Source organism: Nicotiana tabacum, chromosome 22, assembly GCF_000715075.1.
Source record: "Nicotiana tabacum cultivar K326 chromosome 22, ASM71507v2, whole genome shotgun sequence".
NCBI classification, from domain to species: Eukaryota; Viridiplantae; Streptophyta; class Magnoliopsida; order Solanales; family Solanaceae; genus Nicotiana; species Nicotiana tabacum.
In genome coordinates, this window is record NC_134101.1 from 11,077,205 (window position 1) to 11,149,293 (window position 72,089).

The window sequence follows — 72,089 nt, forward strand, 5'->3', positions numbered from 1 at the left end:
AACCAAGCTATTAGAACTAAATTCCTCTAACTCGACCAAACCACGTAGGTCACCAAAACCCAAGAATATTGCCACCTAAACATCTGTAGAGTCTCACCACATCATAATTACCCCTATAAATACCACAACCGAAACACCCACTCTGAAAATACCTTATTTGAGTTTAAGGCCGTTTCATTCACCTTCCTGATACCGAAATATAAAAGGGAATTCTTACGGACTGTTTGAACTTGGTTCGAGGTAAGTATCTTGCCTAACCTTGTGTGGGGGATTTTCCCCTTAGGATTTGAGTCTTCTATGTTGATTGCAGTCCATGTACGCGAGATGACAAGTGTGTGCTCGGATTTATTTGTGGAAAGTTGGCCTTTTAGGGTCTTGGGTCCTTATATTCACTGAGTATGAAGTTGTTCTTGATATGATTAAGTTCATATTTACAAATTTCACTTCTACATGCTTTAACTTGAATTAATTGCTTCAAGATTTGCTCTTATTGCCTATTCGACTCTTATTTGGCTTAACTGAAGATTTTACCTCTTCTATTGTCATGCTATCTTTTCATAACTGCTGATCTCTATTTGGAATTATTATTATCTCATCCTATAATTGTTCAGTCTTAATTGAGGTTATGATTATCTTTACGCGGTTTATCCTTAATTGAATTGTTTAATATCCTTCAAAATTTCCTCAACCTTAAAAGAAGTTTTAGATATCCTACATCTTAGTCGACTTGTTTTATTTAGATTTATTTGACTCGTGTTAGCTTCCATGTTATGGAAATGTATATTGTGGAACCGTTGCTACATATTAGTTTTTCTCTTGTTGAGTTGTTCTCTTTACGCCTAGCATTCTTTATTGTGGTTATTCCTTGTGAATTGGTTCTACCGTTTTTTGTGATTTAAAGTTCTTGAGTTGATTTACTTGTTGTACTTTGTATTATTGCCATTGTTGTTGTTGTACTTGTTGTAGTGATGGATGAGGTTTCTGTCGTGCGGTTGTTATTATTGTGATGCACGAGGTTTCTGTCGTGCGGTTGTTTTTATGGGGTTGCACAAGGTTTCTGCCGTGCTATTGTTACTGTTGATAATTGCACATGCGGCATGACAAGGCGGGATATGTATATATATATGTGGGTTGCGCATGTGGCGAGACAAGGGAGGAACATTGTTATGCACGTGTGGCGAGACAAGGCGGGCACTTACTTTATTATTGCACACGTGGCGAGACAAGGTGGGTTGTGTCAGGGATTGATTTGTGATGATTTGTGATGGCTTGGGGGCATTCTTGTTATTGATATTTATGTAGTGGTACACTTACCTGTGTGAGCTTTATCTTGTGAAAGCTGTGAGAAGATATTCTACGTATTGTTCGTTCTTTTTCCTTATGCTTATTTGCTGGTATTGACTATGTTAGGACACTTGCACAAGCATACACGTAGTTAAGCACTCTTATCGGATAAGAGGTGCTCTTGATATTGTTGAGCATAGATGTTCACCCTTGTTTACTTGCCTTCTATGTGAGAATGGCTCTATTGGCACGTGAGTCGTCAGTGCGGTTATGAGGTGTTATGAGGGCACAAGATACCAAGTGTTAGGGTTCAGGTATTGAGACCCGTGAGTTGTGATTTGTCCGAGGTTCGGTACCTCGTGGATTTGTTGACTAAAACTTGGTGTAAAAGTAGTTGTAGTTGCTGCGTTATTACTTATCCTTACCGTATTTGTGATCCCGAATTTAGGTTGTGTTCCATTCACTTTGTCTGTGTCATTTTCATGATATTTCGCTGATACTTGTTGTTTCCTTCCTTATTGCCATTACTGTCTTGTGAGCCATATTGCATAGTCTTTATGTATACATCATATTTCTGTTATTCATATACTTATACCTGTTCAGTTTATTAGACCAGTGGGTGTCTTGAATGTTCCTCGTCACTACTCCACCGGGGTTAGTCTTGATACTTACTGGGCACTGCTGTGGTGTGCTCATTCTACACTTCTGCACATTTTTGTGTAGATCCATGTACTTGTTCGTTAGCTAGCTGTGTGGATTATTGCTGTGGAGACTCAAGGTAAACCTGTTGCTACGTTCGTAGGCTTCAGAGTCACCTTTAAGTTTTTGTTTTGCACTATTTATTCCTATTTTTGGACAGTTGTATTTAGAGGTTTTCTAGCAAACACTATGTAGAGCGTATGACTTGTACTACCGGTTTTGGGAATTGTAAATTTAAGGGATTTCTATTTCAAATTGTTAGATGTTATTTAAATAATGTTGTTGCTTCAATTAATGTTAGGCCTACCTAGTCCCTAAGACTAGGTGCCATCACGATACCCAACGGAGGGGAAATTGGGTCGTGACAGTAAGTTAATACTACATACTTTGAGTTAAATACATAGATTATGAGTAGATTATAACCGGTAAATCTTAGAAATTAAGGGTTTAAATGAAAAACCTAGATTTGTATAAAAATGACATTTTAACCACGAAAATGGTTATGGAATTGGATAGAAATTATATATTTGAGTTCTTGAGATTATGGGTAACGTTTTCATCCGAAAATTTCAAGAATTCGGGCACGTGGGCCTAGGGTAAATTTTACCATTTTGGATAGGGTAATTTATTTAATAGATGAATTTCAAATTTTTGAACATGTATTAATTATTTTATATAACTTTTGGATAGTTTCGGATTTTTCGGCATCGAATTGAGGTTTTTACGCGATATTTTGATTGAAAAGCGGACTTTGAGACAAGGTAAGTCTCTTGTCTAATCTTTTGAGGGGAAAATTACCTCATAGGTGATTAAACTAATAATTGTTGCTAATTGTGGGGGATAAGTACGCACGAGGTGACGAGAGTCCCTACGTAGCTACTATCTATGCTAAAGTCCGGGTAGTTTATGACTCAAAGCGTGAATTATGTGTGTAAATTGTATCTTCTATTTAATTAAATTATTTGAAATATATTGTGAATTGTTAGAAAAAGATAGTAAAAGATGGAAATCTTATATACTTAATTTTCTGCTTAAATTAGTTAATTGTTAAAAGAAATTGTTCATCCTCTCGAATTAATCTATAATAAATATACTCTCCTTCCGGAGGTACATAAGAAAATGTCCTCCTTTCTTGTGGAGCAGGTCGAACTCCTCGGCAATATAGATGCATCTATGGATCGCGCCACATGTCCCTCGGCAGTGTACACGACACTCTAGATCAGGCCGTACGACCTCGGCAGAAATCGTGCCTAATAATAATAATTACACGATACCTTGATATTTTAATTGCAGTTTGTGAATTTAATTAATAGATTGGAAATTGTTGCATTTGAAGGAATTTAATTATTTTTGCTGGTTAAATAAAATTATTGTTAACTCTGTGAATTATGTCGATTTAGATATTCTAGTTTTATTTTAATTATTATTATTGACCCTTAGTGAGTGTCAAAGTTAGCCATCTCGTCTCTACCTCTTCGAGATTAGGCTTGATACTTACTGGGTACACGTTGTTTATGTACTCATGCTACATTTGCTGCACTATTTTGTGCAGGACCTGAGACAAGTGCTATCGTTGGACCTATCGGCGCACACCCACGATATCCAGAGGCTTAGTGGTGAGCTGCCCTTTTGAGCCATTCTGCAGCAACCAGTGCCTTTTCCTGAAATTTTCATTCTGTCTATATTATTTCAGACAGTATTTGGAATCTTTGTATAATCTACTAGATGCTCGTACACTTGTGATACCAGATCTTGTCACACACATTAGTACAATTTGTGGATTTAATTATTTTTCTTGGGTTCTAGTTTATCTTGTTTTCTCATATATATTTTTAATTTTTGAGATTTCGAAGAGTTTCATTACTCGGATAATTTTTAAAAAAATGAATATATGTTTAAATTATTAGTTGGCTTGCCTAGCTAGGACGTTGGGCGCCATCACAACCTATAGGTGAATTTGGGTTGTGACAACATGGTATCAGAGCACTAGGTTCACGTAGGTCTCACAAGTTATGAGCAGACCTAATAGAGTCTTGCGGCTCGGTACGGAGACGTCTGTACTTATCTTCGAGAGGCTATAAGGTGTTAGGAAACTACCTTTCTTCATCTTCCATCGTGCAATTGATGTAGTACTAAATATCTCTCTTATTCTCGCATAGATGGTGAGAACGCGCTCTAATGAGGTTTCAAACCAGGGAAGAGCTACTCCCCCATTTTCTAGAGGCCGAGGCAGAGGCCAAGGGAGGGCTCCATCCCGTGGTAGGGGCAAGGATGTCCCAGGACTGTTCCAGTTATGCCGTCAGTGGGTCCAGCAGAGAATCCCATTATTGATGATTGCTTTCTGTCAATAATTCTAAAGGGGAATTTAGGACAAACCTCAATTAAATGCTTACATTTGGTTGAAGTTCCATTCTTACTTTCAGAAGCAAAGTTTTTAGGACAGTAGTTACATTTCGCCCTAGGCATACCCCATTTATCAAGATATTTGGAAAAGTGCTTCCAAACTTCAGATGTTTCTCTGCCACTACTCACAAGGCTACAATCAGGGTCACAAGGAGTTGTTCTTTTATTCTTCTTAGGAGGATTAGGAATATTATCAGGGGTGTTGTTAGCATTAATCTCATGTTTCAACAATGTAGTTGGAGAGACTTTGTTGATTACCTCTACTGGTTCCACCTCTTTTGGAGTATTTTCAGTTTCCATATAAAAAAGTCACAAATTTTAGTTAGTGTAACGAACCGGTCGGCCGGTCGTTTTGAGCGTATTAGCTCCGATCCCCTATTTACTACATTCCCCGTATCTGTTTCTGCTTATGTGACTTGCCAGGAGGTCTTGTTTTGGTTTCAGAGTCTTTTGGGATACTTAGTCCCTAAAACGGAAGCTTGAGTCTTAGGATTTTGACCGTAGTCAGAATGATGTGAAGACGACTTCGGAACTGAGTTCCGTCAGTTCTGTAGCTCCGTTAGGTGATGTTGGACTTAGGAGCGTGTCCGGACTGTGAATTTGAGGTCTGTAGCTAATTTAGGCTTGAAATAGCGAAAGTTGAATTTTTGGAAAGTTTGACCGGGGTTGACTTTTTGATATCAGGGTCGGATTCTGATTCCAGAAGTTGGAATAGGTCCGTAATGTTGAATAGGACTTGTGTGCAAAATTTGAGGTCAATCGGATGTGGTTTGATAGGTTTCGTTGTCGTTTGTGAAATTTGGAAGTTTAGAAGTTCTTTAGGCTTGAATCCGGGTGTAATTCATGTCTTTGGTGTTATTCGAAGTGATTAGAGGATTTGACTAAGTTCGTAGCGGGTTATAAGACTTGTTGGTATGTTTGGTTGAGGTCTCAGGGACCTCGAGTTGATTTCAGGTGGTTAACGGATCAAAGTTTGATGTTGAAGGATAGCTGAAGTGTTGTTCCTGATGGTGTAATCGCACCTGCGAGTGGGGAACCACAGGTGCGGACACACAGAAGTGAAGGAGGAGCCACAGATGCGGCTAAGGAGGATCTGAGCAGAGGATGAAGGTGCGATGGCATTCCCGCTCCTGCGATGGTCACAGAAGCGGATTTAGGGGCGCAAGTGCGAGTTTGGACCGCAGGTGCGATGTAGTTCCCGCACCCGTGAAAAGTGCAGATGCGATCACTTGATCGCAGGAGCGGAGGCAGTGTTTTAGTGATATTTCCGCCAAAGCGGGGCTTTGCCCGCAAATGCGGTTCTGCGGATGCGAAAATAAAGCCATAGGGCGAGAAGTCTGGGCAGAACCTATAAATAGAATACTTCGGGATTTTTCACCATTTTCATCATTTTTAAGCTCGGAATTTGGGGATTTTGAGAGAGATTTTGGAGTAATCACTGAGGTAAGTTCCTTGTGCCTATTTATCTTCAATAATGGTGTTTCCTCACTGATGTTTACACCTAGTTGATGAGTGTTTGAGGTGAGATTTGAGAGATTAGGGCTTGGCAATTAGAGAGTAAATTTTGGGATTTTGGAGGGGCAATTGAGATCGGATTTTGATAAATTTGATATGGTTAGACTCGTGAGTGAGTGGGATTTCGGGTTTTGTGACTTTTATACTATAGCACGTGAGTTGTCCGTGCGGATCCTTATATTATACTATAGCACGTGAGTTATCCGTGCGGATCCAGATATTTATACTATGGCACGTGAGTTGTTCGTGCAGATTATAGCGCGTGGGATGTAGGAGCCCCTCCGGAGTATGTACACCCCCAGTGAGCGCGGGTACCCATTGAGTGCGAGTGCTGAGGGCTGAGAGCCGAGTGGTTGAGCTGTTGTGTCGAGTTGAGCAATTGTTGCCCTGGGAGGCTGTACTTGCTTTCCATTTGTTGTTGCACTTAGTTGCTATCTGTCATTGTTGTCAAATTCTCTGAAAGATTTTATATCCGGATTACATGAACTCGAACTGTATAAAACTGATTTGACTTAAACTGCTGGAATTGAAAGTATGTCTACTCTCTGCTGGAATTACTGAAAATGAACTGTAACTGTGTAGCTCATCACTATCTTCAGTTCCTTATATATTATTGTTACTTGATCAGTTGGTTGTACTCATGCTACACACTGCACTTCATGTATAGATCCATGTGTGTTTGATCACAGAGGTCGTTGAGTTCGTGCACGATCGAGTACCGAAGACTACGAGGTAGCTGCCGATGTCCGCAGACCTTGTCTCTCCTTCTATGTTTATTTCTTTTCTGTACTGATACTTAGATACTGTTTGTATTAGACTGGATATCTAGATGCTCATGACCCAGTGACACCCTAATGTCGGGCTATGTTTCCGCACTTATGCTTTGGGTTTTATCCCTTTTTATGAAAGACTCCGGTTATTTTAAATATATTAATTCGTTTCTATTAAATGTTGAAAGTGTTTTGGAGATTTTGGCTTGCCTAGTATCACGATAGGCGCCATCACGATGCGTTAGGTTTTGGGTCGTGACAAGCTGGTATCAGAGCCTAGGTTACATAAGTCTCACGAGTCATGAGTAGGTTTAGTAGAGTCTTGCGGATCGGTACAGAGACGTCTGTACTTATCTTCGAGAGGCTGCAGAACCGTTAGGAAAATTCACATTCTTGAATTCTTGTCGTGCAAATCTTTTGATTCTTGTAACTAAAATTATGTTGCTCTAATTCTCTCGCAGATGGTGAGGATGCGTACTACGAGGTAGGATGGACAACCACTAGTACCACCAGTCAAAGCCATGAAAGGCCGAGGTCGTGGTAGAGGCCATGGTTGGGGCAGAGGTGCAGCTCGCACCGCAGTTAGGGCGGTACCTGCAGATCTACCCGTTGCCCCAGTTCAGGAGCAGGCTCCAGTTGTGGACGAGCCTATGGGACCAGCTCAGGCACCACCTGTGCCTATTGTGATTCCAGGCCTTAAGGAGGCCTTAGCTTAGATTCTGACTGCGTGTACCAGTCTTGCTCAGGCGGTCTCTATTCCGGCCGCATCAACCACTTCTCAGGCCGGGAGAGGTGCTCAGACTCCCGCCGCCCGCACACCAGAGCAGGTGGTACAGGGATTCCAAACACCGGGGGAACCACCAACCCAACCGGTTACAGTTGCTCAGGACTATGTGGTTCCTGTCATGCCTAATGATGAGCAGCATCGATGGAGAGGTTTGGGAGTTTCCAGCCTCCATCTTTCTGTGGTATCAAGGGAGAGGATGCATAGGGCTTCTTGGACAGGTGTCAGAGGATACTCCGTACAACAAGTATTCTAGAGACAGTGGAGTCTCGTTCACTACCTTTCATTTCTCTGGGGCTACCTTCAGTTGGTGGGAGGCTTATGAGAGGCATAGGCCGGTCGGTGCAACACCCCTTACCTGGCAGAAGTTCTCCGGTCTATTCCTGGAGAAGTTCGTGCCTCAGTCCCGCATAGAGGAGCTGCGCAGGCAGTTCGAGCAGCTTCGTCAGGGTGATATGTCCGTGATGCAGTATGAGATGAGATTTTCAGAGTTGGCCTGTCATGCTATCTGGTTGGTTCCCACAGACAGGAAGAGGATCAGGAGGTTCATAGATGGCCTCACTTTTCAACTGCGATTGCTTATTACTAGAGAGAGAGTGTCAGGTGCTACTTTTGACGAGGTTTTCAACATTGCTCGTCAGATTGAGATGGTTGGCAGCCAGGAGCGGGTTGAGAGGTAGGCCAAGAGGCCTCGTGGCCAGGGTGGCTTCAGCGGTGTTCCTTCTGGGGGCAGTTTCACCACAGTAGGGGTCGTCCTTTCAGACATGCTCAGACGGCTCGCCCAGTTCACCGTGGTGCATTATATGGCCACGGGTCACATAGTCATCACCAGGGCCAGTCGCCATTCAGTGCACTACCAGCGCAGAGTTCTCACTATGCCTCGTCAACTCAGGCTTCCATGGGTAGTTCCTCGGGGCATCAGGAGCAGTAGTTCCATTAGAGGAGGGGTTGTTTCGAGTGCGGAGATTTTGGTCACATTAAGAGAGATTGCCCAGGGTTGTTGATTGGGGCTCCACAGCAGAGTATTCGGCCGATGGCACCAGCACCAGCAGATCCACCACTCGTCCAGCCAGCTCGAGGTTGGGCTCAGTCAGCTAGGGGTCACCCGATAGGGGGAGGCCGATCAGGGGGTGGCCATGCCCGTTTCTATGCTCTTCCTGCCAGACCAGATGTCATTGCTTCGGATGCTGTGATTACAGGTATTGTCTCAGTTTTCCATAGAGATGCCTCTGTATGATTTGACCCTGGTTCCACTTATTCATACGTGTCCTCATATTTTTCTCACTTTCTGGATATGCCCCGTGAGTCTCTAGTTTCACATGTTCATGTATCTACGCCGGTGGGGGATGCTGTCATTGTGGATCATGTATATCGGTCATGTGTAGTGACTATTGGGAGTCTGGAGACTAGAGTAGATCTCTTATTGCTTAGTATGCTCAATTTAGATGTTATCTTGGGTATGATGAGTTATCAGATGTTTTGTTATATGGCTTTGAGACAAGTGGGGGAGTCTGCTATCTATGATTTGATTGCACGATTTTGTACGGTATTAGTTTTTGGGCTGAGGCATACTTGTTGATTGGTTATGACTTGCAGAGGTTGATATCAGGGATGACTTACGTAAGAAAATTTCTTAAATGAGGGTTATATCGCACCTTATGAAAAATCATGAAATGATTAAATTATTATTTTGAAGAATGTAGTGTGCACGGAGTGTGAATTTGATTGGTGGTGTTAAGACAGGGTTACCTCTTCGAGCGTTGTTGTGCTAATGAGGCACGTGCCTTTCAGCCCGTTTGGGCGGTGCAATTTAGAATCTGAGATTACATTTAATGGTGCCGGGATTTGCGGTAATTCTGTATGATTATGGATTCTACATTTTAGTATAAGAAAGGTAAGAAGAATAATTTTAAAATTCACATCAGGTATTTTCAGAGTGAGCGTTACAGTTGTGGTATTTATGGAGATACTTAAGAAGAGTACAATGGCTTACGAGCCTTATGGTGGTGTGGTGTTATGTTAAGGTATCTTGTAGTGAGCTTTGGGTAAGGATCGTGGAGTTCTGGCAAGGAGAAGTATCAAATTGAGGTTAACTCAAAAGAAACTCGAAGTGAATAGGACAACTGGTAGTAGGCTAGACCAGTATGGTAATGGCATGCTCATTTCTTTTGGGTAATAATGACGTGGAGACGTTACAGATGTTTTGGTGGCAATATTCTTGGGCTTTAGTGACCTGCGTGGCTTGGGCGAGTTGGAGGAAATTAGTTCTGATAGCTTAGTTAGGTGCAAATGGATTTCAAAATGTCCTTGATGGTTTCTACCATAGTTTGAACTGGATATTTCTACCAGTGTGGGGAACGTGTTGTATATTGTGATTTTCTCCTGGAAGGAAGCAAGAGAAAGGTTTCTAACTAACCGGGTATGTAAATTGCTGGTGACTCAAAGTTGATAGTGAGATTCTTTTGCTTGCCACATGATGGCATGATAGATATGGTGTGTTGTGCAGGATTAAGATTTACATGTATAAGGTGACAACTCATTCTTGAAGGCAAGTTCACGAATTCTGGATAGAATGGTCAGTGTTATATATTTAGATGAATGTTATAGTTGCTCGGTAAACCCTGAGAGGGGTGCGCGGTTGGAATGGGCATTTTGTTTTGATTTAATGATGTTCATTGATATTGCGGTACTCTCCTGATTGATCGACTGCTGATATTCAATTTTTCTATGTGGCACGGAAGAATTTTAGGAGTATTCCTTGTGGGATGATCGTGTATGAGAGATGTCTTAGACATTCTGACGGTGGAGTTGGGATCAGATATGGGATTCGTGTGTTATATGGATTTAGAGATTGGGAGTTCTCAAGAGCAGGTTGTTTCTATGGTTGTGGATTGTGAAGTCATGGCCGAAGCTAGCTAGACGATAGTATGTGTTATGATTCAGTCATTGTGGGCTTTCGGAGGGTTATTTATCCATGTGTGGGTGCCTGGAGTTGATTTGGGGGTCCAATGGTAGGCCCAATTAGGATGTGTATTCTACACCGAGTCAGATTGGTTTGCTCCATACTGCTATTGTTGAGGGATGTGCCATTCGGTTGTTGTTGAGCTTATTCGTGTTTTGATATATTCGGTGAGTTACTCTTCTATGCTATGGGGGTTGTGATTTGTTGGTTGTATGCACCCATGGTGCAGTTCTATTGGGGGCCTTATAGCGGAAATTGCGCGAGATGGGTATTTGGGTGATGCATGAGTGGCTGCGCATTGGTTATGTTCTTTCGGGTTTGTGTGGCATTGTGTCATTTGCTTCTCCAGGGTTATGGTAATGCACTTTGAGTACTTGATGTCGAATTGCGTGTGGTTATTGATTATGAGCATGGTGGCTGAGGTATTTCATATGGATCAGTGTTTGGATGGGGTCGCGCATTGCGGCAGAGTTATGTTGAGATATGATCCTTGTGTTAGATTCGTGTGTTATGGTTCTACGGTTGTGATGGGTTTTTTAGCATTGCGTTGGGGTGGTACCCGTCGAGCTTACGGGGATTCTCTTGTTTGAGTCATTTTCGTGATTGAGTACATTTGGAATGTTGCTTATTGGTGCACGGATTGCACGAGTTGTGGCTTTAGATAGTATTGGTGTGGCATGTCGGTAGATTAGCCGGTATTTGATAAGATGAAGTCGTCGGATCTAGGATGGGTGCTATTAGATTTGATTGTGGCATATTTGGAACGATAATATCGAAAGTCGGCTTAGGAATTTGCTATGGTTCTTGTCGAAGGAGAGGGAGCTCCACGACTAGTGGATCTGATGAATGGTTACGAGTCCCCGCGTGTTTCTATCATCATTGGTAGTGTACGAAGTTTTTAGAATGGAATCTTGTTTGATATGAGGTTTATTACCGGCATGGGGTTGTTTTGAGCAGCTACTGTGATTAAAAATCATTGCTTCGAGCATTTGAGCTATGTGGTATTTGAGTTTTGAGTATTTGAGTTATGGTTACGGCTTTTGGGACAACTTGTTCAGACTTATACAGTGTGTAGGTTGCGGGATTCAGATCTTGTAAGAAATTCTGGATGTTAGAAATTGGACTCTAAGGCTTGTGGGCTAGGTTGAATTTAGAAATTTCAGTTATGTGGTGTTATCAGACCTATATGGGATAGGGTGACGTGGGATCACCCCCGGGTACGTGCGTGCTAAGATGGAATAATGATTTGGTGGCTTGGAAACAACTCTTGTCACATTCGAGGATGAATGTATGTTTAAGTGAGAGAGGATGTAACGACTCGGCCGGTCGTTTTGAGCGTATTAGCCCGATCCCCTATTTACTGCATTCCCCGTATCTGTTTCTGCTTATGTGACTTGTCGGGAGGTCTTGTTTTGGTTTCGGAGTGTTTTGGGACACTTAGTCCCTAAAACGGAAGCTTGAATCTTAGGATTTTGACCGTAGTCGGAATGGTGTGAAGACGACTCTGGAATGGAGTTCTGTCGGTTCTGTTAGCTCCGTTGGGTGATGTTGGACTTAAGAGCATGTCCGAACTGTGAATTTGAGGTCTGTAGCTAATTTAGGCTTGAAATGGCGAAAGTTAAATTTTTGGAAAGTTTGACCAGGGGTTAACTTTTTGATACCGGGGTCAGATTCCGATTCCGGAGGTTGGAATAGGTCTGTAATGTTGAATATGACTTGTGTGCAAAATTTAAGGTCAATCGGATGTGGTTTGATAAGTTTCGACGTTGTTTGTAGAATTTGGAAGTTTAGAAGTTCTTTAGGCTTGAATCCGGGTGTAATTCGTATTTTTTTGTTGTTCAAAATGATTAGAGGATTTGACTAAGTTCGTAGCGGGTTATACGACTTGTTGGTATGTTTGGTTGAGGTTCCGGGGACCTCGGGTCGATTTCGGGTGGTTAACAGATCAAAGTTTGATGTTGAAGGATAACTAAAGTGTTGTTCCTGTTGGTGTAATCGCACCTGCGAGTGGGGAACCGCAGGTGCGGACACGCATAAGCGAAGGAGGAGCCGCAGATGCGACTAAGGAGGATCTGAGCAGAGGACGCAGGTGCGATGGCATTCCCGCACCTGCGATGGTCGCAAAAGCGGATTTAGGGGCGCAAGTGTGAGTTTGGACCGTAGGTGCGATGTAGTTCCCGCACCCGCGAAGAGCGTAGATGCGGTCACTTGATCGCAGGAATGGAGGCAGAATTTTAGTGATTTTTCCACCGAAGCGGGGCTTTTCCCGCAGATGCGGCTCCACGGATACGAAAATGGAGCCGCAGGTGCGAGAAGTCTGGGCAGAACCTATAAATAGAAGACTTCGGGATTTTTCACTATTTTCATCATTTTTTAGCTCGGAGTTTGGGGATTTTGAGAGAGATTTTGGAGTAATCATTGAGGTAAGTTTGTTGTGCCTATTTATCTTCAATAATGGTGTTTCCCCACTGATTTTTACACCTAGTTGGTGAGTGTTTGAGGTGAGATTTGGGAGATTAGGGCTTGGGAACTAGAGAGTGAATTTTGGGATTTTGGAGGGGCAATTGAGGTCGGATTTTGATAAATTTGGTATGGTTAGACTCGTGAGTGAATGGGCTTTCGGGTTTTGTGACTTTTATCGGATTTCGAGACGCAGGCCCGGGGTCCGGGTTTGAGCCGATTTCAGATTTTGGCTTATATTTCGTATTTTTCTTGTGGAATTGATTCTTTTAGCCGATATTAATTATATCGTACTGCTTGTGGCTAGATTCAGAGCGTTTGGAGATTGATTCGAGGGGCAAAGGCATTGCGGAGTAGGATTTTGCGCGGTTGAGGTAAGTAACATTTTTAAATCTGGTCCTGAGGGTATGAAACCCCAGATTATTGTATTATGTGAGTATTTTGGAGGTGATGCACATGCTAGGTGACAGGCGTGTGGGGGTGCACCATAGGAATTGGGACTTGGTCCATTACGTAAAACTGGAAAGTTGAATAAGCTTGTCATTATCTATGTGCCCTTTCTGTACTATAAAAATTTGATAGTGAAGCATGCTTAGGCTATGTGTTGGTGCTGTAAAGACCACAGAGGTCTTGTACATGTTGAATTATCTGCTAAATTGTTGTTTTGTACTCATTCACAGTTTACTTATTTATTTTATCTTAGTCTCTATTGTTCATTATTGATGTATCATATTATTATTATTTGGGCTGAGTATCATGACTATTGAGAGCCCGAGAGACTGGAGAGATTTATGACTGAGTGATGCCAAGGGCCTGATTGTGAGATATTATACTATAGCATCCATGCAGATCCTTATATTATACTATAGCACGTGAGTTGTCCGTGCGGATCCTTATATTATACTGTAGCACGTGAGTTGTCCGTGCAGATCCAGATATTTATACTATGGCACGTGAGTTGTTCGTGCAGATTATAACGCTTGGGTTGTAAGAGCCCCTCCAGAGTCTGTACACCCCAGTGAGCGCGGGTACCCATTGAGTGCGAGTGTTGAGGGCTGAGAGCCGAGTGGTTGAGTTGTTGTGTCGAGTTGAGCAATTGTTGCCTTGAGAGGCTGTACTTGCTTTTCATTTGTTGTTGCACTTAGTTGCTATCTGTCATTGTTGTGAAATTCTCTGAAAGATTTTATATCCGGATTACATGAACTTGAACTGTATAAAACTGATATGACTTAAACTGCTAGAATTGAAAGTATGTCTACTTTCTGCTGGAATTACTGAAAATGAACTGTAACTGTGTAGCTCGTCACTATCTTCAGTTCCTTATTTATTATTGTTACTTGCTGAGTTGGTTGTACTCATGCTACACCCTGCACTTCATGTGCAGATCCAGGTGTGTTTGATCACAGGGGTCGTTGAGTTCGTGCGCGATCGAGTACCGAAGACTACGAGGTAGCTGCCGGCGTCTGCAGACCTTGTCTCTCCTTCTATGTTTCTTTCTTTTCTGTACTGATACTTAGATATTGTTTGTATTAGATTGGATATCTAGATGCTGATGACTCAGTGACACCCCGATGTCGGGCTATTTTTCCGCACTTATGCTTTGGGTTTTACCCTATTTTTATGCAAGACTCCGGTTATTTTAAATATATTAATTCGATTCTGTTAAATGTTGGAAGTGTTTTGGAGATGTCGGCTTCCCTAGTATCACGATAGGTGCCATCACGACGGGTTAGGTTTTGGGTCGTGACAGTTAGTTTGGATAGCAATAGAAGAGAGCAAATCAAACTTAAAAAAGAGTACTTGCTCATTAAATTTCAAAGACAGAGAATGAGTAGAAATTGAAATGGAACAAAAAATTTACAAGATACGTAGTTGCTAAAATTTTAGCCAAACAAAGGCCAAAATTGATTTCTAAAGCAAAAAGAATCAGAGAAGGGTGCAAAGCAAGTAAAAAACTGGTTTAGAGGATAATACCACAATCAATTAAAAACCAAAATACCCAATTTCTTTATTTTTCCCTTTGTCGCGTACAAGTTGAGTAATATATTGAAAAGTTAAAATTGGAGTAGTAGTTCTTACCGGGGTTGCCATTATGGACGACAAGAACTAAGTACTTGAAATAGTATTGTTCCTTTGCTGATAATTGCGACTACCTTTGGATTTCGTTGATATGGTATTGACAATTTGCTTTTTAACTATGGTTTTGACTTTTCTTTTAACTCTAAAAACTGAATTCTATTTTATCTTAAACTTAAATGGGCTAGGGGACAATTGGGCTTGGGATTTTCTTCTCTACTTATTTGTATTAGTATTGGACTTGGGATGAGCCAAAATTACAAAAAAGATAGAGAAGATTCTCTCTCTCTCTCTCTCTCTCTCTCTCTCTCTCTCTCTCTCTCATATATATATATATATATATATATATATATATATATATATATATATATATATAGTCGGTTTGGTTCAGTTTGATCCGGTTTTTTGGGAGTTTAATACCAAACCAAACCAAATATTATCGGTTTTTTAAAATTTAAATCCAAACCAAACCAAACTGAGTGATTATCGGTTTATTAAGTAGGTTTGGCTCGGTTTACCGGTTCAGATCGGTTTACCGATTCGGATCGGTTTTTCGATTTCATTTGAACATCACTAGTCCTCACAGTCACTCAATCCTCCCAATCTCTTGGCACTCGCACTCGGCACTCGCACTCAGTAAGTATCTGCGCTCACTGGGGGTGTGTAAAGACTCTGGAGGGGCTCTTTTAGCCCAAGCACTATAATCTGCACGGACAACTCACGTGCTACACGGACAAATCACGTGCTATAGTATCAATATCTGGATCCGTACGGACAACTCTCATGCTATAATAAGCCAATATGGCCTGATACGACGTGTAGCCCGATCCCATAATAATAAAGTATATAAAGCTAATATGGCTTGCTGCGGCGTGCATCCCGATCCCATAATTACCCTCACAATCAGGCCCTCGGCCTCACTCAATCATCAATCTCTTCAATCTCTCAGGCTCACAATGTCATGAAACTAGCCCAAAATAATGATATGATGAATCAATAAATGGCAACAGAGACTGCGAGATGATATGAAATGAATGAACATGACTGAGTATGAAATTTCATTTTACACAAATAATTCAACAGCAATATGACATCTATGGGTCTCAATAATACTGGCACATAGCCTCAGCATGATTTTTAGTATGATTCTCAGCTCAATTTCTTTAACACATAAAACTACATAGAAAGTGCCAAGATTATTTGACTACAAAATTTCACGGAACCAATTACGTCACAATTTCTATAGTGCACGCCCACACACCCGTCACCTAGCATGTGCGTCACCTCCAAACAATTCACATAATACGTATATTCAGGATTCATACCCTCATCTCCAAGATTAGAAGAGTTACTTACCTCAAGTCGTGTAATTCTTTATTCTGCAATGTCTTTTCCTCGTGAATTGGCCTCCAAACACCTCGAATCTAGCCACAAATAATTTGATTCAGCAAATAAAATTTATTGGAATTAATTCCATAAGAAAATACTAATTTTCCAACAAAATCCAAAATTTAGCTCAAAAATTGTCTGTGGGGCACACATCTCGGAACCCGACAAAACGTTACAAAACCCGAAAGCTCACTCACTCACGAGTCTAACCAGACCAATTTTACTCAAATCCGATAACAAAATCCCATTCAAAACCTTAAAATTCTAGTCTAAGAACTCTTTCTCATTTTCCCCAAATTTTTATCTCAAAACACTAATTAAATGATGAAAACAATTATATATTCGTGTATATTGACCAAATCCAAGTTAAAATCACTTACCCCGTTGTTTTTCCTTGAGAATCTCTCCAAAAATCGCTTGTCCCCAAGCTCCAATTTGTCAAAAATGGAAAAAAATGGGACGAAACCCCCGTTGTGTAACTTAAAGTTTCTGCCGAGGCCTGACCTCGATTTTCTGGCCTCGATTTTTATGACCTCGATTTTCATGACCTCGATTTTTCATGACCTTGATTTTCATGACCTCGATTTTTCATGACATCGATTTTTCTAGCAGCAGAAATTTCCAGCAGCTGTTTAACTCCAAATTTTGATTTGTTAACCATCTGAAACTCATCTGAAACCTCTCGGACACAAATCATATACGAATTTCAATCATAAAACACGCTACGGACCTGCTCGCGCTCTCAAAACACTGAAAGGAGGTCGTGTTGAATCAATATTGACCATGGTCAAACTCCCAAATTTCTTAACTTTACTAGTCTCAACCAATAATCCAAAAACAAAAATACACCCAAGCCCCTCGAGACCCGTCAAATCATACCAACAAATCCTAAAACATCATACGAACTTAGTCAAAACTTCAAATCACACCAAACAATGCTAGAACCACGAATCATACATCAATTCAAGTCTAATGAACTTTGAAATTTTAAGTTTTCCACAAACGACGTCGGAACCTATCAAATCAAGTCCGATTGATCTCAAATTTTGCACACAAGTCATAAATGACATAACAGGCCTATTAAAATTTTCAGAATCGGATTTCGACCCCGATATCAAAAAGTCAACCCCTCGGTCAAACTTCCTAAAAATTCGACTTTCGCCATTTCAAGCCTAATTCCACTACAGACCTCCAAATAATTTTCCGGACACGCTCGTAGGTCCAAAATCACCATACGAAACTACTGGAAACATGAGAATTCAAATCCGAGATCGTTTACACATAGATCAACATCCAATCGACTTTTCCAACTTAAGATTTCCATTTAATAGACTAAGTGTCTCATTTCACTCTAAATTCTCTCTGGACCCAAACTAACTAACCCGATAAGTCATACAATAGCTATAAAGCACAAACAGAGTAGTAAATGGGGGAACGAGGCTGTAATACTCAAAACGACCGATCGGGTTGTTACATGCTCCCCCACTTTAACATACGTTCGTCCTCGAACGTGCCAAGAGTTGTTTCCAAGCCATCAAATCACTATTCCATCTTACCACGTACGTACCCGGGGGGTGATCCCATGCCACCCTATTCCATATAGGCCAGAAAACACAATACAATTGAAAATCATTACTTTAACCTTAATCCGTAAAACCCTTGGAATTCAATTCCCAACATATTGAATTTCTTACAAGACCTGAATCTCACATTTACACATTGTATAAGTCTGAACAAACTGCATCGAGCCATGAACCACAGATACAATCACATAACATACTACACCACTTGCATGCTCGTAGCACCATTCCTGATCACAATAATTACTCCAAAACCAACCTGGTACTGATATTAAACCCTATATCAAACAAAACCTCGTTCCAAAACCTTCGTACACTGCTGATAATGAAAGAAACACGCAACCATCTCATGACCCCTTATCAGATCAACAAGTCATGGAGCTCTCTCGCCCCAACTATAACCATAATCACTTCCTAAGCCGACTTTCAATATTATACTCCCGAATATACCGTAATGAAACCTGATAGTACCCATTCGAGGTCCAATGACCTTATATTATTAAACACAACTATCCCACAGATACGCCACATCAATATAACTCCAACCACCATTGCACAATCCGTGTACCCAAATATGGGAGATGTCTCAAGGAAGAGAACCATATTGCAAGTTCAACAAGCACCACCACAACCACAATGTTACAACCAACTCCTCAAATTTCGTGAAGAGGATAACCGTAGGCGCATGCGCACAATTGTAGAGGAAGGAAATTAATGATTCCGATAAATTACAAAGAAATACAATTCTCACACACGACACGGACAACTCACGTGCCAATAATATGAATCGCCTGGCGTGGTCACATGCCTCCAGTCCCAGCATATCATACATGAGCAATTAAACAAGTACACTTATATATGATAATGAAATAAGATTCTCATGTTCCTGGACTAGTATAAATAACACGTCATAGTGTAAGCATGTGCAAAGTCTGCTATCACACTTCAAATCGGCAATTTAACGTAGAAATAGTAACTACCCTGTTTATTCAGGGAATTAGCCTCTTTGTAACCTCAAGTGTAGCCCAAATAGTTCTCAACAAATGTAAGAACATGTGAAACGTTATAACTTTACGCTTAACAGTCAACTCTAGGCATATCATAGCCTAAGCATTCTTTCGAGTATAAATACCTGCTCCAATGCCTGCACATTGGCTCAAACCTCACATATATGGACACTTATAGCGCGTAACTATCACAAATAATTATCGCAACTAGTGTCTCCACTGAGTTAAAATAAAATACTTACCTCAAATAGGCCGCAACCCGAAACAATATACTTCTGAAAATTCCGAGTCTCCAAATTCATCGAACACATGAATCACCGTAACTGATCCCAACTCCAGCACTAAAATGATTAACACATCTTCCATTCACGATAATCCCATGAGGAATACTTTCATAATTCTTCCGTGACACATAGCAATAATTTGAATATCATCAGTCTATCAACTAGGTGAGTACTGCAATACCGATGAACATCCGTAAGTCAAAACATAACGCGCCTTCTGAAATGTGCACCCTTCTCAGGAATTACCGAGCAGTTATAACATTCATCGAAATATCTAAAACTGACCATGCCATCCAACATTCATTACCTTCTCTTCAAGACTGATCTGTCACCTTGTACATATAAATCCTAATCTCGCACAATACACCACATCTATTATACCATCAGGTGACAAGCACAAGAATCCCATTATCAACTCCGTGTCACCAGCAAATTACATACCCGATTAGTTAGAAACCTTCCTCTTGCTTTCTTCCAGGAGGAAATCACAATACACAACACGTTTCCCACACCACTAGAGAAATATCTGGTTCAAACCATGGTAGAAACCATCAAGAACACTTTGAAATCCATCTACACATAACCAAGCTATTAGAACTAAATTCCTCTAACTCGACCAAACCACGTAGGTCACCAAAACCCAAGAATATTGCCACCTAAACATCTGTAGAGTCTCACCACATCATAATTACCCCTATAAATACCACAACCGAAACACCCACTCTGAAAATACCTTATTTGAGTTTAAGGCCGTTTCATTCACCTTCCTGATACCGAAATATAAAATCCATAATGATATACAAAAATGCCACAAGTCTCGACACCATCCAACTTAAATCTCAGATTTTAGCCATAAACAAATCCGCCAAAAATTCTCAATTGTTACATATTAATCTTGAATCCATTTAAACTTTCTCGAGAGTCACTCCCTTTAATACTCCAAATTTCAATCTCAAAACACTAATTAAATGATGAAAATAATGATATATTCGTGTATATTGACCAAATCCGAGTTAAAATCACTTACCCCGATATTTTTCCTTGAGAATCTCTCCAAAAATCGCCTCTCCCCAAGCTCCAATTTGTCAAAAATGGAAAACAATGGGACGAAGCTCCCATTTTGTAACTTAAAGTTTCTGCCCAGGCCTGGCCTCGATTTTCATGACCTCGATTTCCTGGCTTCGGTTTTCATGACCTCGATTTTTCACGACCTCGATTTTTCACGACCTCGATTTTCATGACCTCGATTTTTCATGACCTCGATTTCCTGGCCTCGATTTTTATGACCTCGATTTTCATGACTTTGATTTTTAATGACCTCGATTTTTCATGACCTCGATTTTTCCAGCAGCAGAAATTTCCAGCAGCTCTTTAAGTCCAAAGTTTGATCCGTTAACCATCCGAAATTCACCCGAAACCTCCTGGGCACAAACCATATATGGATTTCAATCATACAACGCGCTACGGACTTGCTCACGCACTCAAAACACTGAAAAGAGATCGTCTTGACCCGATATTGACCACGGTCAAACTCTCAAATTTCTTAACTTTACTAGTCTCTCAAACAATAATCGAAAAACAAAATACACCCAAGCCCCTCGGGACTCGTCAAATCTTACCAGCAAGTCCTAAAGTATCATACGAACTTAGTCGAAACTTCAAATCACGCCAAACAACGCTAGAACCACGAATCATACATCAATTCAAGCCTAATGAACTTTGAAATTTCAAGTTTTCCACAAACGACGCCGGAACCTATCAAATCAAGTCCGATTGACCTCAGATTTTGCACACAAGTCATAAATGACATAACAGACCTATTAAAATTTTCAGAATCGGATTTCGACCCCGATATCAAAATGTCAACCCCCGGTCAAACTTTCCAAAAATTCGACTTTCGCCATTTCAAGCCTAATTCCACTACGGACCTCCAAATAATTTTCCGGACATACTTCTAAGTCCAAAATCACCATACGGAGCTACTGAAAACATCAGAATTCAAATCCGAGGTCGTTTACACATAGATCAACATCCAGTCGACTTTTCCAACTTAAGCTTTCCATTTAAGAGACTAAGCGTCACATTTCACTCTAAATTCTCCCCGGACCCAAACTAAATAACCCGATAAGTCATATAATAGCTATAAAGCACAATCGGAACAGCAAATGGGGGAACGAAGCTGTAATACTCAAAATGACCGGCCGAGTCATTACATGCTCCCCTACTTAAACATACGTTCATCCTCGAACGTGCCATGAGTTGTTTCCAAGCCATCAAATCACTACTCCATCTTACCACGCACGTACCCGGGGGTGATCCCACGCTACCCCATTCCATATAGGCCTGACAACTCAACACAATTGAAGATCATTACTTTAACCTTAATCCGTAAAACCCTTGGAATTCAATTCCTAACATTTTGAATTTCTTACAAGACCCGAATCTCACATTTACATACTGTATAAGTCTGAACAAGCTGCATCGAGCCATAACCATAACCACGGATACAATCACATAACATACTACACCATTTGCATGTTCGTAGCATCATTCCCGATCACAGTTTCTACTCCAAAACCAACCTGGTACTGATATTAAACCCCATGTCAAACAAAACCTCATTCCAAAACCTTCGTACATTGCTGATAATGAAAGAAACACGCAAAAATCTCATGACCCCTTATCAGATCAACAAATCATGGAGCTCTCTCGTCCCAACTATAACCATAATCACTTCCTAAGCCGACTTTCAATATTATACTCCTGAATATACCGTAATCAAACCTGATAGTATCCATTCTAGGTCCAATGACCTTATATTATTAAACACAACTATCCCACAGATACGCCACATCAATATAACTCCATCCACCACTGCGCAATCCGTGTACCCAAATATGGGAGATGTCTCAAGGAAGAGAACCATATTGCAAGTTCAACAAGCACCACCACAACCACAATGTTACAACCAACTCCTCAAATTTCGTGAAGAGGATAACCGTAGGCGCATGTGCACAATTGTAGAGGAAGGAAATTAATGAATCAGATAAATTATCATAGAAATAAAATTCCCACACACGGCACGGACAACTCACGTGCCGATAATATGAATCGCCTGGCATGGTCACATGCCTCCAGTCCCAGCATATCATACATGAGCAATTAAACATGTACACTTATATATGATAATGAAATAAGATTCTCATGCTCCTAGACTAGTATAAATAACACGTCATAGTGTAAGCATATGCAAAGGCTGCTATCATACTTCAAATCGGCAATTTAACGCAGAAATAGTAACTACCCCGTTTATTCAGGGAATTAGCCTCTTTGTAACCTCAAGCGTAGCCCAGATAGTTCTCAACAAAGGTAAGAACACGAGAAACGTTATAACTTTACGCTTAACAGTCAACTCTAGGCATATCATAGCCTAATTATTCTTTCGAGTATAAATACCTGCCCCAATGCCCATTGGCTCAAACCTCACATATATACACACTTATAGCGCGTAGATATCACAAATAATTATCGCAACTAGTGCATCCACTGAGTTAAAATAAAATACTCACCTCAAATAGGCCTCAATCCGAAATAATATACTTCTGAGAACTCTCAGTCTCCAAATTCATCGAACACATGAATCACCATAACTGATCCCAACTCCAGCACTAAAATGACTAACACATCTTCCATTCACGATAATCCCATGAGGAATACTTTCATAATTTTTCGTGCCGCATAGCAATAATTTGAATATCATCAGTCTATCAACTAGGTGAGTACTGCAATACCGATGAACATCCGTAAGTCAAAACACAACGCGCCTTCTGAAATGCGTACCCTTCTTAGGAATTACCGAGCAGTTATAACATTCATCGAAATATCTGAAACTGACCATGCTGTCCAACATTCATTACCTTCTCTTCAAGACTGATTTGTCACCTTGTACATGTAAATCCTAATCCCGCACAATACACCACATATATTACGCCATCATGTGACAAGCACAAGAATCTCATTATCAACTCTGAGTCACCAGCAAATTACATACCCGGTTAGTTAGAAACCTTCTTCTTGCTTCCTTCCAAGAGGAAATCAGAATACATAACACGTTTCACATACCAGTAGAAAATGTTCAGTTCAAACCATAATAGAAACCATCAAGAACTCTTTGAAATCCATCTACACACACTACTGGAAAATGGGCTTATGACAACGACGGAAAAACCGTTGCAAATGATAGGTAAACTGTTGCCATAGATGTATCGAAACAGTTTAGCAACTTTTACATCCGCTCGTGTGCCAATAGATCTAGAGCAACGGTTCTTGCGACAGTTGACCACACCGTTGCTATAGTGCCAGCTATCGCAACAATTTTTCCTCTGTTTGAAGTAACGAGTGTTCATTTCAACTGCAACGGTTTAACACCGTTACCATAGAGTTTAATGCAACGGTTGTAAACTGTTACCATATTATTTACCACGACGGTTGGAAACTGTTACCATATAATTTATTGCAACGGTTATTTACAGATATTCTAACGATTTTATTTCTATTGCAACGGGTCTATTAGGCTATTGTAACAGTTTAATTGACAGTATTGCCCTGGTTATAAATAACATTTACATATATAAATATTTCAGTTGCTCCACCTACAAAAGAAGATAAAGTTATTACCCTTCAAGGATTGGTTTACCATTATAAGAATGTGTATAGTCCATGAACAATGGATAAAGCACAAAGTTTCCAGGTGAAAGAAACAAGTTCACACAAACGAAGAAGCCAAAGTTTAGTAACAAATCTAAATCATCAAAACCAAACTTGTAAGCATATGCATTCAGACAAATTGAGAGTTGTCTGATTTTCTTATTTTGAACCAACTCAAACATAAAAACATAACAAAATGAACAATCTAACAGTTTCGGTAGCCAACCAAACTAACAGTTTTCAACTTCATCGTGCTAAAGAACATGTATAGCTATATAAGGTAGTAAATTATTTTATCGTGATAAAAACTTGCAATAAGATGGACAAACACAATAGGTTGTCTAAAGGGCAGCACTGGAAAAGCATATAGTTCTATAGTAAAAGCTAAGTGCTTCCAGAAAAGGAATTATTGTATTGCTTGAGCATCTACAATATAAAACTTAAACCAATCAAATAGAGTAATGAAATCTTAGATAATCCTCTGAGAGTCAAACAATCGGCGCAACAGAAGTTTCCTGTAAGCTTGAGTATGCCATTACTGAAGAAGCATCTGAGAGAAAAACAAACCTGAAGAGGTTCATTTTCATCAGTTGTGCCAAGCATCTCGTCTACCAAGGCCTGACGTTCTTTGGGAGTTCCGAAGCTTGATCACTTCTCCACAACATTGGAGGCAAATTTTTGCTGGCTCATCTAAACTACCTGTCCCATCAGCTTACTAATTATAGACGAACGCTCCTTTGGCTTCCCATATTTCAGTACATGCTGTAACAAAACTTGGCAGCATTAGTGAGAGGATAACATCTGAGCTAAAACAATAAGAGAAAGAATCCATCCAGGGGAGTTGATGGCATCTCCCTCACGTACATTATAACAATGAGACATATATACTCATTTATCTATTGAAAGCAAATAGCAAGTAATAGTTAGAAGATTACTACATATGCGAAAATTGATGGCAGTATTCTAAAGAAGGACGACAAACACACACCCATGTAGTTTTAGCTCGTATACAAGAACCCATATTCAAAATATACTTGAATATTTAGCACTAAAATTGTGCTTCCATCAACTTGGAAATATGCATTAAGCCGTGAATACACATTCATTCGCTTATGAAGTAGGAGATGAGAAGAAGATTCAGAAACACTTGAAAGAAAGATGTGTAGCAATTCCAGGAAGAGCTTCCTTATGTCAAGCAACTTCATAGTAGCAAAATACTGAGCAATCAAGTAAAAGAACCACCAACAGCTGGTCAAACAATATTTTTCAAAAACACAACCTCTTGGAATAAAGGCACGAATGATTTTAATATTCTGCAGACAAGTTGAACCCTCTCTAAATTAGCAAACTTTTGACACTAGTCCCAGTAACTAGCAAACTCTTGACACTAAATTATTTCATCGCTTTCAAGTTCAAATTCCTGATCCGCTTTCCAGTGTTCAAAATTAGATACACATGAGAGCCAAGAAGAGAGAAATAAAAGTAAATAAATAGACGTCTTTCAGACGATAGCATGACAAATATTAATGAAATTGCAAATTAGATAACACTTCAAATTGAGAACAATGTAAGCTTGACAAGATAAAAGAATGCAATTAATATGGTAATCAAGAAAAGCTATATACAGAACATACCTCAAGAAAAGAATATAGACTGCTTCCTAAGAAATGAATTTAGAACTTCTACACAACTTAGCACATTATAGTATTTCAATTTAAGCTGCATACACATCCTAGGTGATTATCAGATGCAAAATAAAGCCTATGGTAGGTAGAAAGTATGACAAATCCATGATACTAAGTATTTTAGGAAAACCAGGAAGGACAAAGAAAGAATTCACGCAATAGATTTCCTTATACGAAAATGATGCCATAAAGCAACCTCATAAGTCATGTTTATTTTTCCCAAGCTAGCAAGACCAAATCTTGGATCTGCAACAGAGAAATAAAGACTCCTGTTATAATGATATAACTATATGAAGCATGCATAACGATTGGAGGTATGCTTTTCCCCCAAATATTATATGACACTGCATATCACCAATGGGGAAACTTTAGTATTAGTTTTTGAACCAACGACAACAACGAAAAGAGAGCAGAAACCCAATCTAACTTCTTATCAAATTAAACTAATAAACAATCAAAATGACAAGATTATCATCCCGTAGAAAATGGGTAATATGGTTCTGATTCCAAGCTAAATATACAATTTTATGAAACATCAGAAATATCATCAACATCACAAGTATATATTAACCACTTCTGCAAAATCACATTGTAACAGATCTGCAATTCTGCCTAGCTCTATCTGCAAAACTGGTTTTTGGCATCTCTTTTTTGAAACACAAGGACCACTATACGATGACCAAGCAACACGGTTCAACTAGATTAGAGTAAAAAGTGCTTAGTCTTTGCACGCATGCTCTAACATATGTACAACGAACATATGTATGACTATACCACAGAAGAAAGAGCACTTGCTCTTTAATACTCAACAATTGCCTAAGTTGAACTGTCCTTGAAGTAAAGCATGATTAATTTAAAGCTCACCAATTCCCATCTCAGAAAATATCTCCTCTTGGATAGCAGTGGTAGCAACAACAACCTCCTGCTTGTCGCTGACAAATATTAAAAAGATCTGATTTTTACGAGCTCAGATATTGCATTGATCCCTGCTCAAACATAGAGGAAGCTATTGTAAGAACTCAATTATTCTTAACACATTCAGCAATAAAAAATAAACTTTTATACCTAGGGGATATTCTGCCTTAACAAGAAGACCGCGAAAGCTGCTACTATTCTGCTTCAAAGGCGAAAATCGTGCGACTTTTACAGTAGAAAATAGGATGAAATTAGGGTGCAATTTTATATTTTCCTCATAAAGTCGATTGCAAAAAAGGGATGAATTATAGTACAAAAATATCCTAACAGATTTCTAATTAGATTTAAAGCTTCGGCAGAAAATACTCACAACTTTAAGGAAGAGAAAATTAATAAGTTGAACAAGGCTCTTCGATTACTTTTCAACTTATCTTTCACCATGAACAAATTTGATTCTCTACCAATGAGCTCGAACACCATTTTTAGAAACCTTATCGGATTAGCAAGATGACAATTAACCTTAAGGACTTGAGATTTTCCAGTGTTGACGCCGCCGTTGCCGCCGATGGTGGTTTGTCTTCTCCTCGTAATCTCCGGTAACGAGGAAGGCTATTTGGGAGAGAGAGTTGTGAGTGTCGTTTGAGTGTAGTATATCAGATGTAGTGTATTATTAGGTTTATACTCTTATTTTATTACATATAAAAAATAATAGAAAATTAATTAGAGTGGGTCTCTTTTTAGCGGGTGTGTCCAAAATTTGGGGGGAAAAGTAGAGGGAATTCATAACCGTTGCGATAAATCAAAAATTGCAAGTAACCGTTACCATAGATAGACTTATTGTCACGGTCGTCTAAACCGTTGCCATAGAAACATCTATTGTAACGGTTTTTGGACTAATGCAACAGTTCAAGTGCTAAACTGTGCCAGTAGTACCAATAACCTTAATAGACATCTATAGCAACGGTTACAGATCCGTTGCCATTAAAATCATTTTCTAGTAGTGACATAATCAAGCTATTAGAACTAAATTCCTCTAACTCGACCAAACCACATAGGTCACCAAAACCCAAGAATATTGCCACCAAAACATCTGTAGAATCTCACCACATCATAATTACCCCTATAAATACCACAACCGAAACACCCACTCTGAAAATTATTTGTGTCTAAGGCTATTTCATTTACCTTCCTGATACCGAAATATAAAATCCATAATAATATACAAAAATGCCACAAGTCTCGACACCATCAAACTTAAATCTCAGATTTTAGCCATAAACAAATCCGCCAAAAATTCTCAATTGTTACATATTAATCTATAATCCATTCGAACTTTCTCGAGAGTCATCCCCTTTAATACCCTAAATTTTCATCTCAAAACACTAATTAAATGATGAAAATAATGATATATTTGTGTATATTGACCAAATCCGAGTTAAAATCACTTACCCCGATGTTTTTCCTTGAGAATCTCTCCAAAAATCGCCTCTCCCCAAGCTCCAATTTGTCAAAAATAAAAAAAATGGGACGAAACCCCCGTTTTGTAACTTAAAGTTTCTGTCGATTTTCTGGCTTCGATTTTCACGACCTCGATTTTCACGACCTCGATTTTTCACGACCTCGATTTTTCACGACTTCGATTTTCATGACCTCGATTTTTCATGACCTCGATTTTCATGACCTTAATTTTTCATGACCTCAATTTCCTGACCTCGATTTTCATGACCTCGATTTTTCATGACCTCGATTTTTCCAGCAACAGAAATTTTCTGCAGCTCTCTAAGTCCAAATTTTGATCCGTTAACCATCCGAAACTCATCCGAAACCTCCCGGACACAAACCATATATGAATGTCAATCATAAAACACGCTACGGACTTGCTCGCGCACTCAAAATATTGAACAGAGGTCATCTTCACCCGATATTGATCATGGTCAAACTCCCAAATTTCTTAACTTTACTAGTCTCTCAAACAATAATCCAAAAACAAAATACACTCAAGCCCCTCGGGACCCGTCAAATCTTACCAACAAGCCCTAAAACATCATACGAACTTAGTCGAAATTTCAAATCACGCCAAACAATGCTAGAACCACGAATCATACATCAATTCAAGCCTAATGAACTTTGAAATTTTAAGTTTTCCACAAACGATGCTGGAACCTATCAAATCAAGTCCGATTGACCTCAAATTTTGCACACAAATCATAAATGACATAACGGACCTATTAAAATTTTCAAAATCGGATTTTGACCCCGATATCAAAAAGTCAACCCCTGATCAAACTTCCCAAAAATTCGACTTTCGCCATTGCAAACCTAATTCCACTACGGACCTCCAAATAATTTTCCGGACACGCTCCTAAGTCCAAAATCACTATACGGAGCTACTGGAAATATCAGAATTCAAATCCGAAGTCATTTACATATAGATCAACATCCGGTCGATTTTTCCAACTTAAGCTTTCCATTTAAGAGACTAAGTGTCTCATTTCACTCTAAATTCTCCCCGGACTCAAACTAACTAATCCGATAAGTCATACAACAGCTATAAAGCACAAATACAGAGTGAATGGGGGAATAGGACTGTAATACTCAAAATGACCGGCCGGGTCGTTACATGCTCCCCCACTTAAACATATGTTCGTCCTCGAACGTGCCAAGAGTTGTTTTCAAGCCATCAAATCACTATTCCATCTTACCACGCACGTACCCAGGGGTGATCCCACACCACCCTATTCCATATAGGACTGACAACACAACACAATTGAAGATCACTACTTTAACCTTAGTCCGTAAAACCCTTGGAATTTAATTCCCAACATTCTGAATTTCTTACAAGACCCGAATCTCATATTTACACACTGTGTACCCAGTAAGTATCTAGCCTAACCCCAGAGGAGTAGTGACAAGGGGTCGACATAGACACTCACTAGTGGTCCAATAACATCAGGTACAATAAACAGATAAGTAAATATGAGGCAGAGTAAATAAATGAGGTAAACAAGTATAAATCACGTGGTACAAATCCCCCCTCTTTACGAGGAACTCAAACTCTCTATTAGAAATTCCCTCCTTAACCGGAGCATGTATATATAGATATAGTGGATCTCATCAGATATATATATATATATATATATAGTCATAAGGCTAGTTGATAATGGATATATATATAGTGGATATCATCAGATAGATTGTCATAACCCAAATCGGGAAAATTCACATATATGCTGGCTTCTTGCCAAGTATTACGCACGATTTCCTTGAGGATATGATATAGGAAATGCCGAGACGTACGACCCGATCCTACATAAATATTTAAATTGTACACTGCCGAGGATCGAACGGCCCGCTCCCATGAGAGTGTGGTACATAAATCCTTCCGAGGCGAACGACCTGATCCCATAAGAGTGTGGTACATAAATCGTGCCGAGGCGAACGGCCCGATCCCATAAGAGTAAGAAGCTTTGACGGGTCCTTGACCCTACTCATGAATAAACATGTGAGTTGAAATTTATTTTACAAAAACCTTTCAATAAAATATATATACTACGTAAACATGTCGTAAGAGGCGTAAAATTACTCAGTGACTAATCATGACCTCGTGAAGTCTCTACAATAGCAAGTCTAGTCTCAAGTAGTAATGTAAAACAGAAGAATTTAATAGGCGAGAGACTGCTCAGATAGTACAGCGATGGCATGATGTGAACCTAAGCCTACCCGGATAATAACATGAATGTAGCTACGTACGAGCTCTTGTCACCTCGCGCGTACGTAGCCCCCACAACAAGTAGCCCACGTCAATATACAACACCAAGGGGTAATTTCCCTCTCACGGAGTTAGACATGAGACTTACCTTGCTCCGAAATTTCATAACCGACTCCAAAGCCTCTCTAACACCTCAAACCGATGCCCGTCGCTCCAAAACTAGTCAAATAAGATGCAACCCAATCAAAATATACTCTAATACTCATAATTAATCAATTTATAATAATTTCCAACTCCGCTCGAAAATCGATAAAGCAACTATTGGGCCCACGTGCCCGGATTTCGAAATTTTTTGAAGATAACCATTACCCATAACCTTACGAACTCAAATATATGATTTATTTCCAATTCCATGCCCAACTTCGTGGTCAAAATCCAAAAATACCAATTCTAGGTTTTCTATCCAAAATTCCACAATTTCTACCAATTTCCATGCTTGAATCCATATAAAAACCATATATTTAACTTGTAATAAATGGAATTCACTTACCTTGTGTTACTTGATGGAAACCTCCCTTTTAAGCTCTCCAAAATCGCCCCAACCAAAGGAAAAATGGAACAAAATGGGCCAAATCCCCGTTCTTAAAGAACCCTTCTGCCCAGTGACTCTCGCACCTGCGGCCGCTTCACTGCATCTACGGTCTCGCAGGTGCGGCCAAACCCTCGCACCTGTGCATGCCCTCTGCCTAGCACAGCTCTGCACCTGCGATGCCAAACATGCTCCTGCGGTCTTGCACATGTGGAGACCTTCCGCTTCTGCGACTCCAGCTACCTGCTCGCATTCCGCTTCTGCGGAGCTTTCCTCGCATCTGTGGGCTCGCAAATGAGGAAACATCCTCGCATCTACGGCCATCCCAGCTCCATTCATATGTCGCTTCTGCGACCCAATCGTCGCACCTGCGGGCTCACACATGTGGCCCTATTCACGCAGGTGCGATTGCACCAGGTATCAGCTGCCTCAGCACTTCTTCCAAATCCAAACTCGGTATGTTAACCATCCAGAATCCACCCGAGGCCCTCGGGACCTCAACCAATTATACCAAGTCCTAAAACACAATGCGGACTTAGTCTAGCCTTCAAATCACGCCAAACAACATCAAAATCATGAATCACCTTCCAATTCAAACTTAATGAACTTTGAATTTCCAAACTTCTACAATCGATGCCGAAACTTATCAAATCACATCCGATTGGCCTCAAATTCTTTGCACACAAGTCGTAATTGACATTATGGACCTACTCCAACTTTCGAAATCGCAATCCGACCCCGGTATTAAAAAGTCCACTCCCGGTCAAACTTCTCAAAAACCTTCAAATTCCAGCTTTCGCCAAATGACCTCAAAATGACCTACGAACCTCCAAATCCACATCCGGACACGCTCCCAATACCAGAATCACCATACGGAGCTATTCCTAGACTCGGAATCCCAAACGGATATCGATAACATTGAAATACACCTCAACCCAATTTTTATGAAATTCTTCCAAAATGCCAACCTCCACAATAGGCGCCGAAACGCTCCCGTGTCATCCAAAACCCGATCCAGACATACGCCCAAGTCCAAAATCATCATACGAACCTGTGGGAACCTTCAAATCCTGATTCCGAGGTCGTTTACTCAAAATTCACACTTTAGTCAATTCCTCCAACTTAAGGCTTCCAAAATTAGAATTTTCTTCAAAAATCAACTCCGAACTTCCCGAAATTAAATTCCGACCACGCGTACAAGTCATAATACCTGAAGTGAAGCTGCTCAGGGTCTCAAACCGCTAAACGATGAGCTAGAGCTCAAAATAACCGGTCGGGTCGTTACATTCTCTCCCATTTAAACATAGGTTCGTCCTCGAATGTGCTAAGAACTGCTCTGGAGTTGTCCGAAATCACTGTTTAACACCTCGTGCACCTACCCGTGCTACCACAACCCAGTTGAGCACATTAGCTCGAGGAAATCTGAAGATCCTCCACTTTATTTAGGCAGATAGGCCTTAGAGCCAAATTTCAACGTCCGAAATTCTTTACTAGGCCTGCTTCCAACATACGAACATCGTTTCAATCACTACACGATGCACCAATACATGATTGCATACCTTTACTGAATTCATACCATGCACCGTGTAACTCATTTGCCCAAGGCAATCTTTCCATAGCACAACAGTTAAAATTTCCACTGATCCGAAGCCCGTAGTGTACCTCATGACCAATTAAGCCTTGCTTTAAATCTTGCGACACTGCCACGACAAAGAAGATGTGTAGAACTCATAGCCACCTGCCGAATCACAGTTTATGGAGTCTCTCCTCCCGACAAGAACCATTACCTCATTCTGGACTGAATAACAATATTTACTCTTTAATATGCTTCATATAAATCTGATCGCACTGATCCCAGGTCCAATAATCTAGCCTCACCCAGTACAAGTTGCTCAGGCAATAAGCCACCTCAGACACTACAAGTCTCATATGATGCCACAATGTGCCAACAAGCTACAAACTCGAATGTGATACATAAGGAATCGAATCTAGAAAGAACTACTCAACACACGTAACTAATTTAAACAACCGAAAGGATGTTATGAACCTTCCTTAGAAAATGAGAAGCAAAACACACGATAATAGATATGGGAAACTGTACTCAATAACACACTGTTGCGGCGTGCAACCCGATCCACACATGATACCGTTGCGGCGTGCAACCCAATCCAAACAACATATCCGTGGCGGTGTGCCACCCGATCCAACCATACGGCGTGCCGCCCGATTTAAATAACATATCTGTGGCGGCGTGCCACCTGATTCAACCATATACCCCTGGCGGCGTGCCACCCGATCCACACATAATAATCTAAAGAAAACACACATTGAGCCGTAACGCTTATACTCACGAAATGCTCGAATATCAACCATAAGCACGCCAAGTGCATAATACAAATCCTGGGGAGACGGGTAGCGTCATACGCTATAAAACTCAAGCACAACTAAGGTGCGATATATGATCTGTATCTCGAGAGCCATCCTGCTCACATAATACCACAAACTATAAAGGATCTCAATACGAGTGCGAATAATCAAACCGTCTCACAGCCTACATGGCACAGTAGAGTATTACATGAAATAGCTGACGACAGAAATAACATCCAAGGCCCGAAGACTCCTCCACAAAAAAGGTTGTGCTGAAATGGACACATCCGGCCTGATATAGAGCCCACATTCACATTTAGGTCCATCAACGTACCTCAAGCCAATTCTGATCGTTCCGCACTGGGCTAATAACCTTTAAAGGATCCACAATAACCTTTTTTCCCATGACACACAAGAATAGTCGTCAAATCCCGAACAAACTTTCATAGTCCACAACCAATTGAACCGAGCGCCCTACAGGCATAAATTCTCACATTAGCGATAGTACCACAATCTCTATACTTGGTTTTAAATCTTTAATCAATCAAGTGACTACATGTCACACTTATACAATCTTCTCGTGGGATACGCCCCCACGACCTTCCGCACCGGGTAACAAGTCTGCACACCCATACCCCCGGCCACACTAATGCTGTAAAGTAAATCAAGAAGCCGCAGATCAGTACACAAAGCCTCTTACACATGACACCGATCTCAGGTGACGCTAAAGACAATACCAACTTACTCTAAACATCTGAATTCTTCCCTGCTCATCCGAGCTCGTGACATTCTTGTCAACACCGAACCGCAACCTTGATCCTCAACTTCCAATTTCCATGTCGCTCACTGCACCTAACATGCCAATACGTGATAATACAAAAATTCCATCATAACTCCTGAACCACTAATAGAATAAACACTCCAGCATATAGAAACCTTTCACTTAACTCATTTCAGGAGAACCATTGCAACACGTGACTGAATTCCCATAACCGCAGAAAAATACAAACCTCGAGTAGTGGTCTAAACCACCATAATTCTTCCGGGATCCATCTATACATAATATGCCATAATACTCGAATGCCCCCAAATAAAATCGATTACGGCGTCCGTCAAGCCTCGCACGTACCGCCACAAATCACATGTATAACTCAACACGCTGAAGGAACTGATCATTGCCACCATCATGCTTATTCAACCACTGCTAACCGATACGACTTCCCCTAATTTACCCCGGACTTGCCTTAGGAATAATAGTAGCTCCATTTAAAACATAACGACTCCAAAACCGCACTCATCCTGAGTGACCTTATTTCACGAGATCATGCTGTCTCAAAACCCACGAACCATCACATACTTTTCTTGTGCGCATATTCCCATCTTCAACGGGTACACCCAGTTTGATAATTCTTCCATGAATCCGAAGTTATTTTCTCCCGTTCCTCCGATGTTGCACTGCAAACTTTAGATAACATAGAACACTCCAAGCCCTTTTTCACAATCCACTGCCAAAGCTCGATACTTAACCATGCCACGAACTCGAAATCCTTAGGCACCGCACTTTAATTTTGAACCTGCTAGGACCATTATTGAGAGTCACCCACTCTGACTTGTCCCCGAATATAATCAAACTCCAAGGCCCCACAAGAACATGAACACCCTCTCAAAGAAACAACCGGCAGAATTCCTTTCCTTATACATCACATCCACACGAAGCATTGACTCTAAGTTTTCCCAAAACCTGAACATGAACCGATAAGGCCAAAGATAGCATACATTCCTCAAATCCTTTGCTCAAATTATCACTGAAGTTTTCTTTCCTTAGTCGTAATAACCCACCAATACATCGATAACCAGAAACCGCACGAGTTGACAACTACGCAATCCAATCATTGACGGTGAGGCTCTCCCACTTAACTTGAAGCTACAATTACATAACCTTGGGACCCGCCAAGGTTCCTTCTTCCCCATTGACATCAGCTAAAAGTTTAACAACGCATTCCAAACTTGAAGTCATATTGCATCCAAATAAAATCCATGGTCCTAGTCACTGCCCATCACGATTCCCAAATTGCTCAAAGCTTCCCTCAAGGCGTGTGGCTATCCTACCACAGAACCCATATGCTACTCTGCCACTCCTCCACTTTGGTCAAACCCTCTTCTTTAAGAAACTCCTCGACTTTTACTTTTCACACTTGAACTCATAATAATTCAACCACCGCAAGACACCTTCCACATGTCATTTCCTCGTCCTTCGCTGTCCAATTGTTGCTCCAAACCTGAATCCATCTCTGTAACATCCGACACATGAGTCGCCACCAACTCTAAACCTCTTAGAAGATCATCTTTCTCGAGCCATCAATACTAAAGGTACCAATTCGATTCTGAAATCACTACACTCCGTCATCTCTGACAACCGCATCTCAGGCACCATTTCACAATACTCTGTCCAGAAGGCAAATTGAAGAAGACCATAACACCGGTGAACCTTAACGCATTTAACAAGGTGATGACACCACATCACAATTGAGAACTCTACCTCACTCGAAAATATCAAGCCTTATTACTCCATCAACCCCAAACCTGAACATTCACAGTACGATTACCTTTCCTTTGCTGGGATTAAACGCCGAACCTCTACATCATGCACTGAGAAATCCTCCTTTCAAGTCATTCACTGCCTTGGCACATAAACAAGCGCCCTACCATTACACCAACATGGTGCGATAACAATGCACGAATCGTCATAATAATTAATGCCAAATCTCAAAATCATAGGAAATATTGATGCTGAGCTAAAACGACATGACGACCTTCCGCAAGGTGACGACACTAGCCCAATTAAATACGCAGGGAGAAACATATTGCACCACATCTGTAGTACCATTAAAATTTCCTCGATCCCCAATCTATAACAAGTGCTTCACGTCGCATAAGATTGAATATGAAGGAAATGAATGCATGAGCCTCAAAGGAATCAAATCACACGATGACGAATCAAGAAGGGAAGTGCTCCTAACAGTCCTGTAGCCTCTCGAAGATAAGTACAGATAATTCCGTACCGATCCACAAGACTCTACTAGACTCGCTCATGACTCGTGAGACCTAACTGAACCTAGTGCTCTGATAACATATTGTCACGACCCAAAATCTATTAAAGGTTGTGATGGCGCCGGACACTGCTGTCAGGCAAGCCAAAAATAAATGCTTAATTTGGTTCTCGTTTTAACATTTTGAAATCATATTTTTCTTCCATTAAATAGTAAGAGATGGAATTTAGAGAGTAAATGGTATTATTTTTTACAATTTCAATACAGAACAACTCATAATCACCCCAAAACCCGGTGTCACAAGTGCATGAGCATAAACTAGGAATGTAAAATAAAACATAACATCTGTCCGGAATACAAATTTGGATAGGAGGAATATAAAAACTCTTAAGGAGACTCTGCCGGCTGCAAGTCGTAATGTGGAATGCAGCTCACGTAAGTCCCCGCATGCATACACACCTCTGCTCTCACAAGGCCACTAGTCACATATGTACCTGCATAAAAATGTGCAACAAGTGTAGCATGAATAGGTAATCAACATGTACCCAGTAAGTATCTAGCCTAACCCCGGAGGAGTAGTGACAAGGGGTCGACATAGACACTCACTAGTGATCCAATAACATCAGGTACAATAAATAGATAAGTAAATATGAGGCAGAGTAAATAAATGAGGTAAACAAGTATAAATCAAGTGGTACAAATCCCCCTCTTTACGAGGAACTCAAGCTCTATATTAGAAATTCCCTCCTTAAACCGGCATATATATATATATATATATATATATATATATATATATATATATATATATATATATATATATATATATATATATATATATATATATATAGATATAGTGGATCTCATCAGATAGATTGTCATAACCCAAATCGGGAAAATTCACAGATACACTGGCTTCTTGCCAAATATTACGCACGATTCCATGAGGATATGATATAGGAAATGACGAGGCATACGGCCCGATCCAACATAAATATTTAAACTGTGCACTGTCGAGGGTCAAACGGCCCGAACCATAGATACATCTATTAAACTGCCGAGGCGAACGGCCCGCTCCCATGAGAGTGGTATATAAATCCTGCCGAAGTGAATTGCCCGATCCCATAAGAGTGTGGTACATAAATCCCGCTGAGGCAAATAACCTGATCCCATAAGAGTAAGAAGCTTTGACGGGTCCTTGACCCCACTCACGAATAAACGTGTGAGTTGAAATTTCTTTAACAAAAACCTTTCAATGAAACATATATACCACGTAAACATACCGTAAGAGGAGTAAAATTACTTGGTGACTAATCATGACCTCGTGAAGTCTCTATAATAGCAATTCTAGTCTCAAGTAGTAATATAAAACAAAGGAATTTAATAGGCGAGAGACTGCTCAGATAGTGCAGCTATGGCATGATGTGAACCTAAGCCTACCCGGACAATAACATGAATGTATCTACGTACGGGCTCTCGTCGCCTCGCGCATACGTATCCCTCACAACAAGTAGAACACGTCAATATACAACACCTAGGGGTAATTTCCCCATCATAGAGTTAGACAGGAGACTTACCATGGTCCGAAATTCCATAACCGGTTCCAAAGCCTCTCTAACACCTCAAACCGATGCATGTCCTTCCAAAACTAGTCAAATAATATGCAACCCAATCAAAATATACTCTAATACTCATAATTAATCAATTTATAACAATTTCAAACTCCGGTCAAAAATCGATAAAGCAACCCTCGGGCCCACGTGCCCGGATTCCAAAAATGTTCGAAGATAACCATTACCCATAACTTCACGAACTCAAATATATTATTTATTTCCAATTCCATGCCCAACTTCGTGGTCAAAATTCGAAAATACCAATTCTAGGTTTTCTATCAAAATTCTCACAATTCCTACCAATTTCCATGCTTGAATCCATATAAAAACCATGTATTTAACTTGTAATAAATGGAAATCACTTACCTTGTGTTTCTTGATGGAAACCTCCCTTTGAAGCTCTCCAAAATCGCTCCAACCAAATGAAAAATAGAATAAAATGGGCCAAATCCCCGTTCTTAAAGAACCCTTATGCGCAGCGACTCCCACACCTACGGCCGCTTCACCGAATCTGCAGTCTCGCAGGTGCGGCCAAAACCTCACACCTGCGCATGCCCTCTGCCTAGCACAGCTCCGCACCTGCGATGCCAAATGCGCCCATGCGGTCTCGCACATGCGGAGACCTTCCGCTTCTGCGACTCCAGCTCGCATTCTGCATCTGCGGAGCTTTCCTTGCATCTGCGGGTCGCAGATACGGAAACATCCTTGCATCTGCGGCCATCCCAGCTCCGTACAGATGTCGCTTCTGCGACTCAATCGCTGCACCTGCGGGCTCGCACCTGCGGCCCGATTAACGCAGGTGCGATTGCACCAGGTATCAGCTGCCTCGTCACTTCTTCCAAGTCCAAACACGGTCCGTTAACCATCTGAAATCTACCCGAGGCCCTCGGGACCTCAACCAATTATACCAACAAGTCCTAAAACACAATGCGGACTTAGTCGAGCCTTCAAATCATGCCAAACAACACCGAAATCACGAATCACCTTCCAATTCAAACTTAATGAACTTTGAAATTCCAAATTTCTACAATCGATACCGAAACCTATCAAATCACGTCCGATTAGCCTCAAATTCTTTGCACACAAATCATAATTGACATTACGGACCAACTCTAACTTTCCGAATCGGAAACCGACCCCGATATCAAAAAGTCCACTCCCGGTCAAACTTCTCAAAAACCTTTAAATTTCAGCTTTCGCCAAATGACCTACGGACCTCCAAATCCATATCCGGACACGCTCCCAATACCAGAATCACCATACGGAGCTATTTCCTGACTCAAAATCCCAAACGGATATCAATAAAATTGAAATACACCTCAACCCATTTTTTATGAAATTCTTCCAAAATGCCAACCTTCACAATAGGCGCCGAAACGCTCCTGGGTCATCCAAAACCCGATCCGGACATACGCCCAAGTCCAAAATCATCATACGAACCTATTGGAACCTTCAAATCTTGATTCCGAGGTCGTTTACTCAAAATTCACACTTTAGTCAATTCCTCCAAATTAAGGCTTCCGAAATTAGAATTCTTTCTAAATCAACTCCGAACTTCCCGAAATTAAATTCTGACCACGCGTACAAGTCATAATATCTGAAGTGAAGCTGCTTAGGGCCTCAAACCACTGAACAATGCGCTAGACCTCAAAACGACCTGTCGGGTCGTTACATATTTGTTATTTCAACTCAAATACATAGATTATGAGATAAGAATTTTTTAATTTACATTGTGTGTTGTGTTTCAAAAATCACTATTAGTAACAAACTATATAGGGTACCCGTCTATGTTTATCCAGATAATAAAAAACATTTTAAAAGTCAAGTAAAATTTTACTTACATATATAATGAAGTAAACCTAAATGCTAGAGAAAGAAACATCACAAAAATCACAAATGGAAGAATGTTTGTTTGAAGAGTCAATTTGTACAAATGGACATCAAAAAAAAGATTAATTTAGCAAGATTGAAGAATGTTTGTTTGAAGAGTCCGTTTGTACAAATGGACATCAAACAAATAACAAAACTTTGGCTATACAATTGCTATCATTAATTTTAATTTAGCACTTTCTAGGAATTGAAGGATATTGTCACGACCCAAAAATCCCACAACAGGCGTCGTAATGGCACTTAGTTTCTAAGATTAGGTAAGCCGATTACAATTACATTTCGAGCTATTTTTTTAAAATAGAAACCAACAGCGGAATCAATTACAAACAACCTCCCAAGACTGGTAATACTGAGTCACGAGCTCTAACTAAATATATGAAGTGATCTCAAGGATCGAATACTCAATACTGTTTGATTAATAATTAACAGTACAATAAAATGGAAAGACTCCAAGGGACTGCGATGACCAAGCAGCTCTACCATGAATCCTTGCGATCACACTCTAACTCTATCCGAGTCCGATATCACCAATACGTGGCTCTACACAAAAATATGCAGAAGTGTAGTATGAGTACACAACAGTCGGTACCTAGTAAGTATCAAGACTAACCTCAGTGGAGTAGTGACGAGGTACAATCAAGACACTCACTAGTCTAATAATCTGTGCAATATAGTATACAAAAATAATAGGAAACAAATAACAATGATGGCAATAATAATCAACCAGTGATATACACAGCATGACAACAAGAACACCATAAATATTGCTCAACAAATAATGAATACAAGTACAACAAATTAATCAAGTCCTTCAAATATAAATCTTTCACCTATATATTTTTCAAATAATAATCTTCAGGATATAATATTTTCCAATAAATATATTTCGAATATACTCCCTTGAGATAAATATCTTTCAAGTATAATTCTTTCAAATAAATCTCTTTCAAATATAATTCTTTCAAATAAATATCTTTAAATATAATTCTTTCAAATAAATATTTTCAAATATAATTCTTTTAAATAAATATCTTTCGAATAAAAGTCACCCTGTGACACCTCATTTCAAAATCATAAAATACGAGTCTCAGCCCACTTTCATATTTTCACGACACCTCGTGCCAATTTCTTTATCATAACTTTACGGAAAACTCACGTGCCAATATCATCATCATTTACCCACGGTACCTTGTGCCCACATTTCATATCACGACTGCACGGACAATTTACATGCCAATATCATCATTATTTACTCACGGCACCTCGTGCCCACATTTCATTTCATAATCTGCCTCGCAATAGCCGCAGGCTCCCAATTTCAACATAGATCAGACTATTATCAAGTTTACTGAAACAACAAGACAAATTACAACAACAACAACAACAACAACAACAACAACAACAACAACAACAACAACAACAACAACAACAACAACAACAACAACAACCTAGTATAATCCCATTAGTGGGGTCTGGGGAGGATAGTGTGTACGCAGACCTTACCTCTACCCTGGGGTAGAGAGGCTGCTTCCGATAGACCCTCGGCTCCCTCCCTCCAAGAACTCCCCACCTTGCTCTCGGGATGACTCGAACTCACAACCTCTTGGTTGGAAATGGAGGGTGCTTACCACTAGAGCAACCCACTCTTGTCTAACAAGAAAAATTGTACAAGATATAAAAATAAACACAAGGAAAAATCACAACATCACATGAAAATTACCAACACAATAACTCCACATCATCACATATCATCCCTGACATTAGCCACCCTATCTCTCCTATAGCCACCCTTATCACTCCTATAATAGTCTCATCCTTTCGCCCTGACAATATCAATAACCACCCTTATCGCTCCTATAGCCACCCTTATCTCTCCTATAACCACCCTTATCACTCCGGCCAAACAGTATCCCAATACACATAACAACAGTGAAATGACACCCTTATACCCACATAATATCAACAGTGAAATGCCACCCTTATATCCTCAAAATAATAACTCAAATAACACAACAATTTACACGGAATATTATCACGGCAACATAACAAAATCAATTCATATCACAATTTGCCCAAGGGCCACAACCAATTCCAAAGATATAACAAAATTAATTAATTTCACAACAAATAGCCCAAGGCTCCACACAATGTGTATAAAACCTCAAAAACAACAACAGAGATGGAAAATACTCAGTATAGGGCAACGCCTTCATTAATCCAAATTCATGATAATTATATTAACACCGCAGTTTAAACTTATTTCATTAATTATTTGTAGATAAAAAATCCATAATATAATTATTTCTAGGATATATCAAATCACCAAACTCACGGAATTCACATAAATATACAATTAATAATCACATCAAATTGTCATATAAAAACAAATTCAACAAACGCAAATTGAGGCATGGCAAATAAATGATTAAATAAATGCCAACAATTATCCAGTTTACTACACAATATGCCTAAGATTTAACCCAATAAATTTTGCACATATAAGCCCGAGTACGTACTCGTCACATCGCGTACACGGCTTTTCACATTTCACAAATGGCACATAAGACTCGATGCCTAAGGGGTATTTCCCACACTCAAGGTTAGGCAAGATACTTGCCTTTTTGAAGTTATGCCGATATTTCAAAATTGCCTTCTTGCTTGAATTGACCTCCGGACAGCTCAAATCTATCCAAATTAATTGTATAACTTCATTAAAATTAATCGGAAACAATTCCGGATAATAAAAAGTCGACTTAAAATTTTATTCTAAAAAGTCAACCAAAGTCAATGCGGGGCTTGCCTCTCGGAACCTTACATAATTTTTACGAAATCCGAACACCCATTCTGATATGAGTTCAACCTTACCAATTTTATCAAATTCTAATAATAAATTGTCCTCCAAATCTTGAATTTTCGTTTTTGGATTTCTGCAATTTAAATCCGAATTAAACGATGAATATAACCATAGATTCATGAAATATAATCACTTTAGGATATAAAACACTTACCAGAGCCGAAGTCGTGAAGAAATCCTCAAAATCGCCCAAAACTCGAGCTCCAAAAATCTCAATAAAAAATGAAGAAATGACAGATTTTCAATCCTTAAGTTTCTGCCCAGGTTCGCATTTGCGAATGAACAGTAACCTCCCATGAACAGTATTTGCAATTGCGATACATTGTTCGCAATTGCGAACTCCACTAAAATCCAAAAATCATTGCAGTTGCGAATGAACAGTAACCTTCAATGAACAGTGTTCGCAATTGCAATAAATTGTTCGCAATTGCGAATGAACAGTACCTCACCAGAAACCAGCAAACTCAAACTTCTCCGAAATGATCCGAAACTCATCCGGAACCTCCCGGACACAAAACCATATATGAATTTCAATCATAAAACACGCTACGGACCTGCTCAAGGACTCAAAACACTGAAAAGAGGTTGTCTTGACCCAATACTGACCATGGTCAAACTCCCAAATTTTATAACTTTACTACTCTCTCAACCAATGATCAAAACATACACCCAAGCCCTTTGGGACCCCGTCAAATCATACCAACAAGTCCCAAAACATGATATGAACTTAGTTGAGGCCTCAAATTACATCAAACAATGTCGAAACTACGAATCGCGCCTCGAATCGAATTATGAGTTATGAAATTTCCAAATTCTATAATTTGCGCCGAAACGTATTAAATCAATCCGGAATGACTTCAAATTTTGCAGACGAGTCTTAAATGATATAATAGAGCTATTCCAATTTCCGAAATCGAAATCCGACATCGTTATCAAAAATTCAACCTTCGGTCGAACTTTTCAAAAATCTTCTATTTTTCCAACTTTCGCCAAAATGTGTCGAATTATCCTACGGACTTCCAAATCCAAATCCGAACATACGCGTAATTCTGAAATCATCAAATAAAACTATTGACACCATCAAAATTCCATTCCGGGATTGTTCGCTCAAAAGTCAACTCTCCGGTCAACTCTTTCCATTTACGCTTCAAAAATGAGAATTGTTCTTTTAATTTAATTCTGAATCTTCCAAAAACCAAACTCGATCACACCTGCGGTCATAATATATATTAGAATTTGCTCAAGACCTTTAGTCGCTGAACGGGGCATAAATTCTTAAAACGACAAGTCGGGTCGTTACATTCTCCTCTCTTAAACATACGTTCGTCCTCGAACATGCAAAAGAATCTTTCTGAGGACTTAATTTGCTGAATGTATTTCCTGCACACATACTCGCGGGTGATTCTACGTCACCATAAATTTAACATGGATCCGACAATGCCATCTCAGTTGAAGATTACTTCTTTCATCCATACTTATAAACTTTAAAACCAATTTCTTATACTCCAAACATTTTCAAAAGCCCTGATTTTCACATCAACACACGGTATTAGTCTCAACTGGCTATAGCAACTCGTGCCCACGCACACATTAACTTTTTTGATAGTGCTGAAGCACTTCAAAATTTTTCGGGGGGTTACGTTCTCCCCCACTTAGGATCATTCTCCCTTGAATGAGAAGTAGAGTCCGTCCTCAAACACATAACATGACTTATCTCTTCTTTCACATGCCTCAATCCCCCAAATTCTACTAACTCCCAAATATTTTCAGAAATTTCGGCAGAGTCTCCCCTGTAATTGGGCCTATCCACCTGCCAGAGTAACACCAAAACAACTCCTAACAACACATCCATAACCCAACAAAGCACCACAATTTATATATCAATAACACTAATCTCAGCATTACAAGCACTGCATTATCATAATAATATTCGGACATGAAGCACATCATATGTATGCCCATAACCACATCTCTGTTCTTAATAGTTGTTCATAATCGATTACAACATTGCCAATTAACTTCATGTTAACAAAATCTCGTTTGAAACCTCCACTTTACTAACAACGAGACACGAGGTATGAAGACCTCATAATTATTTACCCGAATTAACGAGTCATATTTAACGCCACCTGGGCACTCACCTTATAGGTTAAAACTCAATGTTTACAGCACGAATATGGTTAAATATGCACAAAAATATATAAAATAATTATCAAATAAGCCTAGCAAGCATGCCTCTCTATTAATACTTTAATACAAATTTAATTTCACAAAGGGAGAATTTAAACTCATAAACTTTTTACCACAAGGACCTCGTCCTTATATAATTTCCACCGCGTCTTGTAGCCTAGTTTAAATATTTCACATCATATAAAAATGCGAGGATCTCGTCCTCATCTCTGAATCACAGGTATTTTGCACATTGTGCCAACTGAAATCTTCCATTCCCTTTCTTTATTCTTTTTAATAAATTCCGTAAATAGTTTTCACAACACATAATGAACCCCCATACCAATAGGGCATATAATTCATAAAATTGAAATCAGTTATTCCGAAATCACATCAAAACCCACTATAGTGAGTAATAGAAAGTCATTATTTTGGACTTATAGCCCTCTATAGTGAACAAAAATAAAAATGATAGACACGGGCTAACATCATCAAATCTCCCAACACGGATAAATACGTGAGTGGTGTACAAAATCACTAACTCATCATACATGGAGCATGATACGAGGTCTCACCTTGATAAATGGAATTGAATCAAAATAAGAACAATGCTCCTCTATTACGAATTAAATCATACTTGTAATGACACCATCTGGTGTAGCGGCCTCAGCCATACCATATCAATTATATCAATGGGTCGCACCTCCCCCTCTAGGGCGCCCTCTACCCTCCTGTCCTCCACCCCTAACTGACTGTCATGTGGGGTAGTAACTGGAATAGAACCTGTAGCCTGAGTATTCTGATGAAATCCGCCTTTCCCAAGTTTGGGACAATCTCTCATGATGTGCCTAGTATAACCACACTGATAACAACCCTTTTGCGGGTTCGACTGCTCATACTGAGTCTGTGCCGAATAACTAGAATAACCATTATAGGAACCCCGTGCCGGTGGTGCATTAAAAGAACTTACTGGAGCACCCCGAGTATTCTAAAATTATTTCCATGACCCCGCAGATACTGAAATGTAGAATTATTAAGGATGCGGGAATACCGTAAGTCCCAACATCACCCCATATAAATCTCAGCTCTTAATTATATACAAGTTTTGGAGAACCTTTCAATACTACATATATACATCTCAGGCCAAAACTGATATAACACATGACCCCGCAATCTGATCATTGATAGTGTAATCCCCTCACTTGGCGCGAAGCCATAGGACACAGTTCGATGATCCACAAAACTAACCTTCATCATTCGTACGTCACAAGTCATAAGACACATCATGTCACGACCCAAAATCCGTTAAAGGCCGTGATGGCGTCGTACACCACTGTCAGGCAAGCTGACACTAAATAGTTAATTAAATTCTCATTTTTAATATTTTTTTGAAATCGTAAATTTACTTCAATTTATCAAGTAAAAGATGAATTTACAAAATAATAACAATGTTTTCCAATTTCAATACTAAACATCCCATAATCATTCCAGAACCCGGTGTCACAAGTGCATGAATAATTTCTAGGAATTTAAAATAAAATACAACAACTGCCCGGAATACAAATTTGGACAGGAAAGAAGATACAATACTCTGAAAGAGACTCTGCTGGCTGCGGGTCGTAGATAATATGCAGCTCACCTAAGTCCCCGTAATAAACGCGCCTCTGCGCCCACAAGGCCACTAGTCATATATGTACCTGCACAAAACATGCAGCAAGTGTAGTATGAGTACGTAAATCAATGCGTACCCAGTAAGTATCCCGCCTAACCTTGAAGAAGTAGTGACGAGGGGTCGACTTCGGCACTTACTGTGGCCATCAATAATATAATTAGTCATGGATTTATTAAAAATGGCAGTAAACGCAAGAAGATCATGAATCAAGTGAACAATTCCTTTGTTAATAAGAGGTTTCATAATTCCCATTTCATCATTTATCAATTTAACTCGGGCCAGGGAGGCAATATCGTAATTTATAAATTTCAAGGCAAGCAATACAAGCATGCGCAAATCATGCTGAAGTCGTACGGCCCGATCCAACAAATATTTAAATTGTGCACTGCTAGAGGATCGAATGGCGCGAACCATAGATGCATCTATTTAAGCTGCCGAGGTGAACGACCCGCTCCCATGAGAGTAGTAGGAAATAACCCGCTCGCGAATCATACGTGCGACGCGATCAAACATAAATTTAACATGAAAATCATATATCTTTCTTGATTCTTTTCAAAATAAGGGAAATTCAGCTTGTATCTTTTTAAGGAAATTACTCCGCTCGTGAAACATACATGCGATGCGGTTACACATAGATTTCTTTAGCTATTATATTATTCCTCAATTCTTTTCGTAATTACGAAGTACAAATAAAACCTTTTAAATCTTAAGTTCTTCAATTTCAACTCCTTTCAAAACATTTAATAAGCAGACTCAATATCGCTCCCTCTCAAGGCAAACAATAAACATAAATCAATAACAATATCATCAAGGCATGATGTAAGCCTAAAACTACCCGGACATAGGCATAGCTAGTAGCTACGTACGGACTCTCGTCACCTCGTATGTACGTGGCCCCCACAAATAGAAGCACACAATAATTTAGTTCACCTATGAGGTTAATTCCCCCTTACAAGGTTAGAAAGGAGACTTACCTCGCTCCGTAGTTCCATAACCGGCTTCCGATCCCTTCAAACAACTTGAATCGATGCACAACGCTCCAAAACTAGCCAATAATTATGAAAACCCATTAATATACACTTGAATACTCATTATAATCCAATTTATAGATATTTCTAACCCCGATTGAAAAGTCGATAAAAATCCCCCTCGGGCCCACGTGCCCAGATTCCAAAATTTGTTTGAAGATAACTTTACCCATAACCTCATGAACTCAAATATATAGTTTATTCTCAATTCCATGCCCAATTTCATGGTCAAAATCCAAAATACCAAATTCTAGGTCTTCTACCAAAACCCCCCACATTTTATACTAATTTCCATGTTCCAATCCATGCATAATTCATGTATTTAACTCACAAATGGGAAGAAACCACTTACCTAGAATTTCTTGATGAAAATCTCCCATTGAAGCTCTCCAAAGTCATCCAATCCAAATGAAAATGGGAGAAAATGGGCCAAGTCCCGTTTATAAAAACCCTTCTGCCCAGCGACATTTTCGCACCTGCGGAACAGTAGCCTCACCTGCGGCTTCACAAGTGCGGCCAAAACCTCGCACCTGCGCATTCCCTCTTCCTAGCACGACTTCGCACCTGCGCCTTTCCTTCCGTATTTGCGCCTTCGCAAGTGCGGACGTACCCTCGCACCTGCGCTCCCAGACTCTTCCCTCACTCTCGCACCTGCGAGGTCGACCTGCGACGCACCTCCGCATCTGCGACCTCGCAGGTGCGGATAACCCTTCGCACCTGCGATCACTGCCCAGCTTCGCCCAAACCGCACCTGCGACCAATGGCTCGCACCTGCGGCCCTTACTGCGCATGTGCGATCACACCAGATATTAGCTGCCTCATCTTTTCTTCCAAGTCCAAACTCGATCTGTTAACCATCCGGAATCCACCCGAGGCCCTCGGGACCTCAACTATTTATACCAACACATCCCAAAACACATTACGAACTTAGTCGAGCCTTCAAATCACATTAAACAACGTCGAAATCACGAATCTCAACTCAATTCAAGCTTTATGAACTCTAGAACTTCAACTTCTACATTCGATGCCGAAACCTATCAAATCACGTCCGATTGACCTCAAATTTTGCACACAAGTTATAATTGACATTATGGACCTACTCCAACTTCCGGAATCAAAATCCGACCCCGATATCAAAAAGTCCGCTCCCGGTCAAATTTCTCAAAATTATCCAAATTTTCAACTTTCGCCAAATGACCCCAAAATGACCTATGGACCTCCAAATCCGCTTCCGGTCATGCTTCCAATACTGAAATCACCATACGGAGCTATTCCTAGACTCGAAATTCCAAACGATCATCGATAACAGTGAAATGCACTTCAACCCAAATTTATGGAATTCTTCCAAAATGCTAACTTCCACAATAGGTGCCGAAACGCTCCCGGGGTATCCAAAACCCGATCTGAACATACGCCCAAGTCCGAAATCATCATATGAACCTGCTGGAACCTTCAAATCCCGATTCCAAGGCCATTTACTCTAAAATCCAATCTTAGTCAATTCTTCCAACTTAAAGCTTTCGAAATGAGAATTGTTTTTCCAAATCTCAATTTCGACCACGCGTACAAGTCATAATACCTGAAGTGAATCTTCTTATGGCCCCAAACCGCCGAATGACGCGTTAGATCTCAAAAATGACCGGTCGGGTAGTTACATATCAAGTCATTTATTAGGCGCATTTCATCCTCGTGACAGTCAAAATTGCCTCCCCGAGTGCCTTGACTGCTAGTATGTACCTTTCACTAAATGGAAATCTCATATGAACTACACAGTCTCTAATACCACCAACTATCTTCAGATCTACATCCACCTCGTGACCCTACCACGATTGTGACGATTAGGCAATTAATTAAACCTTCTTAAGATCGTACTTATCAACCATATATCAGAACCTACTGCACCCTGATGTGCACAACTGAATGATCTCTCAATACTTCTGCATTCTCGATCTGGACGACACATTGTAACAATGGTTGAGCAACCCTAGCTACCTTATAATCCCTTTGTAGTATCACGAACTATTGGCACATAGTTAATACCGAGTGCGCAATGTCATACATGAGTGGATGCAAATGAACATAAGATATATGCTTCAAGCTGAATAAATACCGCACGATTAGGAATGAAAGAAGTGAAAAAATTTCCCTACTAGCTCTGTAGCATCTCGAAGATAAGTACAAACATCTCCGTACCGATCCGCAAGACTCTACTAAACTCGTTCGTGACTCGTAGAACCTATGAACCTAGAGCTCTGATACCAACTTGTCACGACCCAAAAATCCCACCACAGGCGTCGTGATGGCACTTAAACTCTAAGACTAAGTAAGCAGATTACAATTACATTTCGAGCCATTTTTTTTAAATAGAAACCAACAGCAAAAATAATTACAAACAACCTCCCAAGGCTGGTAATACTGAGTCACGAACTCTAACTAAATACATGAAGTGATCTCAAGGATAGAATACTCAATACTATTTAATTAATAATTAACAGTACAATAAAATGGAAAGACTCCAAGGGACTGCGACGACCAAGCAACTCTACCTTAAATCCTTGCGATTACACTCTAACTCTATCCGAGTCCGATATCTCTAATACGTGGCTCTGCACAAAAATGTGCAGAAGTGTAGTATGAGTACACCACAGTCAGTACCTAGTAAGTATCAAGACTAACCTCAGTGGAGTTGTCACGACCCAAAATCCTAACCTGTCGTGATGACGCCTATCCCGATACTAGGCAAGCCGACAACTCCAATAAACCATAATTTCTTTTAAGTTTGAAAATATATTATTTTAACACAATCCACAAGTCTCGCAAATACCGATACAAACACTCCCAAAACCCGGTGTCACTGAGTACATAAGCATCTATACATTACAAGTCTGGAAAACGTGGTCTATAATAATCTGAGACCAAATACAAAAAATAAAAGGATAGGGAAGGAGAGACAAGGTCTGCGAAACATGACAGCTACCTTTGAATCTCCATAAAATCGACTGTGTGAAAGAATCAACACCCACTGTATTCGGGATCACCCGGATCTGCACACGAAGTGCAGGGTGTAGTATGAGTACAATTAACTTAGTAAGTAACAATAATAAATAAAGAACTGAAAGTAGTGACAAGCTTCTCAGCTAAGTTCAAATACAGTACTTTCTAATATAAAAGAGTAGGCATGCTCTCAAGTTCAACATTTAAAATTTCACTGAAATTTCTTATCAAGTTTGACCGAAACAAAAAATAATAGTTTTTCAAAATTTCCAAAATAGTGATATATGACAGCTAAAATGCAGCAAATAATGGAATCAATGCATCCTCTCAGAGTAACAATCACTCAGTCCTCCCATTCACTCCAACCTCACAGTCACTCTTTCCTCACAGTCACTCTTTCCTCACAGTCCGTCATTCCTTACAATCACTCATCACTGGGCACTCGGCACTCGCACTCAGTAGGTAGCTGCGCTCACTGGAGGTGTGTACGGACTCCGGAGGGGCTCCTTCAGCCCAAGCACTATATCAAGCCAATCATGGCATATAACAATGAAATATGCTGCGGTGCGCAGCTCGATCCCATAAATATCCTCACAATTAGGCCCTCGGCCTCACTCCCTCATCAACCTCTCCAGTCTCTCGGGCTCTCAGAAATCATGATAAGCAGCCCAACAACCATGATATGATGCATGAATAATGAATAAGAGAGACTGAGGTAAAAATGTGCAAATAGAACTGTGACTGAGTGCAAAACAACAATTTAGCAGATAATTTCACAAGTACACGACCTCTGTGGGTCCCAATAGAGTAAACATATGATTTAAACATGATTCATAGATCAATTTCTCTAATACGGGGAAAAATGTACGGATATCAACCGATTTTCAACTACACAATTCCATGGAATTGACCAATTCATAATTCCTACGGTGCACGCCCACACGCTCGTCATCTAGTATGTGCGTCACCTCAAAACCAATCACATAATACATAATCCGGGGTTTCATACCCTCAGGACCAAATTTAGAACTGTTACTTACCTCAAGTCGTGTAATTCTTTATTCTGCAATGTCTTTTCCTCATGAATTGGCCACCAAACGCCTCGAATCTAGCCACAAATAATTCGATTTAGTCCATAAAATTTATTGTAATTAATTCCATAAGAAAATATTAATTTTCAATCAAAATCCGAAATTTAGCTCAAAGCAACGCCCGTGGGCCCCACGTCTCGTAACCCGACAAAAGTTATAAAATCCGGAAGCCCATTCAACCACGAGTCTAACCATACCAATTTAACCAAATTCCGATCTCAACTCGACCTCCAAATCTTCAAATCTTATTTTCAAATCCCTAAGTTCAAATCCCCGATTTACACCTCAAAAACATGTAATCTAGTCGGATTATTCGATGATAATTCAATATTATGAAGTAGAAATGATCACAAGTGACTTACCTCAAAATTTCCCATGAAAACCTCGCTCAAAATCGCCCAGCCCGAGCTTGAAATGCCCAAAAATGGCAAAAGCTCGGAACCCCTCTGTTTTTGTAGTGCCCAGGGGTTTCCGCTTCTGCGGGATTTTGTGCCTATCTGCGGACACGTTTTTTGCGAGGAGCTGTCCGCTTCTGCGAAGCTGCCTCACCAAGTGCCCTTGCGCTTCTACAATCAAACGCCCGCAGGTGCGGGGCCGCTTCTGTGATCGAAGCCCCAGCCACGCCTGGATGCATCTACAATTGAAGGCTCGCTTCTGCGATGGAAATTCCGCAGGTGCGATTACATCAGATGGCAGAAACCTTCAGATTTTGTTCTAAGTCCGAATTCGATCCGTTAACCCTATGAAACTCACCCTAGGCCCCCAGAACGTCAACCAAATATATTAAAAACTCCTAAAACACCATACGAACTTAGTCGAACCCTCAAATTACCTCAAACAATGCTAAAACCACGAATCATACCCCAATTCAAGCCTAATGAACTTTGAAATTTCTAGTTTCCACAAACGATACCGGAACCAATCAAATCAAGTCCGATTGACCTCAAATTTTGCACACAAGTCATAAATAACATAACGGACCTATTGAAATTTTCAGAATCGGATTTCGACCCCGATATCAAAAAGTCAACCCCCCAGTCAAACTTCCCAAAAATTCGACTTTCGCCATTTCAAGCCTAATTCCACTACGGACCTCCAAATAATTTTCCGGACACGCTCCTAAGTCCAAAATCACCATACGGAGCTATTGAAATCATCATAATTAAATTATGAGGTCGTTTACACATAATTCAATATCTGGTCAACTTTTCCAACTTAAGTTTTCAATTGTGAGACTAAGTGTCTCATTTCACTCCGAAATCCTTCCGGACCCGAACCAACTAACACGGTAAGTCATAAAACAGCTGTAAAGCATAACTTGAGCAGTAAATAGGGAAACGAGGTTATAATACTCAAAATGACCGGCCAGATCGTTACATTCTCCCCCTCTTAAACAAACGTTCGTCCTCAAACGGGTTTAGAATCATACCTGGAGTCTCAAATAGGTGTGGATATTTGCTCTGCATCTCCTGCTCAATCTCCCAAGTAGCTTCTCCGAATGGATGGCCTCTCTACTGTACCTTCATTGATGCTATGTTCTTTGATCTCAGCTTCCGAACCTGCCCACCGGCTTCACATCATAAGTCAAATTACCGTCCAGCTGCACTGTTCTAAAATCCAGAATATGAGACGGATCCTCGACATACTTTCGGAGCATGGATACATGGAATACTGGATGAACACCTGATAGACTAGGTGGCAAGGCAAGTTCATAAGCACCTCTCCAATTTTGTTAAGTATCTCAAAAGGCCTAATATACCAAGGGCTCAACTTGCCCTTCTTTCCGAACCTCAACACACCATTCATGGGTGAAATATTGAGCAGAACCCTTTCCCCAACCATGTAAGTAACATCACGGACCTTCCGGTCGGCATAACTCTTCTGTCTAGACTGCGCCGTGTGAAGCCGCTCCTGAATCAATTTAACCTTCTCCAAAGAATCATGAACCAAATCAGTACCCAATAGCCTAGCCTCACCTGGCTCAAACCAACCCACCAGAGACCGACACCGTCTCCCATATAAAGCCTCATACGGAGCCATCTGAATGCTCGATTGATAACTGTTATTGTAAGCAAACTCTGCTAGTGACAGAAATTTATCCCAAGGACCTCCAAAATCAATTATACAAGCGCGTAGCATATCCTCCAATATCTGAATAGTGCGCTCGGACTTTTCATCCGTTTGAGGGTGAAATGTTGTACTTAGCTGAACCTGTGTACCTAATTCTTGTTGCACTGCTCTCCAAAACTGTGATGTAAACTACGTGCCCCTATCTGAAATGATGGACATTGGCACACCGTGTAGGCGAACAATCTCGAGGATATATATTTCGGCCAACAGTTCAGAAGATTAAGTAGTACCAACTGGAATAAAATGTGCGGACTTAGTCAATCGATCCACAATCACCCAAACAACATCAAACTTTCTCAAAGTTCGTGGAAGTCCAACTACGAAATCCATGGTAATATGCTCCCATTTTCACTCCGGAATTTCAAGTCTCTGAAGCAATCCTCCCGGTTTCTGATGCTCGTATTTCACCTGTTGACAATTTAAACATCAAGCTACAAACCCAACTATATCTTTCTTTATTCGCCTCTACCAATAATGCTACCTCAAATCCTGATACATCTTCGCGACACCTGGATGAATGGAGTACTGCGAACTGTGAGCTTCCTGGAGAATCAACTCATGCAAACCATCTACATTAGGCACACATAGCATGCCCTGCATCCATAATACACTGTCATCCCCAATAGTGACTTCCTTGGCATCGCCGTGTTGAACCGTGTCTTTAAGGACAAACAGATGGGGATCATCATACTGGCGCTCTCTGATGCGATCATATAAAGAAGACCGAGAAACCACACAAGCCAGAACTCGATTCGGCTCGGAAATATCCAATCTAACAAACTGGTTGGCCAAGGCCTGAACATCCAAGGCTAAAGGCCTCTCTGCTAACGGTAAGTATGCTAAGCTGCACAAACTCTCCGCCTTACGACTCAAGGCATCGGCCACCATATTGGCCTTTTCAGGATGATAGAGAATGGTGATGTCATAATCCTTAAGCAACTCTAACCACCTTCGCTACCGCAAATTAAGATCCTTCTGTTTAAACAGATGTTGTAGACTCTGGTGATGGGTATAAACCTCACAATGGACACCAAACAAGTAATGCTGCCAAATTTTCAAGGCGTGAACAATAGCTACTAACTCAAGGTCGTGGACCGGATAATTCTTCTCATGTTCCTTTAACTGTCTGGACGCATAGGCAATCACCCTACCGTCTTGCATAAGCACTGTGTCGAGACCAATACGTGATGCGTCACAATACACAATATAAGACCTTGAACCTGTAGGCAACACCAATACTGGAGCTGTAGTCAAAGTTATCTTGAGCTTCTGAAAGCTCTCTTCACATTCATCCAACCACCTGGACAGAGCACCTTTCTGGGTCAGTTTGGTCATAGTCGATGCAATAGACGAGAAACCCTCCACGAAGCGACGATAATAACCGGCCAAGCCGATAAAACTCTGAATCTCAGTAACTGAAGATGGCCTGGGCCAACTCTAAACTACCTCTATTTTCTTCGGATCCACGTTAATCCCTTCACTGGACACTATGTGTCTCAAGAATGCCACCGAACTAAGCCAGAAACACACTTAGAGAATTTGGCATATAGTTTCTCCTCTCTCAGCCTCTGTAATACAATACCCAAGTGATGTGCATGCTCCTCCTGGCTACGTGAGTACACCAGGATATCATCAATAAATACCACGACAAATGAGTCAAGATACAACTGGAATACGCTATTCATCAGGTGCATAAATGCTACTGGGGCATTGGTTAGCCCAAATGACATCACAAGAAATTCATAGTGACCATAACGAGTCCTGAATGTCGTCTTTAGTATATTCGAATCCCGAATTTTCAATTGGTGTTACCCAGATCCCAAATCAATTTTGGAGAATACCCTCGCTCCCTGAAGTTGGTCAAATAAATCATCAATACGCGGCAAAGGATACTTATTCTTGATTGTAACTTTGTTCAACTGCCAGTAATTGATACACATTCGCATAGTACCATCTTTCTTTTTCACAAATAGAACTGGTACACCCCAAGGCGACACACTAGGCCTAATAAAACCCTTATCAAGAAGCTCTTGAAGTTGCTCTTTCAATTCTTTTAACTCAGCTGTTGCCATACGATACAGAGGAATAAAAATGGGCTGAGTGCCCGACACCAAGTCAATACCGAAATCAATATCCCTGTCGGGCGACATACCCGGTAGGTCTGCAGGAAATACATCCAGAAAGTCTCTCACTACCGGTACTGAATCAATAATAGGAGTATATGCATCAACATCTCTCACAAAAGCCAAATATGACAAACACCCCTTCCCAACCATACGTTGGGCTTTCAAATAAGAAATTACCCTGCTGGGAACATAATCTAGAGAACCTCTCCATTCGACCCTCGGCAACCCCAGCATTGCCAACGTCATAGTTTTTGCGTTATAGTCTAGAATAGCATGACATGGAGACAACCAATCCATACCTAGGATTACATCGAAATCGATCATACTAAGCAATAAGAGATCAACTTTAGTCTCGAGTCCCTCAATAGTTACAACACATGACCGATGTACACGGTCCACAATAATAGTATCGCCCACCTGCGTAGATGCACGAACAGGTGAAACTAAGGACTCACAGGGCATATCCAGATAATGAGTAAAGTACGATGATACATACGAATAAGTAGAACCAGGGTCAAATAATATAGAAGCTTCCCTATGGCACACTGAGACAATACCTGTGATCACTGCGTCTGAGGCAACGACATCTGGCCTGGCAGGAAAAACATAGAATCGGGCCTGACTGCCACTTGGTCGGCCTCCCCCTCTTGGGAGACCGCTAGCTGACTGACCCCCACCCCGAGATGGTTGGGCGGGTGGTGAAGTAACTGGTGCTGAAGTCGTAATCTGACTTCTCTATTGCACTAGACCTCCCGAGCGATGAGGACATTGTCTCCACATATGCCCAAATTCCCCGCACTTAAAGCAGCTCCCCTGTACTGGTGGTGGTGCTAACTGAATCGGGCCCCGAGAACGAGAATAACTGCTAGAAGCACCCGGTGCAAATGAACCCTGAACTGAAGGAGCACGGGACGAACTCTGGACTGGCAGGGCACTTAGAGATGACTGACCCTGATGAGACTATAAGAACCCTGGCTGGATGATGCACCACGGTGAACTGGATGACCCGCCTGAGCGTGTCTATAAGAATGACCCCTACCGCGGTAAAACTTACCCCCTGTAGGAACATCGTTGAAATCACTTGGACCACGAGGCCTCTCTCTCTCCATGCTCCTAGCTACGAATCATCTCTATCTGCCGAGCAATGCCAACTACCTCATCAAAAGTAGCACCAAATACTCTCTCCCGAGTCATAAGTAACCGTAGCTGATATATGAGGCCATCAATGAACCTCCTAGTCCTCTCCCTATCAGTGGGAACCAACCAAACTGCGTGACGAGCCAACTCAGAAAACCTCATCTCGTACTACGTCATAGACATACCATCCTGAAGTAACTGCTCAAACTGTTTGCGCAGCTCCTCTCTGTGAAACTGCGACACAAACTTCTCCAAAAAGAGAACGGAGAATTCCTACCATGTAAGTGGTACAGCACCGACCGGCCTGCGCCTCTCATAAGTCTCCCACCATCTGAAGGCAGCTCCAGAAAACTGAAAAGTAGTGAAGCATCCGCTGCCACTTATCCAGAAAACCCCGAGCATCCTCTCACTCAGCACTGCTAAATGATGGAGGTTGAAGCCTACCAAATCTCTCAAGTCTCCTCTGCTCATCATCTACCATAACGGGGACTACCAGGGCCTAAACAGCTACAGCCGACTGGGCTGGTAATGCCCCCGGTATCTGAAGTCCCTGTACCACCTGATCTGGAGTATGGGCAAACAAGGGTATGAGTACCTCCTTCGGCCTGAGAAGTGGCAGGTGCGGCCTGAGCCGAAACCACCTGAGCAAGGTCAATGCAAACTGTCAATATCTGGGCCAAATTCTCCTGAAGGCCTGGAATTTCAATGGGCACAACTGGTGCCTGAGCTGGTCCTGTCGGCTCAGCTATATCTGGAATCTGCTTCTGAGCTAGAGCAACTGGTGGTGCTATAGGTGCTGTTCCAACTGTTGTAAGAGCTACACCTCGACCTCTACCTCGGCCTCTACCATGGCCCCGACCTCTCGCGGCCCTAGCTGGTGGCACTGGTGGCTAACCGTCTGATCCGGTAGTATATGTTCTCACCATCTGTGAGAGAATAGAATAACAGAATTTAGTTTTAGGAATCAACAAATTCGCACGACAGAGTACAAGAAATTGAAATATTCCTAAGGGTTCGACAACCGCTCGAAGATAAGTACAAACATCTCCGTACAGATCCTCAAGACTCTACTAAACCTGCTCATGACTCGTGAGACCTATGTAACCTAGGCTCTGATACCAACTTGTCACGAACCAAAATCCTAACCTATCGTGATGGTGCCTATATCAATACTAAGCAAGACGACAACTTTAATAAACCACAATTTCTTTTAAGTTTGAAAATATAATATTTAAACACAATCCATAAGTCTCGCAAATACCGATACAAACACTCCCAAAACCTGGTGTCACTGATTACATGAGCATCTATACATTACAAGTCTGGAAAGCGTGGTCTATAATAATTTGAGACCAAATAAAATAAACAAAAGGATAGGTAAGGAGAGACAAGGTTTGCGAAATATGGCAGCTACCTCTGAATCTCCAGAAAATTGACTATGTGAAAGAATCAACACCCACTGTATCCGGGATCACCTGGATATGCACACGAAGTGCAGGGTGTAGTATGAGTATAACCAACTCAGTAAGTAACAATAATAAATAAAGAACTGAAAGTAGTGACGATCTTCTCAGCAAAGTACAAATACAGTACTTTCCAATATAAAAAATTAGGCATGCTATCAAGTTCAACATTTAAAATTTCACTGAAATTTCATATCAAGTTTGACCGAAATAGAAAATAATGTTTTTTCCGAAATTTCTAAAATAGTGATACATGACAGCTGAAATGCAGCAAATAATGGAATCAATGTATCCTCTCAGAGTAACAGTCACTCAGTCCTCCCATTCACTCCAACCTCACAGTCACTCTTTCCTCACAATAACTCTTTCCTCACAGTCGCTCATTCCTCACAGTCACTCATCACTGGTCACTCGGCACTCGCTACTCGCACTCAGTAGGTAACTGCGCTCACTGGGGTGTGTACAGACTCCGTAGGGGCTCCTTCAGCCCAAGCACTATATCAATCCAATCATGGCCTATAACAATGAAACATGCTGCGGCGGGCAGGTCGATCCCATAAATATCCTCATAATTAGGCCCTCGGCCTCACTCAGTCATCAACCTCTCCAGTCTCTCGGGCTCTCAGAAATCTTGATAAGCAGCCCAACAACAATGAAATGATGCATCAATGATGAATAAGAGAGACTGAGGTAAAAATGTGCAAATAGAATTGTGACTGGGTGCAAAACAACAATTTAGCAGATAATTTCATAAGTACACGAACTCTGTGGGTCCCAATAGTGTAAACATATGATTTAAACATGATTCAAAGTTCAATTTTTCTAATACGGGAAAAAAATGTACGGATATCAACAGATTTTTCTACTACACAGTTCCATGGAATTGACCAAGTCATAATTTCTATGGTGCACGCTCATACGCCCGTCACCTAGCATGTGCGTCACCTCAAAACCAATCACATAATACATAATCCGGGGTTTCATACCCTCAGGACCAAATTTAGAACTGTTACTTACCTCAAGTCGTGTAATTCTTTATTCTGCAATGTCTTTTCCTCATGAATTGGCCACCAAACGCCTCGAATCTAGCAACAAATAATTCGATTTAGTCAATAAAATTTATTGTAATTAATTCCATAAGAAAATATTAATTTTCAATGAAAATCCGAAATTTAGCTCAAAATATCACCCGTGAGGCCCACGTCTCGGAACCCGACAAAAGTTACGAAATTCAGAAGACCATTCAACGAGTCTAACAATACCAATTTTACCAAAATTCGACCTCAACCCGACCTCCAAATCTTCAAATCTTATTTTTGAACCCCCGATTTACACCTCAAAAACATGTAATCTAGTCGGATTATTCGATGATAATTCAATATTATGAAGTAGAAATTATCACAAGTGACGTACCTCAAGATTTCCCATGAAAACCTCGCTCAAAATCGCCCAGCCCGAGCTTGAAATGCCCAAAAATGTCAAAAGCTCGGAACCCCCCAGTTTTTGTACTGCCCAGGGGTTTCCGCTTCTGCGGGATTTTGTGCGTATCTGCGGACACGTTTCTTTGAGGAGGTGTTCGCTTCTGCAAAGCTGCCTCACCAAATGCCCTTGCGTTTCTGTGATCAAACGCCTGCAGGTGCGGGGCCGCTTCTGCGGCTACCTGCCGCTTCTGTGATCGAAGCCCCAGCCACGCCTGGGCGCATATGCAATTGAAGGCTCGCTTCTGGGAGATTGCACCTGCGATGGAAATTCCGCAGGTGCGATTACATCAGATGGCAGAAACCTTTAGATTTTGTTCTAAGTCCGAATTCGATCCGTTAACCCTCTAAAACTCACCTGAGGCCCCCGGGACCTCAACCAAATATACCAACAAGTCCTAAAACACAATACGAACTTAGTCGAACCCTCAAATTACCTCAAACAATGCTAAAACCACGAATCATACCCAATTCAAGCCTAATGAACTTTGAAATTTCAAGTTTCCACAAACGACGCCGGAACCTATCAAGTCAAGTCCGATTGACCTCAAATTTTGCACACAAGTCATAAATGACATAACGGACCTATTGAAATTTTCAGAATCGGATTTCGACCCCGATATCAAAAAGTCAACCCCCAGTCAAACTTCCCAAAAATTTGACTTTTGCCATTTCAAGCCTAATTCCACTACGGACCTCCAAATAATTTTTCGGACACTCTCCTAAACTCCAAAATCACCATACGGAGCTATTGGAATCATCAGAATTAACTTCTGAGGTCGTTTACACATAAGTCAATATCTGGTCAACTTTTCCAACTTAAGTTTTCAATTATGAGACTAAGTGTCTCATTTCACTCTAAAATCCTTCCGGACCCAAACCAATTAACACGGTAAGTCATAAAACAACTATAAAGCATAACTTGAGCAGTAAATGGAGAAACATGGTTATAATACTCAAAACGACCGGCCGGGTCGTTACAAGAGTAGTGACGAGGTACTGTCAAGACACTCACTAGTCTAATAACCTGTGCAATATAGTATACAAAAATAATAGGAAATAAATAAAAATGATGGCAACAATAATCAGCTAGTGATATACACAACAGGGCAACAAGAGCACCATAAATATTGTTCAACAAATAATGAATACAAGTACAACCAATTAATCAAGTCCTTCAAATATAAATCTTTCACCTATATGTTTTTCAAATAACAATCTCCAAGATATATTACTTTTCAATAAATATATTTTGAATATACTCCCTTCAGATAAATATCTTTCAAATATAATTATTTCAAATAAATCTCTTTCAAATATAATTCTTTCAAATAAATATCTTTCCAATAAATCTCTTTCAAATATAATTCTTTCAAATAAATATCTTTCGAATAAAAGTCCCCCTGGGACACCTCATTTCAAAATCATAAAATACGGGTCTCAGCCCACTTTCATATTTTCACAGCACCTCGTACCAATTTCTCTATCACAATCGCACGGACAACCCACGTACCAATATCATCATCATTTACCCACGACACCGCGTTCACACATTTCATTTCATAATCCGCCTGGCAATAGCTGTAAGCTCCCAATTTCAACATGGATCACACTATTATCAAGTTTACCGAAACAACAAGATAAATTGTACTAAATATAAAAATAAACACAAGGAAAAATCACAACATCACATGAAAATTACCAATATAATAACTCTACATTATCACATATCATCCCTGACAATAGCCACCCTTATCTCTCCTATAGCCACCCTTATCACTCCTATAATAGCCTCCCTTATCCCTCAACCCTGACAATATTAATAGTCACCCTTATCACTCCTATAGCCACCATTATCGCTCCTATAATAGCCCCACTTATCGCTACAGTGAAATTCCACCATTATACCCACATAATATCAACAGTGGAATGCCACCCTTATATCCTCAAAATAATAGCTCAAATAACACAATAATTTACACGGAATATTATCACCGCAACATAACAAAATCAATTCATATCACAATTTGCCCAATGTCCACAACCAATTCCAAAGATATAACAAAATCAATTAATTTCATAACAAATAGCCCAAGGCTCCACACAATGTGTATAAAACCTCAAAACAACAACAGAGATGGAAAATACTCAGTATAGGGAAACACCTTCATTAATAAAAATTCTTGATAATTATATTAACGCCTCAGTTTAAACTTATTTCATTAATTATTTGAACATGGAAAATCCATAATATAATTATTTCCAGGAAATATCAAATCACCAAACTCACGGAATTCACATAAATATACAATTAATAATCACATCAAATTGTCATATAAAAACAAATTCAACAAACGCGAATTGAGTCATGGCAAATAGATGATTTAATAAATGCCAATAAATATCCAATTTACTACACAATATGCCTAAGACTTTAGCCCAATAAATTTTGCACATATAAGCCCGAGTACATACTCGTCACCTTACGTACACGGCTCTTCACATTTCACAAATGGCACATAAGACTCGATGCCTAAGAGGTAATTCCCCCACTCAAGGTTAGGCAAGATACTTACCTTTTAGAAGTTATGCCGATATTCCAAAATTACCTTCTTGCTTGAATTGACCTCCGGGCAGCTCAAATCTATCCAAATTAATTGTATAACCTCATTAAAATTCATCGGAAATAATTTCGGATAATAAAAAGTCAACTTAAAACTTTTTTTCTAAAAAGTCAACCACAGTCAACGTGGGGCTCGCCTCTCGGAACCCGGCATAATTTTTACAAAATCCGAACACTCATTTCGATACGAGTTCAAACATACCAATTTTATCAAACTTCAATAACAAATCGTCCTCCAAATCTTGAATTTTCGTTTTTGGAAGATTTTGCAAAAATCTTGATTTCTTCCATTTAAATACGAATTAATCGATGAATATAATCATAGATTCATGAAATATAATCACTTTAGGATATATAACACTTACCCTAGTCGAAGTCGTGAAGAAATCCTCAAAATCTCCCCAAAATCGAGCTCCCAAAATCTCAATCGAAAATGAAGAAATGACAGATTTTCAATCCTTAAGTTTCTGCCCAGGCTTGCATTTGCGGACACAAACTTCGCATTTGCGAATGAACAGTAACCTCCCATGAACAGTGTTCGCAATTGTGATACATTGTTCGCAATTGCAAACTCCACTAAAATCAAAAAATCATCGCAATTGCGATAAATTGTTCGCAATTGCGAATGAACACTAACCTTCAATGAACAGTACCTCACCAGAAACCAGCAAACTCAAACTTCTCCGAAACTCATTCGGAATCTTTTGGACACAAACCATATATGAATTTCAATCATAAAATACGCTACAGACCTGCTCGCGCACTCAAAACACTTAAAATAGGTTTTCTTGGCCCGATATTGACCATGGTCAAACTTCCAAATTTTTTAACATTACTAGTCTCTCAACTTGATCCAAAAATATACCCAAGCCCCTTGGGACCCCGTTAAATCATACCAACAAGTCTCAAAACATAATACGAACTTAGTCGAGGCCTCAAATCACATGAAACAATGCCGAAACTACGAATCGCGCCACGAAACGAATTATGAGTTATGAAATTTCCAAATTCTATAATTTGTACCGAAACGTATTAAATCAATACGGAATGACTTCAAATTTTGCACACGAGTCTTAAATGATGTAATGGAGCTATTTCAATTTCCGGAATCGAAATTTGACCTCGTTATCAAAAATTCACCCTTCGGTCGAACTTTCCAAAAATCTTCTATTTTTTAAACTTTCGCCAAAATGCGTCGAATTGTCCTACGAATTTCTAAATCCAAATTCAAATATACGCGTAAGTCCAAAATCATCATACGAAGCTATTGACACCATAAAAATTCTATTCCGGAGTCATTTGCTCAAAAATCAACTCTCCGGTCAACTCTTTCCATTTACGCTTCAAAAATGAGAATTTTTCTTTTAATTTAATTTCGAATCTTCCGAACACCAAACTTGACCACATCCGCGGTCATAATATATATTATGAAGCTTCTGAAGACCTTTAGTCGCTGAACGGGGCGTAAATTTTTAAAATGACAAGTCGGGTCGTTACAGATATATAAGCTGAAATTTCTTCATTTAGCTGCAGTCAAGCCAACTTTGCAAGGGTACAATTACTTTTTTCATTGAAGAATATTAGTTGTGAATCATTAGATTATATGAAAGGTTTCTTTTCTCGAATCTCAACAAGAGGGATATTAGTTTCTAATTGATAGTTTCTATATCGATTTTTAAGTGTAACAAAATGTATATTTTAAAAAATTAAAATTGGAATGACGTGAAATATTTTTTAAAAATAAATAAATAAATAATTTCGAAATGGGATTATTTTTTATAATATAATATAATTTTAAAATAAAAGGATAAGATATTTTTGAATTTTAGTAGAGAATTTTTAAAATTATTATAATAGAAGTCATATCATGGATAAAATCAAGTAGCCAAGATCTTATGGAATATTTACATAAATATCTGTCCAAATTTATATTTTACTTTTTATAGCTGATATACATAGATGATATACCGACAACACGTGATTATACACATATTACATATGAATTATATATAAATTACATATCCTTTAATTTTTTAATTTAAGTAGTTGGGTGAGCACCTATTTAGGTTGATTAAATAAAGCAAAAAGAAAAATATAAAAGAATTTCAACCAAAGACAAAAAATATAAATAAATTTCTTATGTGGATAATTTCTATTATAACTCATCCTTTTATAGCGAAATAAATTAACTTTTTGTAACAAAAAAAAAACAGAAACATAACAAATAAGATAAAAGAAAATAAATATAGAAAACAATGTATGGAAAATCTTAAAAACCAGAAATGAGAGATGACAATGAATTTCTCAAAACTTTAGAAGTTGATCTCATCGATTTTAAATATATATATTTCCAACTCAAATATTGTCACAACCCCAAATTCCCTCCGTAAGATGTCGTGATGGCACCTAGTCTATAAGGCTAGGTAAGCCTATCAATGCGGAATAATAATAGAAATCTGAAATAAATAAATCTGCAAAGTCACATAATTACAACTCCCAAAACCCGGTAGAAATAAGTCACAAGCTTCTAAGACTTTATCCTCAATGTCTCTATATATCAGAGTCTAAAGAAAATAAGGAAGCAACATAATAAGGATAGAAGGGGACTCCGGAGTCTGCGGACGCTGGCAGATTGTAACGACCCGACCGATCGTTTTGAGAATTTAAGTCCCGTTCGGAGGCAGAAGGATTCAAGTTTTGGAAGTTTAAGCGGTAAGAGTTGCGGAATTTGACTTTTGTATAAACGATTCCGGAATAGCGTTTGGATGATTTCAACAGCTTCGTATGGTGATTTTGGACTCAGGCGTGCGTCCGAATTTGGATTTGGAGATCCGTAGGGTGATTTGAAGCATTTCGGCAAAAAATGGAAAAGTTGAAGTTTGGAAAGTGGAGAGGTTTGACCAATAGTTGACTTTGGTGATATCAGGGTCGGAATGTGATTCCTAGAGTTAGAACAACTCTATTATGTCATTTGGGACTTGCCTGCAAAATTTGACGTCATTCTAGGATGGTTTGATAGGTTTCGGCACGGGTTTTTGAAGTTGAAAGATTTTGAAGTTCATAAGTTCGATTCATGGCGCGATTTGTAGTTTCGGCATTGTTTGATATGATTTGAGACCCCGAGCGAGTCTGTGTTAGGTTATAGAACTTGTTTGTGTGTTTAGACGGAGTCTCGGGGGCCTCGGGTGTGTTTCGGATGGGCCAGAGGTCATTTTCTCCTATTTTGAAATGCTGGTTTCTGCCATCTGGTTTCCTTAATCGCGTTCGCATCACTTCTTCCGCGTTCACGTAGGGCAATTTATGGAGAATGAATTAATGTTCTTCGTATTCGCGTGATTTCATTCGCAATCGCGAAGGTCTGCTTTTCCCTCATTCGCGTTCGCACCCGTCTCTTTGCGTTCACGTAGCTCAGTTCCTGGGCCATCAATTTCGTTATTCGTGATCGCATATGTTTGTTTGCGATCGCGTAGCACTAATTCTGGGCAGTAATTATTTCTTCTCCGCATTCGCGAAGCACTTCTTGGCAGCCTCATTTTTCTTCTTCGCGAACGCGATCCTTCCTCCATGTTCGCGATGCATAATCATCTGGACAAAATATAAGATCTTCAAATCGAGGGTTAGGCCATTTTTATCATATCTTGACTTGTGGAGCTCGGTTTTGAGCGACTCTTTGTGGGTTTTTCAAGCAAATTGATTGGGTAAGTGTTTTTCACCTAGAATTTATTATATTCCATGATTTTATCTTTATTTTTATCATTTAATTTGTGTTTTGAGTTGAGGAAAATGAGAATTTTTGAAGAAAACTTTCAAAATGAAAAATCATGCTTTGAGGGACGAATTGGTATCGGAATATGATAATTTTAGTATAGTTGAACTCGTATCAGAATGGGTGTTCGGGTTTTGTGAAATTTGTCAGGTTTCGAGGTGCGGGCCCGAGGGTCGACTTTTGGGTCGATTTTTAGATTTTGATAAAAATTGAGGTTGTATGATCCAAAATAGTTTCTTATGAGTTTTATTTCTGCTTTGAAGTTATTTTGATTAGATTTGAGCCGTCCGGAGGCCATTTCATCGAGAAGTTCATTTTTGAGTATTGGTCTGTCTTCTTTGAGGTAAGTATCTTGCCTAACTTCGTGTGGAGGAACTACCCCTTAGGATTTGAGTCTTCTATGCTAATTGTAGTCCGTATACGCGAGGAGACGAGTACATATTCGGACTTATTTGTGAAAAATTGGCCCTTTAGGGTTCTTAGGCCCTTGTATTCACTGAATATGCAGTTGTTCTTATTATGATTATATTTCTTAATTAATAGTTTCGCTTCTACCTGCTTTAATTAGAATTGATTGCTTCATGATCCACTCGTGTTGTTCATATGATTCATATGTGTCGTAACTGAAATTGTTATCTCTTCTGTAATTGTTCATCATTAATTGAGGCTATGATTATCTTTATACTGCTTATCCTTAATTGAAGTTGTTGTGTCTCTTTCGTAAATTGCCCAACCTTAAAAGAAGTTTAGATATCTTATATCTTAGTTGACTTATCCTTATTTGGAATTATTCTACTTGTGTTAGCTCCCTTGTTGTCGAACTGTATATTGTGGACCGTTGTTACATAGTATTTCCTTTCTTGTTGAGCTGTTCTTATTATGACTAGCATTCCCGATTGTGGCTACTCCTTGTGATTTAGTTCATCCATTTCTTTAAGTTCTGGAATCTCTGAGTTGACTTATTTGTCGTACCCTTGTATTATTGTCATTGTTGTTGTTGTACTAGTTGTTGTGATGCATGAGGTTTCTGCTATGCGATTGTTGTTATTGTGATGCACGAGGTTTCTGCCGTGTGAGTATTATTGGGTTGCACGAGGTTTCTGCTATGCTATTATTAATATTGATATTTGCACATGTGGCGTGACAACGCAGGCTATATATATATGGGTTGCACATGTGGCGAGATAAGGTGGAAACATTGTTATGCACGTGTGGAGAGACAAGGCGGGTACTTACTATATTATTGCACATGTGGCGAGACAAGGTGGGCTATGACAGGGATTGATTTGTGATGACTTGTGATGGCCTAGGGGCATTCTTGTTGTTGATGTTTGTGTATTAATACACTTACCTATGTGAGCTTTATCTTGTGGAAAGTTATGAGAAAACATTGTACGTGCTGTCCATTTCTTTTCCTGTACTTACTAGCTGGCATGAATCATGTTAGGACACTTGCACAAGCATACACGTAGCTGAGCACTTTTATCATTTAAGAGGTTTTCTTGATATTGCTGAGTATAGATGCACACCCTTGTTACTTGCTTTCTATGTGAGAATGGCTCTATTTGGCACGTGAGTCGTCAGTGCGGTTATGAAGTGTAATATGGACACAGGATGCCCAGTGTTAGGGTTAGGGTATTGGGACCCGTGAGTTGTGAATAGTATGAGGTTCGGTACCTCATGGAGTTTATTGACTAAAACTTGGTATGAAAGCGGTTGTTTTCATCTAGCTGCTACCTGCCCTTCTTTTAATTGTGTTCATCGGATTTAGGTTGTGTTTCCGTTCGTTCTTCTATGTCATTACTATGTTATTCCACTGGTAGTTTTTGTTTTCCTTTCTTACTAAAATTACCATATTATTTGCCATTTCGCGTAGTCCTTATGTATATATCATACTCCGTTGTTCCTATACTTATACTTGTTCAGGTTATTTAGTCCAGTAGGTGTGTTGACTGTTCCTCGTAACTACTCCACCGAGGTGAGTCTTGATACTTGCTGGGTAGCGCTGTGGTGTACTCATACTACACTTCTGCACATTTTTGGGCAGATCCAGGTATTTTGAAGTCAGTTAATCATTAGCTAGCTATGCGGACTGTTGCTGTGGAGAGTTAAGGTAAACCTGTTGCTGCTTTCGTAGGCTTCGGAGTCACCTTCTGATTTGTATTCACACTATTTTCTTTATTTCAAACAATTATATTTAGAAAATTGTTTCAAAATCTGTAGAGCTTATGACTTGTACTACCTGTTTTGGGAATTGTAAATTTTATAGAGATTTCTATTTCAAAAATTGTTAGATGTCATTTAATTATTGTTGTTATTCAGTAAATGTTAGGCTTACCTAGTCCCTAAGACTAGGTTCCATCACGATACCCAACAGAGGGAAAATTGGGTTATGACAAGTTGGTATCAGAGCCCTGGGTTCATAGGTGCTACGAGTCATAAGCGAGTTTAGTAGAGTTTTGCGGATCGGTACGGAGACGTCTATACTTATCTTCGAGAGGCTACGAAACTATAAGGACAGTTTCACTTCCTTCTTTCCTATCATGCGAGTTTATTGATCTCGAAGTTTGAAGCTTTTATCATTCCATTCTCTCACAGATGGTGAGGACACGAGCTGCAGTTACTGATGACGCTGCCCCCGGAGCAAATGTCGCTAGGGGCAGAGGCAGAGATCGAAGAGGAGCACGCGCCGCAGCTAGAGTATCTACCCGAGCAGCAGTTGAGGAGTCGCCAGTAGCTCCGGTTAGGGGACAGGTACCGGAGGTGCCTGCTGTTACCCCCGGACTTCATGAGACCTTAGCATAGTTCCTGAGCATGTTTGGTACATTGGCTCAGGCGGGGTTGATTCCGGTTGCACCAGCTATTACATAGACCGGGGGAGGAGCTCAGACTCCCACCGCCCACACTCCAAAGCAGCGGCTTCATATTGATCAGGTTCCAAGTATCATGGCGACACAACATGTGGTCCCAATTCAGCCCATGGTTAGGGCAGCAGCATCCGAGGAAGAACAGCTTAGACTTGAGAGATACAAGAAGTACCACCCTCCTACCTTCAGTGGATTGTCGACATATGATGCCTAGGGCTTCCTGGAGGAGTGCCACCACATTCTTCGTACTATGGGTATTGTAGAGATGAGCGGGGTGGATTTTGTTACATTCCAGCTCAGGGGAGCGACTTATTAGTAGTGACGGGCGTATGAGTTGGGTAGCCCGGCCGAGTCAGCTTCACTTACATGGGTTCATTTTTCATATATGTTCTTGAGAGAGTTTGTACCTCAGTCCCTTCGAGATGCATGGCGCGCGGAGTTTGAGGAGCTGTGCCAGGGCACTATGTCAGTGTCAGAGTATGCCGTTAGATTCAGTGATTTGGCCAGACATGCACCTTCTTTGGTCACTACAGTTAGAGAGCATGTCTGTAGATTCATTGAGGGGATCAGGCATGATATTCAGTTCAGCATGGCTTGGGAGTTAGAGTCGGATGTTCCATTTCAGCAGGTGGTAGGGATCGCTCGCCGAGTGGAGGGAATGTGGGATCAGGAGAGAGAGGGCAGGCGGGGCCATGAGAGAGAGGTCAGGCGAGGTCAGGAGAGGGTGGACAGGGAGGCTAGGAGGCCTTGTAGACTGGAGAGATCTACTGGTCCTTATCTTGGAGGCAGGGTACAGCATGGTTGAGGTTTTGTGGGTCAGCCTGTTCAGTTTGCTCTTCAGGCTTCGCACGGTGTTTCAAGTGCTCATGGGTCTCAGAGTAACCGTACCGCACAGTTCCCATAGCCACATCAGTAGAGAGGTTGCTTTGAGTGTGGAGATACCAGCTACATGGTGCGAAATTGTCCCAGACTTTAGACAGATGTGTCACAGCGAGGTATTCAGATGAGTAGAGGGTGCCCAAGAGGGGGAGGCCTGGCCCGTTGATGTGTTTCATATAGTAGGCTTGAGTCCGCTGCGCCAAATAATTCCATACAGGTATGCTTTTGATTTGTTACAAATAGGAACCATTCGTACTTTATTTCAGTTCTACTTATCGGGGCGAGTCCCCTATTTGTTGCTCCACCTATGGGTGAGTTCATGGCTTAATATTATGTATATGTGTTTGCCCCTGTTGGGAGACACTATGAGTGGTACCCCGTGCCTATCATTTGTTTTTATTCATTATTGAGAGTTATTAGGCTAGAAGTGAATTCATGTTGTCCATTATGGTAGGTTTGATGTGATTCCTGAGTAATTTGGTTACGATTTATGATTTGATATTCTACCGGGGTGAGAGTTTAGTAAGTGTTGTGATTTTATTGGAAGAATTGAGTTAGTGGAATATTTCCATTAGTATGATATGTATACGACTTGTGATTCAGAGTTGAGGGTGAGATCCTCGCAATTCCATGTGATTTGATATGTTTGAGCCGAGCCGCGTAGCGCAGTGGAAGTTATATCAGGATGAGATCCTTGTGATTTGTTCATATACTTTAATTTTTCCTTTTAATTGATTCGTAAGATGGTACTCATAGAGAGTTGCGCCTGTCGGGCTTGTTTGATATTTCTCTTATATGTTTCTCTTTACATATTCAGTCATTTTTCGTTTTGTGCTTCTTGAGTTTTAGCTTGCGGGGTGTGTGCCCGGTGGTGTTAGTTGTGACTTGTTGATTCGGGTGTATAGTTAAGAGGTCTTCGTGTTTCTTTCAACGTTGTCAGTGTTGTGGAGGTTTGAAACAGGGTTCTAACGGATATGAGGCTAATTGCCGGTTCTGGTTTTGATTACGGGAAACTATTGTGAACAGAAATATTATTATGGGCCTATGTGTGGCGTGTCATGTTGAGTGGTCGTACCTTGTGGGTGTAGGCATGAGTTTTTACACCTGGTTGAGACTGATACCGGGTGTGGATTTAGAATCGGGTCTTTTGGAGATGAACGGAAGTTGAGAATTTTAACTCTAAGGCTTATCGGTGTTGATGGAAAGGATAAATTACAGTTGAGATGATGTCGTCAGGCTTATGTGGAATGGGGTGACGTGGGGTCGCCCACGGGTGTACATTTGATATATGCATTTAGTGATTTGAAGACTTCGAGACAATTCTTGGCACGTTCGAGGACGAATGTTTGTTTAAGAGGGGGAGGATGTAAGGACCCGACTGGTCCTTTTGAGAATTTAAGTCTCATTTGGCGGCATAAGGTCTTGAGCAGCTTCGTATTATGTGTATTGACTTGTGTACGTAGTTGAATTCAGTTACCGGATGATTCGGAGTCAAATCGGAAGAATGATTCAAGTTTTGGAAGCTTAAGTAGTAAGAGTTGACCAGAATTTGACTTTTGTTTAAACAGCTCTGGAATGGGTTTTGGATGATTTCAACAGCTTCGTATGGTGATTTTGGACTCAGGCGTGCGTCCGAATTTGGATTTGGAGGTCCGTAGGGTGATTTGAAGCATTTCGGCGAAAATTGGAAAAGTTGAAGTTTGGAAAGTGGAGAGGTTTGACCAATAGTTGACTTTGGTGATATCTGGGTCGAAATGTGATTCCGAGAGTTAGAACAACTCCGTTATATCATTTGGGACTTGCCTGCAAAATTTAACGTCATTCCGGGTTGGTTTGATAGGTTTCGGCACGAGTTTTTGAAGTTGAAAGCTTTGGAAGTTCATAAGTTTGATTCATGGTGCGATTCATAGTTTTGACATTGTTTGATGTGAATTGAGACCCTGAACGAGTCCTTGTTAGGTTATAGAACTTGTTTGTGTGTTTAGACGGGGTCCCGGGGGCCTCGGGTGAGTTTCGGATGGGCCACGGGTCATATCCTCTTATTTTGAACTGCTGGTTTCCTTAATCGCGTTTGCGT

The 72,089-nt window shown here is 40.3% G+C and overlaps 1 long non-coding RNA gene across 1 annotated transcript; it reads right to left on the reverse strand.

Annotated features, from left to right (window-relative positions):
• Nucleotides 1-24,222: 24,222 nt before the first annotated feature.
• Nucleotides 24,223-27,174, reverse strand: LOC142176569 (uncharacterized). Its single transcript, XR_012705247.1, has 4 exons — nt 27,040-27,174; nt 26,470-26,591; nt 25,802-25,851; nt 24,223-24,682 (listed from the first exon to the last, which is right to left on the reverse strand). It is a non-coding gene; the product is annotated as an uncharacterized LOC142176569 (long non-coding RNA).
• Nucleotides 27,175-72,089: the final 44,915 nt, after the last annotated feature.